The sequence below is a fragment of the Salvelinus alpinus genome, chromosome 7 (genome assembly GCF_045679555.1).
Source record: "Salvelinus alpinus chromosome 7, SLU_Salpinus.1, whole genome shotgun sequence".
Classification (NCBI taxonomy): domain Eukaryota; kingdom Metazoa; phylum Chordata; class Actinopteri; order Salmoniformes; family Salmonidae; genus Salvelinus; species Salvelinus alpinus.
In genome coordinates, this window is record NC_092092.1 from 8,986,436 (window position 1) to 9,058,524 (window position 72,089).

Below are 72,089 nucleotides of genomic sequence, written 5' to 3' on the forward strand. Positions count from 1 at the left end.
CCGGTACAGAGTCAATGTGGAGGCTATATACAGGTGGTACCGGTACAGAGTCAATGTGGAGGCTATATACAGGTGGTACCGGTACAGAGTCAATGTGGAGGCTATATACAGGTGGTACCGGTACAGAGTCAATGTGGAGGCTATATACAGGTGGTACCGGTACAGAGTCAATGTGGAGGCTATATACAGGGGTGGTACCGGTACAGAGTCAATGTGGAGACTATATACAGGGAGGTACCGGTACAGAGTCAATGTGGAGGCTATATACAGGGGTGGTACTGGTACAGAGTCAATGTGGAGGCTATATACAGGGGTGGTACCGGTACAGAGTCAATGTGGAGGCTATATACAGGGGTGGTACCGGTACAGAGTCAATGTGGAGGCTATATACAGGGGGTACCGGTACAGAGTCAATGTGGAGGCTATATACAGGAGGTACCGGTACAGAGTCAATGTGGAGACTGTATACAGGGGTGGTACCGGTACAGAGTCAATGTGGAGGCTATATACAGGGGTGGTACCGGTACAGAGTCAATGTGGAGGCTATATACAGGGGTGGTACCGGTACAGAGTCAATGTGGAGGCTATATACAGGAGGTACCGGTACAGAGTCAATGTGGAGACTATATACAGGAGGTACCGGTACAGAGTCAATGTGGAGGCTATATACAGGGGTGGTACCGGTACAGAGTCAATGTGGAGGCTATATACAGGTGGTACCGGTACAGAGTCAATGTGGAGGCTATATACAGGTGGTACCGGTACAGAGTCAATGTGGAGGCTATATACAGGTGGTACCGGTACAGAGTCAATGTGGAGGCTATATACAGGGGTGGTACCGGTACAGAGTCAATGTGGAGACTATATACAGGGAGGTACCGGTACAGAGTCAATGTGGAGGCTATATACAGGGGTGGTACCGGTACAGAGTCAATGTGGAGGCTATATACAGGGGGTACCGGTACAGAGTCAATGTGGAGGCTATATACAGGAGGTACCGGTACAGAGTCAATGTGGAGGTTATATACAGGTGGTACCGGTACAGAGTCAATGTGGAGACTGTATACAGGGTGGTACCGGTACAGAGTCAATGTGGAGGCTATATACAGGTGGTACCGGTACAGAGTCAATGTGGAGGCTATATACAGGGGGTACCGGTACAGAGTCAATGTGGAGGCTATATACAGGGGTGGTACCGGTACAGAGTCAATGTGGAGGCTATATACAGGGGGTACCGGTACAGAGTCAATGTGGAGGCTATATACAGGAGGTACCGGTACAGAGTCAATGTGGAGACTGTATACAGGGGTGGTACCGGTACAGAGTCAATGTGGAGGTTATATACAGGGGGTACCGGTACAGAGTGTGCGGGGGCACCAGTGTCGAGGTAATTGAGGTAATATGTACATGTAGGTAGAATTATTAAATGGCGGCAGGTAGCCTAGTGGTTAAGAGCTTTGGGACAATAACCAAAAGGTTCCTAGAACGAATCCCTGAGCTGACAAGGTACAAATCTGTCGTTCTGCCCCTGAACAAGGCAGTTAATGCACTGTTCTTAGGCCGTCATTGTAAATAAGAATTTGTTATTAACTGACTTGCCTGATTAAATATAAATCTAAATGAAGTGACTATTAGATAATAGCAAAGAGTCTCAACGTGTTCCACTGCAGCCCCGTCGATGAGATTTGGGGTGTGCTTGGTCCTCCTCTTCCTGTCATACAACCCTGATACACACACACACCTGTTCTCATTGCAAAAGCCTCGGCGCCATCTAGAATGTTGATATTATGTGAATAAATTGGCTCTGTTTCGTGTGGTCAGAAGTTACTGAAAATGTAGATCATTTATTTTTTGTACAATTGCCTGCATCGTCTACATTTGATGCTTGTTAAAAGTATCGACCTGTTTACAATTCTTCTAACAGACGTTCTGAACGTTCTGTAACGTTACAGCCTTCTAAACAGATGCCCAGCTTCAGTGACTCTTGGTTGGTCAACGTCACACACTTTGGTCCCGCATTTGACGGCAGAGGGGAAGTACGACATAAAACAGTGGAGCTTGCTTGGATTTGGTTTGTTTACATAAAATACATCTAAAACTGGAGCACAGGGGCCACAAAGCAACACATTCCATGTCAAACCTACCACCCTGTCAATCTATTTAGATGAAGTTTGGATTAGCGCTGTGAGCATCTAAAAAGGCGCTGTATAAATGCTAGTATTATTATTAGCAGCCAGGTTCACATCTCATACTGGAGGCTTATCTCTATGGCCCCTGAGATCAACCAACACAATGTTTAGACCAGTCTTTTCTATCTACCCAGCCAGTCACTCTGCCATTCACTGGTTATGACTGGCTGATTACATAGGATCAATGTCATTATGGTGATTATTAAAAACTATGTGGATTCATTAAGCACCAGATTAAAGAACCACAGGAAACTGAAGGGTGAAGGCTAGAGCCTGGGAGCCTAAATAGGGGTTAGACATACTTAGATGTGTGTGTGTGTGTGTGTGTGTGTGTGTGTGTGTGTGTGTGTGTGTGTGTGTGTGTGTGTGTGTGTGTGTGTGTGTGTGTGTGTGTGTGTGTGTGTGTGTGTGTGTGTGTGTGTGTGTGTGTGTGTGTGTGTGTGTGTGTGTGTGTGTGTGTGTGTGTGTGTGTGTGTGTGTGTGTGTGTGTGTGTGTGTGCGGGTGCGCACGTGTGCGTTGGAGCTATTTCCACCAGAGAGAAAGAGACTGTGCCAAGCCTCCATCTGTGGAAGATAAAGAGCATGCAGGGTCACAGCTTCCGCAGGTCAGAAGGAATGTCCCAGCATGCTCTACTTCTACTTTAAACACACCACATTACTTTCATCAACCAGGAAAGACTTTGGATTTCGTCCCAACTCTATTCCCTATATAGTGCAATACTTTTGTCCAGGGCTCATAGGGTTCACCATAAAGGGAATAGGGTGTCATTTGGGAGTCCACTACTTTCATCAGCTAGGCTTGTCTTGGAGACGTTCAAGGAACCGCTTCTGCTCTGGTGATGTATGTGAGAAGTTAAGTGCCATGCTATCAAACTGAGGACGTTTCCTAAATGGAACCCTATACTGTCTAGTGCACTATTTTTGTCTGGAGCAATACCTACAAGATATAGGGAATAGGGTACCATTATGGACGCATTTAGAGACTTGGAGACGTTCAAGAACCGCCACTGTTCTAGGGGTGTACTGGTATGTGGAAGTTGAATGCACTACTGACAACCTGAGACTCATCAAACTGGGTTCAGACATGCACTGTTCATGGGTCGAGAGAACACGTCAGTCAAGACACCACAAAAATACATTCCTAACGACGTAATATTTACATGGTCTACATGGTGTTAGATACTATGGAAGCACTGCAGTTCACTCCCTTAAGTAGGTAGTGTGAATGAAATGACACTGGACTAAAGAACTATCTTCTGCAGTACTATCAAATCAACACTCATTGACCTCTCTTGTTCTACTGTATCTACAATCTATTACATAATATCCACAGAACAGAGCCATGGAACAGGTAGGCAAACCAAACAAGGTGTGTGTGTGTGTGTGTGTGTGTGTGTGTGTGTGTGTGTGTGTGTGTGTGTGTGTGTGTGTGTGTGTGTGTGTGTGTGTGTGTGTGTGTGTGTGTGTGTGTGTGTGTGTGTGTGTGTGTGTGTGTGTGTGTGTGTGTGACCTGCAAATGTTAGTCCATGTAGGAATCAGGTGTCAATTGGGTATAGCAGCCAACATACACTAGCTCCACACCAACAATCTAAAATGGGCTACTAAAATCACTATCATGATGTATTGCCACTCAGCCTGGCCCTCGTCTCTTTCTCTTCTGTTCAAATGTGGATCAGTGGCGCTGCAGTACATCTTTCAAAACAGTGGCATACCCAGACCAGAGCAGCAGAACAGGAGCAGCTCCAGACCAGAGCAGCAGAACAGAAGCAGCTCCAGACCAGAGCAGCAGAACAGGAGCAGCTCCAGACCAGAGCAGCAGAACAGAAGCAGCTCCAGACCAGAGCAGCAGAACAGGAGCAGCTCCAGACCAGAGTAGCAGAACAGAAGCAGCTCCAGACCAGAGCAGCAGAACGGAAGCAGCTCCAGACCAGACCAGCAGAACAGGAGCAGCTCCAGACCAGAGCAGCAGAACAGAAGCAGCTCCAGACCAGAGCAGTAGAATAGAAGCAGCTCCAGACCAGAGCAGCAGAACAGAAGCAGCTCCAGACCAGAGCAGCAGAGCAGAAGCAGCTCCAGACCAGAGCAGCAGAACAGAAGCAGCTCCAGACCAGAGCAGCAGAATAGAAGCAGCTCCAGACCAGAGCAGCAGACCAGAAGCAGCTCCAGACCAGAGCAGCAGAGCAGAAGCAGCTCCAGACCAGAGCAGCAGAACAGGAGCAGCTCCAGACCAGAGCAGCAGAACAGGAGCAGCTCCAGACCAGAGCAGCAGAGCAGAAGCAGCTCCAGACCAGAGCAGCAGAACAGGAGCGGCTCCAGACCAGAGCAGCAGAACAGGAGCAGCTCCAGACCAGAGCATCAGAACGGGAGCGGCTCCAGACCAGAGCAGCAGAACAGGAGCGGCTTCAGACCAGAGCAGCAGAACAGAAGCAGCTCCAGACCAGAGCAGCAGAACGGGAGCGGCTCCAGACCAGAGCAGCAGAACAGGAGCAGCTCCAGACCAGAGCAGCAGAGCAGAAGCAGCTCCAGACCAGAGCAGCAGAACAGGAGCAGCTCCAGACCAGAGCAGCAGAACAGGAGCAGCTCCAGACCAGAGCATCAGAACGGGAGCGGCTCCAGACCAGAGCAGCAGAACAGGAGCGGCTTCAGACCAGAGCAGCAGAACAGGAGCGGCTTCAGACCAGAGCAGCAGAACGGGAGAATGCTAACTGGAGAGCAGTTAATTTGGGAGATGCCGGAACAAAAACTGAGCGCTAGGTGCTATTGGACCAGGTCTCTCTTGGAAAAGAGACTTTATCTCAATGAGAAAAAAACCTGTATAAATAAAGGTAAAATAAAACATTTAAATAAAATAAAGGTGACCTGGGGAGTTCACCTTTATAATAAATGTCATCGCATTTGCATAATGGCATAGGTCAGTAGAGGCACTTACAGAAGATGCACACATGGGGATAATGTTTTAGTAGCCTATGGTCCGGGAAAATGTTGGCATTTTATAAACGCATTTCATGCAATTCTACGTCATTTTACATGACTGGAGACCGGCCAAATGATCGAATTGGCAGGCTACTTTGACACTGACAAACTGAGAATGTGAGATCATTAAAAACGACCTGGTCTTGAATCCATCAATAGCCTGGACCAGGTGTGTGGAGAAACACATTGAACAATATGAGGGAATTATAATGCTAAAAAGCTTTCCAGTTTCACCGACTCACCCAATGACGCTCAGCTAACTCCTTGGTGATGGCCAATGACACGCAGCTCACTCCCTGGTGATGGCCAATGAGACGCAGCTCACTCCCTGGTGATGGCCAATGACACGCAGCTCACACCCTGGTGATGGCCAATGACGCGCAGCTCACTCCCTGGTGATGGCCAATGACACGCAGCTCAATCCCTGGTGATGGCCAATGACACGCAGCTCACTCCCTGGTGATGGCCAATGACACGCAGCTCACTCCCTGGTGATGGCCAATGACATGCAGCTCACTCCCTGGTGATGGCCAATGACACGCAGCTCACTCCCTGGTGATGGCCAATGACACGCAGCTCACTCCCTGGTGATGGCCAATGACGCGCAGCTCACTCCCTGGTGATGGCCAATGACAGGCAGCTCACTCCCTGGTGATGGCCAATGACGCGCAGCTCACTCCCTGGTGATGGCCAATGACACGCAGCTCACTCCCTGGTGATGGCCAATGACGCGCAGCTCACTCCTTGGTGATGGCCAATGACGCGCAGCTCACTCCCTGGTGATGGCCAATGACACACAGCTCACTCCCTGGTGATGGCCAATGACACGCAGCTCACTCCCTGGTGATGGCCAATGACACACAGCTCACTCCCTGGTGATGGCCAATGACACGCAGCTCACTCCTTGGTGATGGCCAATGACACGCAGCTCACTCCCTGGTGATGGCAAATGACACACAGCTCACTCCCTGGTGATGGCCAATGACACGCAGCTCACTCCTTGGTGATGGCCAATGACACGCAGCTCACTCCCTGGTGATGGCCAATGACACACAGCTCACTCCCTGGTGATGGCCAATGACACGCAGCTCACTCCTTGGTGATGGCCAATGACACGCAGCTCACTCCCTGGTGATGGCCAATGACACACAGCTCACTCCCTGGTGATGGCCAATGACACGCAGCTCACTCCTTGGTGATGGCCAATGACACGCAGCTCACTCCTTGGTGATGGCCAATGACACGCAGCTCACTCCTTGGTGATGGCCAATGACACGCAGCTCACTCCCTGGTGATGGCCAATGACACGCAGCTCACTCCTTGGTGATGGCCAATGACGCTCAGCTCACTCCCTGGTGATTGCCAATGACGCTCAGCTCACTCCCTGGTGATGGCCAATGACACGCAGCTCACTCCCTGGTGATGGCCAATGACACTCAGCTCACTCCCTGGTGATGGCCAATGACACGCAGCTCACTCCTTGGTGATGGCCAATGACACGCAGCTCACTCCCTGGTGATGGCCAATGACGCTCAGCTCACTCCCTGGTGATGGCCAATGACACGCAGCTCACTCCCTGGTGATGGCCAATGACACGCAGCTCACTCCCTGGTGATGGCCAATGACACGCAGCTCACTCCCTGGTGATGGCCAATGACACGCAGCTCACTCCCTGGTGATGGCCAATGTGTTCCTGTCAAAAACATCTCTCTGTCTCTCTCTCTTTGTAAAACAATATTTGGAAATTGATCAAGTATTTTGGTAGGCTACAGCATAGTCTTCACTTTTCAGCAGGAACCATTTGCCTTCCAAGCTGTGTTTTCCATCGGTTGTATTTGAAATATTGCAAAAGGCCTGTTTTGTCTGCATGCTGTTTTGACAGATTTGGCACGTTCCCGACTGTATGCTATTCCTTGTTATTGGGCTACACTCCACAACTAGGCTTTTTTTTTTTTTTAAGAAGCAATTGATCCTCTGTGGCTAAATTATAGGCCTTCTCATGGTGTATATATAGGCCTTCTCTTCTGAATGATTTATTTCTGAACAGACAGTAGTAATTCTGTAATATAGGCTGATGTATTTATCAAGGGTGCTGCAGATCCTTCAGAACCCTTCGCGCGGCTATGATTCTAAGCAATAAATGATGAAGTGCAACGCTGGAGAGATGAGAGTTGCAAGCTCATGTCTATCAGAACAGAGAGGGAGAGATATCATAGAAAGTGAATCTCATTCTAGTTATGTGAGAGATACTGACACGCTTCTCACACAGACAAGGACAGGCTTTGGTCTCAAACATAGGTTACAATGTTGCACAAACCATAAACCTGGGCCGGCTCAACCCAAATCAACTCATATAATATTAGGGCCGGGCTGAAAATGTTTTTTGTTTTTTCAAATAACGTTTTTTTGTGGGGGCAGGAGAATAAACGAAGAGGCAACTCAAATTAACTGGATGCTTTTATTATTGTTGTTGCATCGCAAAAAGTGAGAGTGAAAAATGTCATGCCATGGTAACGGATCCGGCCGAAATAGGTTCCGGAACAAAACAGTCCAAAACGGATAGATTGACAGGATCCGGCTGAAATGATGAGTTGGTGGACTGCTGTGTGAGGCGCTCAGTGTGGTGAACTGCGTCTCCTACTGGCTACCCCCGCTACTACAGGCAGGGCTGGAGCCCTCTCTACTGCTGAATCCCAAATCTACATGATCCACCAAAATACCAAAGAAGAAATTGTCTAATTTGTGTAACGTGTCATTCCAGTCTTCAATGCAGTAGTTTAACGACGGAATTAAGCATGGAATGGAAACAATCAGGAAGTAGTTGATTCCACTAGTTAACACAGCCACATTGTAAACATGTATGGTCTTCATTCAAGGTTAGGGTTAGGCATACATGTATCCGTGTGGTTAAGGTTAGAGCTAGATTAAACATTTAATATTTAGAAGCGAAATTGTAGAAATGTGCGGGATTTAGGACTTTGTGGCTGTGGTAACTAGTGACGACAGAAGTAGTGGATACTATATTACCCAGGGTCCCCTTTGCGTGTCTACATACACTTTATAGAAACAATTTTTGATTATTTGCCGTAATTCCACCAAAAACACTTACATATAAAGCGACAAGAATATGGTCGTGAAAACCTTATCTATGCGTCTCTGACCAGACCATATAATTGGGCACAACAATATTTATCCATAACCGTTATCGAGATTGATAGTGCTGTGAATCTGGTTGGTGTCAATCCCTTCAAACATCAGTACGCTCTGGTTTCTCTTCAGATCGCATAAATCTTTCGCCTTTTACTAAAGATTTCCGTGGAGAGGAACATTATGAGTATCAACTAATTTTTTGATGCCCGGTCTTACGGCTGGGCTTCCTACACTTGTTGAAAGTAAAATTAATTTAGTACATATTTGAGTGGAAGTGTCCAGTTTGAAACCTCTATTTTGCCTGCCTTTTAGACCTATGCAGCATTGATACAGTATCTTGGGAGGAAAATAGAGGGAGTGCTCAAAGAGTACCTCTAGTTTCCAAACTCACAGTGTACGAGGCAAGAGGATCGTTCTGCAGCCTATCAGTTTAAATCCATCCAGTTTTTTAAATATTGGATATACATACTGCACAGTACATCATTTTCTGTACTTTGTGTCGCTTGTAAAGGGAGTTTGGGGTTCATTCTACTCGGGAGCACTTTTTTTGCAGCCCTGATAGTGGCCCATCAGCTTAAATCCAATCTGTTTTTCCATATTGGACATACTTAGTACACACTTTTATGTACGTTGTGTCACAGTAAAAGGGTGTCCATTCTACTCAGGAGCACTTCAGCTTTCCAAATCCACAGATTTTTACAGCGTCTCTGCTCATTTGGCGGTCCTTAAAATCCTCTGAAATGAAGTATGTTTTTCATATTGTATACAGAGCCTTCAGAAAGTATTTACACCCATTGACTTTTTCCACATTTTGTTGTGTTACAGCCTGAATATTTAAAATGGATAAAATTGAGATATTGTGTCACTGACCTACACACAATACCCCATAATGTCAAAGTGGAATTGTGTTTTTAGAAATGTTTACAAATGCTCCTCTGGGTGTAAACTCTGTGTATTTCTTAACTACAAGTGCTTCTGAGTAGAATGGACCCCCTTTGACAACGTACTATCAGTATGGTGCAATATGTATATTCAATATGGAAAAACTAGTTGATTTAAATTGATGGGCCACTCTATAAGGGCCAAATGATGTAAATCCTGTATGTAAATCCATGAAATTACATTTAGTGTGATATGTTAAGTTTTCTATTTTATTTAACCTTTATTTAACTAGGCAAGTCAGTTAAGAGCAAATTCTTATTTACAATGACGGCCTACCAAAAGGCCGGGGGCCTGGGATAAAAAAATTAAAATAAATACAATATACATATAGGACAAAACACACATCACAACAAGAGAGACAACACTACATAAAGAGAGACCTAAGACAACAGCATAGCAAGGCAGGAACACATGACAACACAGCATGGTAGCAGAACTAAACATGACACAAACATTATTGGGCATGGACAACAGCACAAAGGGCAAGAAGGTAGACACACAAATACATCACACAAAGCAGCCACAACTGTCAGTGAGTGTCCATGATTGCGTCTTTGAATGAAGAGATTGAGATAAAACTGTCCAGTTTGAGTGTTTGTTGCAGCTCGTTCCAGTCGCTAGCTGCAGCGAACTGAAAAGAGGAGCGACCCAGGGAAGTGTGTGCTTTGGGGACCTTTAACAGAATGTGACTGGCAGAACGGGTGTTGTATGTGGAGGATGATGGCTGCAGTAGATATCTCAGATAGGGGGAGTGAGGCCTAAGAAGGTTTTATAAATAAGCATCAACCAGTGGGACTTGCGACGGGTATAGAGATGACCAGTTTACAGAGGAGTATAGAGTGCAGTGATGTGTGGCAAATCTGATGGCCAAATGACAAAAAACATCTAAGTTATTTATTAATTTGAATTACAACTCGTATATGTTTCGAATTTGCGAACGCGTATGATATGTTACGAATTCTAATTTGTTGTGGCTAACGTTAGCTAGGTGACTAAAGCTACCGTTAGCTACCTGGCTAACATTAGCTAGGCTATGGGTAAGGGTTAGCTAACATGTTAAGTAGTTGAAAAGTAGCTCAAAAATAGCAAGTGCAGTAGTTGAAAAGTGTCTAAAAAGCTAAACAAAAAAAGTTGTCCACGATGAGATTTGAACACACAATACAGTAGGTGGTGGGGACGATGGTGTCCTTCGCCCCCGCCTGTCGGGCACAGTTTTCTCCGGTGGTACTAACTAACTAGCAAGCCAGCACACGGTGTCGCTAACTAACGACGGTGAGGGCAGGTGTTCAGCTGGCGGTAGCGAAAGACACTGTCTACTGGTGTCGCTCCTGCTAGCGAGCAAGGAGTACTCCGGTAGGCGGAGGCAATAAACTCAGATAATATTTTTTATTTTCATTTTTGACCCACATTCAAAAGTGTCACACACGCGTGAAGATGACGTGCTCGACGCGGTTCCTGAATGAAAGAACCAATGGGAAGCTCGACGGGGGGCGTCCCTGCAACGCATGAATACCCACATGCAGGAACAGGAGTCGCACTATTGTCTTTCACTGCGACACAACCGACAGATCATCTTAGATGGGTGTATGAGCGCACACACAAAAAAACATTGTTTATCATTTAGGCTTAAACAAATAAAGATAAAGCAAATACATGGCATAATATATTTTAGAAATACTTTAAATTGTTCTTTGTATGATAACTAGTATAAAATATACCGATAAATGTTTCAATAATTTTCGCCCTAATTATTCATTTACAAAGAATACAGGACATGGCTTTAATTCTGAAGGATTCCCCCCCAAAAAACGTGACCCAGAAGTACTTAGTTATTATTTTCCGCTTCACATAGGTGGGGCTATTTTGGTTTGTTTACGTAAGTAGCGAAAACTCTTGTTAGCGGCTAACTAGCTCATTTATAACTAGCCTCCTAGCATGATTGTGCCCTTAACTACTATCGTAGCTACATACAGTAGCTAACAATTTAAAAGACGACCAGCTAGTTTTTACTATTTGTATCTACGCGCTTTACATACTATTAAGCCTTATTTCTTATATCTAACACTCATACAGTCCACTCGTCTAGTATTGCTAGTTAACTAACATCAACGGTAGCTAGCTAACCTTAGTATGTAACTATAACTAGTTAAGTTAACTAGCTAATGTATGACCGGGTTATCGATCCTTGGCCACAGCTCGGTTGTACTTTTTCTCATGTTGCATGTCAAACATACCCAGGTATACGAACGTTGTAACGTTTAATATATAATAAGCCTAGTTAGCTAGCTTATTAGCCTAGCCAGCTAAATCGTTGACCCATTATTTAGCCAGTTTTGGAGAGCGTCCCGACCTTATTCATGACCCAGACAGTTGAAACAATGTGCTGGTAGCTAGTAACGTTAGTATGCAGCCCATTATACACAGAAGAGATGCCGAAGTGTGGCATCAAACGAGAAGCCTGTTTTACAAGAATCTACTCATCAAATGGAGGACAAAAAAACAAAGCCTACAGGTTGGTAATTTGCAGCACCTTGTGCTTTGTCTGATTTTTAACAACATTAGGTCCGTATTAAGCCTAGTCTATGACAAAAAATAACTTTCAATTGAGATTCCCCATTGAGTTAGATGTTTTGTTGTTGTCCAGGACTAGCTTTAATATGCGTCCGGGACCTTTATGTTTTGCGTCTGAGAAAAGTAGCTAGCTGTATAGCTAACTAGCCAACTCATCTGTATCTAACCAGTGGTGCCCGCATATTTTCCTGCTGACAGGAGAACGCTAATACGAAAGTATTGTACACACCACCCTTTGGGCTATCCCCATTAGTACTATTAGTGATAGTTCGGTAATAGTACTACAGCCTGCTGAATGCTGCTTTGTTTGTGGCTATAGTCTACCTGCACCACTCAATCAGGTCCACCCTACTCCCCTAGGGCCATGATTACACTGTCATGGTCAGTCACATGTACTTTCTTGTGCATGGTTATTACTAGGAAATCATTTATCTTGTTTTATCTACCTCTAGAGCCGTTTGTCATTAGCATTTTATCCTACCCCACCTGCCAACAAGCTTCTGTCAACTTATTGTGACTAGTGAAAATATGACTGCCTTCTGCTTTGAAGCTCAGCAAGTCTCCACGATTCTTTCTTTCTTTGATTTAGATTTTTTTTTTATCCTGCTTTGTATGGCCATGCATTTTTCATTTTGATTAAGTTGATCTAATGCATTATTAATGTATGTGTCTCTTCATATTTTCCTCCAGGGGTAGCTAGTGTTTGAGAGGGGCCTCCTGGAAGTTAAAGTAGCTGTTTAAAGCAGCTAGTGGTGAATAACTTGGGTTGTTTTCCAAATGGCACCCTGTTTCCTTTGTAGTGCACAACTTTTTACCAAAACCCCATTAATCATGGTCAAAGGCTATTTTGGGAATAGGGTGCCATTTGGGACGAACCTAGCACTTAGAGCTCCTACTGTACTTGTATTGTCAAAATGAAGTGGTCGATAGGCTTGTATCCATATTGTCATACCTTCATACAGACCTTGTGCCATCCCAGGACATTCGCTAATACCGGGGCACTGAACACAAGGGGCTAGCTAATTAAAAAAAACTTCAAAATAGATCGTTTCAATGCTTTTGCCTGTATTGAAAAACCATCCCGTGGCTTTTTCCAAATTCCCCGGTATACAGTATAGACTAGGCTTTTTAATCCTGCCCGCCGGTCATCATCCGTCTTGGGCTGGCTGCAATACTTTTAGATGTTATTAATACGCAACCAAATAAATGAAGCATGTTATGTAGTGTTCCAGGTCTCTGTGCCAGGCCTGTCAGGGAGCAGAGCATCAATGCCAGTTTAGCTCTAATAATTATCCTTTGACGAAGATGTGTTTATCAAACGTGTCCTTTTTTGGGGGGGATATAACTGTTCATTACAGATTTATAAACTAACGATAAGCAAGTAATTCACTGCTCTTAAATTACTTAATACCCCCTTCACAGGGTGTGCTTTTTACTCCCAAGAAACCTTGTTTTAATATGGACCTGATAGAGGTTAAGGCCCTGTGAAAGACTAGCAAAGTGTCCAAGGGGTACATCAAGCTGCCTCACGCTACAGAAACAGGATATAGGCTCCTGCTCCTGTGAGCCATTCTGGCTTGCAACAGTCAAGGCTCATGCCAGGCTACTACTTACCTAATAGGCATATGACTAGGTATGTCATAGGAGCGGCTAACACATATTTTTTTAATCCTTTGCTGTTTGAAAGATACGCCAACCTCCAGCCGAGGGCTTGACATGCCAAACACTCTAATTTAGGGTTTCAATTCATCTCGCTGCTCCCCAAGGTCAGTCTGTCATAAATCAGGGTTGTTTAATAACACTGCTGGTTTGTCGCCGACCTTGATGGGAGGGAGAATTTGAGACCTTGGACAAGCTGCAGACAGTGGGCTTGTTCGACATTGCAGCCGACAGCGTAAGCGACTACCGACTGACTCATTTACAAATCACCTCTCATCATAAGTAACTACTCAGTCATTACTGAATTGTAGATCAGTCAGCCAATCACAATGCATTACAGATTTGATCCGCTCAAATATGGTCATCTAGTGGTTATGTGGTAATGGGGGAGGAGTAGTGAGTTTGGGGTGGAGATGTTATTAGGATGTTTACGGTAGTGTCACTGTGCTGTTTATTAGAATGACGTGGCAATATCTATTAGAATGACGTGGCGATATCTATTAGAATGACGTGGCGATATCTATTAGAATGACGTGGCGATATCTATTAGAATGACGTGGCGATATCTATTAGAATGACGTGGCGATATCTATTAGAATGACGTGGCGATATCTATTAGAATGACGTGGCGATATCTATTAGAATGACGTGGCGATATCTATTAGAATGACGTGGCGATATCTATTAGAATGACGTGGCGATATCTATTAGAATGACGTGGCGATATCTATTAGAATGACGTGGCGATATCTATTAGAATGACGTGGCGATATCTATTAGAATGACGTGGCGATATCTATTAGAATGACGTGGCGATATCTATTAGAATGACGTGGCGATATCTATTAGAATGACGTGGCGATATCTATTAGAATGACGTGGCGATATCTATTAGAATGACGTGGCGATATCTATTAGAATGACGTGGCGATATCTATTAGAATGACGTGGCGATATCTATTAGAATGACGTGGCGATATCTATTAGAATGACGTGGCGATATCTATTAGAATGACGTGGCGATATCTATTAGAATGACGTGGCGATATCTATTAGAATGACGTGGCGATATCTATTAGAATGACGTGGCGATATCTAGTAGAATGACGTGGCGATATCTATTAGAATGACGTGGCGATATCTATTAGAATGACGTGGCGATATCTATTAGAATGACGTGGCGATATCTATTAGAATGACGTGGCGATATCTATTAGAATGACGTGGCGATATCTATTAGAATATCCCCACGTTTTAATTTGACCTCAGTCTTGTGAATTTCCGTCTAGGCCGGGTTACTGTAAAGTGCTGATATTAAAGGGCTTTATACATTTTTTGATTTAATAGATTCCCTTTATCCCTTTGCTTGATTCATTTAGTGAGTGGTTGGTTGATTGGTTGCCCTTCCAGGAGTTGATTTGATTTATTGATTGATTGATTTGATTGGCGCCTTTTCTGCTCCAGGAGTTGATCCTGCTGCTGCTCTGCCTGCTGTTTCTGATCAGCATCCTGAACCCCCATGTCTACTATGGAGGTATCAGTACTATGGAGCTGGACACGGTACACTACTCCGTCCTCAACGTCCTGGGATACACCCCCGTCAACAATGCCACCAATCACATCATGGAGCAAATGGCCCAGGAAATGAGTAAGTAGCAGGATGGACATGAAGTGTGAAAAATGATCATATAAGAGATATTGCATTGGATTTGTGGCATAAATGTGAAAAAGTTAGCATTTGGAGACCGTGACCAGGTAAACAAAAACCTAAGGCATGGATTGCACCCTCCCTGTCTCTTTATGGATTTAAAAACATTGCATTGCTCTGGGTTAAGTATTGACTGGAGTCTGGAGTGAAATTCGCTGTGGCCGACTCTGACTGACTCCGTTTGGGTATGCAGACCCCACTGCTGCCCCTCATGAAGAGTTCAGATCTTTATTGCAGCCCCCAACAGAGTTGCCCATCCCTGGTTTACTGTCTTGGTGGCTTTACATGTGTATGCGTCCCAACGGCACCCTATTCCCTATATAGTGCACTACGTTTCAACAGTGCACTAACGGAAATAGTGTTCCATTTGGGTTGCAGACGGTGTCTTTACGTCTGCCTTGATTCTTGTGGTTTCTTCACTGTAGACATGCCGGGCCGTCGGGAGAGTTTCTCTAGTGAAGAGGATCTGGAGAATGCCAGTCTGTATGAGCCATCAGGCTACATCGGGGTGGTCTTCATAGGAAGCATACCCACCTCTTACAGACTGCGCTTCCCTCACCACCGGCTGCCCATACCCACCTCTTACAGACTGCGCTTCCCTCACCACCGGCTGCCCATACCCACCTCTTACAGACTGCGCTTCCCTCACCACCGGCTGCCCATACCCACCTCTTACAGACTGCGCTTCCCTCACCACCGGCTGCCCATACCCACCTCTTACAGACTGCGCTTCCCTCACCACCGGCTGCCCATACCCACCTCTTACAGACTGCGCTTCCCTCACCACCGGCTGCCCATACCCACCTCTTACAGACTGCGCTTCCCTCACCACCGGCTGCCCATACCCACCTCTTACAGACTGCGCTTCCCTCACCACCGGCTGCCCATACCCACCTCTTACAGACTGCGCTTCCCTCACGACCGGCTGCCCATACCCACCTCTTACAGACTGCGCTTCCCTCACCACCGGCTGCCCATACCCACCTCTTACAGACTGCGCTTCCCTCACCACCGGCTGCCCATACCCACCTCTTACAGACTGCGCTTCCCTCACCACCGGCTGCCCATACCCACCTCTTACAGACTGCGCTTCCCTCACGACCGGCTGCCCATACCCACCTCTTACAGACTGCGCTTCCCTCACCACCGGCTGCCCATACCCACCTCTTACAGACTGCGCTTCCCTCACCACCGGCTGCCCATACCCACCTCTTACGGACTGCGCTTCCCTCACCACCGGCTGCCCATACCCACCTCTTACAGACTGCGCTTCCCTCACCACCGGCTGCCCATACCCACCTCTTACAGACTGCGCTTCCCTCACGACCGGCTGCCCATACCCACCTCTTACAGACTGCGCTTCCCTCACCACCGGCTGCCCATGCCCAGCGACTACACTCAGAACATCGGTAAGAGATTATTTAAATATTGGTGTAGGCGAAATAAAGATCTTGTTTTTTGAGCAAGATTTGTGTCCCTTCCTTATGTCCATTGGTGAGGGAGTAATATTACCCTGCTCTCTGTACAATCAGGTTATCCTCAATACTATAGAATCCTTCCTCTGTGGAAGAATTGGATGTTTGATCACTGCAAGATGATTATAATCTCCAATATGTGAGTTATAAAATAACAGGCTCTCCCGCCCTCTGTCTCCTTCGCCCTCTGTCTCTCTGTCTGCACTACAAAATTTACACAAACGTTGTGTGTTGTCTAGTCTATATAAATTCTGCTGTTTATTGGAAATAAAAAAAGAACTAGACAATTCATTCATCATTTTAATTTCCAGATGCAACAGTAGATCAAGTCTTTACATTTATATAAATCATTTCCTGATCTGTCTCATAACATGAAATACTGACCTGCATAGACTTGATAATAGACTACAAAGAGAGAATACTTGTGAACTGATTACAGTGGCAGTTTCATATTTCAATCCAGTCAGAATAAATAAACAATTAGATGAGATAAACCTTCTGGTTTTAGTAGACTGTTGCAGGCAGCGTTAGACCAGGCAGTGTTCGTGGACAAATCCTGCACATAAACCAAATAATCTGTTGAGGCATAGGATAACGAGCAGCAGTAGTTACAATGTTTATGTTTTCCTCACTGATAATTTGGACCTATCAGGATTGGGCGAAGGCGGTGCTTAAATTTCACTGCTTTGGCTGAGAGTTTCCTTTTGCAAAGGATGGAGACATCGCAAACCCAGACTCTCAATTTGAAACACATGGACCCAGAAATAAATCATGCAGCTGACCAAATTACGCAAGATTTTAGTTCTGGGTTAACAAAGATTAAACTCACCAAAAAATTCTAGAGCAAACAGAGCACATTTAGACCCTATTGCCAGAGGTTTACATGAAGGTGACTCTTCAGCGTCACCTGGCTTGACCGAGAGACAGAAGGAGAGAGAGGAGAGACAAGAAGAGCAGGACCAGGGATGAGTGGGCCAGAGTTACCCCACTGGTAGTTGCACTGACAGTTGTGCTGTTGGCAGTGTTGTTGTTATTGACGGGGGTTCTGGCTGTGACGGGTGAAGGGAACGTGCCCACAGTGGTCTGAAGGAAGCTCTGGAAGCGAGCGGCTTTGGTGAAGACCTGGATGTTGGAGGAGCGAGGACTCTGGCTCCATCGTGTTTTGCTGGAGCTGGTCTTGTTGCTGCTGTTGACAGTCAACACAGCAGCTTGGTACCATGCATCACCCTGCTTACACATGAGAGGACCACCCCCTTCACCCTGTGGGGAGAGAGAAGAATGAACACACGGGGGGAGAGGTCAGCATTGTCATGTCAGATAGACAGCCAGACTGGTTGCCTACCAAGCTACTGGAAGATCATTATGAAACTTGGGACTTAGGTGGATCTAAATGTCCTACCATCAGGCAGGCTCTGCTGACGTCAATACTGGAGATACCAAAGTCAAATAGATCACATCCCAACAGTTGCAGAGCTATCCTCAATAGCTAAACAGACATAATGCAACCATCCTTGCTGTACACCAGTTGACACTTCTGAGTCGACATTTGAAACCCGTTATTGTGCGTTTGCTTTGTTTGTCGGACCCATCTGTACCTGTCGAAGGTCCAAGGCAGCAGTGCAGATGTTATCAGAGGAGCCAGAGCTCCCACAATCCACCACAGAGGTCTGGTACTGCTCCAAGTTCTGTTCAGCTAAGGAACGACACAGAATAGAGAAATAGAGGACGAAAATCACAAGTTGACCAAACAGAAAGAACACATTTATTTTATCAGGTAAGTTGACTGAGAACACATTCTCATCTACAGCAATGCCCTGGGGAATAGTTACAGGGGAGAGAGGATGAATGAGCCAATTGGAAGCTGGGGATGATTAGGTGGCCATGATGGTCAGATTGCGAATTTAGTGAGGACATCAGGGTTAACAACCCTACTATTACGATAGGTGCCATGGGATCTTTAGTGACCACAGAGAGTCAGGACACTTGTTTAAAGTCCCGCCCTACACACGGCAATGTCCCGAATCACTGCCCTGGGGCATTGGGATATTATTTTCTTATGACCAGAGGAAAGAGTGCCTCCTACTGGCCCTCCAACACCAATTCCAGCAGCATCTGGTCTCCCATCCAGGACCAACCCTGCTTAGTTTCAGAGGTGTAACAGTATAACTTTATGTCGTCCCCTCGCCCCGACACGGGCGCGAACCAGGGACCCTCTGCACACATCAACAACTGACACCCACGAAGCGTCGTTACCCATCGCTCCACAAAAGCCGCGGCCCTTGCAGAGCAAGGGGCAACACTACATCTAGGTTTCAGAGCAAGTGACGTAACTGATTGAAACGCTACTAGCGCGTACCCGCTAACTAGCTAGCCATTTCACATCCGTTACACTCACCCCCCTTTCAACCTCCTCCTTTTCCGCAGCAACCAGTGATCCGGGTCAACAGCATCAATGTAACAGTATAACTTTAAACCGTCCCCTCACCCCGACACGGGCGCGAACCAGGGACCCTCTGCACACATCAACAACAGTCACCCACGAAGCGTCGTTACCCATCGCTCCACAAAAGCCACGGCCCTTGCAGAGCAAGGGGCAACACTACATCTAGGTTTCAGAGCAAGTGACGTAACTGATTGAAACGCTACTAGCGCGTACCCGCTAACTAGCTAGCCATTTCACATCCGTTACAGAGGCATGCCAGAAGTGTTAGTCTGTTCCAGTATTACACACTGACTCACCTCCACCCTGGCCCCTGCCCCAGCCAGCCACCCAGCACTGAGTCCCTATGCTGAAGGTGCTGCTTCCCTGGTCCACACAGATGGGCTGGATGTAGTCAGACAACGTGGGTTGGCTGGCCAGTCTGAGGATTGCCACGTTGTTGGCCGTCAAGTTGCTCATGGTGATGTTGATGACTTTAAGGGTTACCTCGTTGGGGTTGGAGCCGTTCTGCTTCAGACGACCCATGATCACGGTCCACTGAGAGGCGTCGGACTGACTGGGAGGTGGGAATAGTGAAGTTGGGGAACTTTAGCTTGGCATTACCGATACCTTCTATGTAACAGGTCCTTGTTTCAACTTGAGCACCAAGACACCAAGTGATGGAGATCTGACCATATGCATCTGACCAACTCACCCGTTTACATACAAGTGGAGTGTGTTACCTGGAGAAGCACCCAGCATCGCTCATGACATAGTCCTCTGCCACCATTGTGCCCCCGCAGACGTGTGTTCCGTTTGTCTGTAGACTGGCTATCCAGGGCCAGGATCCCCCTGAGGCCAAGCCCCCACCAGTAAGGGAGTTCAAAGAGGCACTGCCGCACACCACGGCTGCAGAAACAGGGAGAGAAGCACTACAGAAATCAGGACTGACTTTTGGCTGAGTGTAGATTTAAAGAGAGGGATAAACACTAACGTTTGGATGTGGTCAAATGGAGAGTTACAGATACGTTGGCTATAGCTACAACAGGAGTAACAGATGGGTGTGGCTACAAGAGGAGGCAGCAATTTGTGTGTTTCACAGAGGGAAATAAATCCACTTACGTTCAGGAGTGGTTTTAGGGACAGTTGTGGTGGTGGCTGGGGTTGGAAGACCAGTACAGGAGACACTGAGGTCAGAATCAGTCCCACTGGAGGAGAAGGTGACGTAGCCTGGCTGGTCACTGGTGATCTGGGTGTTGATCCAGGTCTGGTACTGAGACACCCTTGCGTACACTCCTGGGAGATTTGCCTGGGCACACCCGTTGCCGAAACTCACAACGCCAGACTGGATCCAGCGAATACCCTGTTTGCTCACCATTGGACCTCCTGAGTCCCCCTATGCATTGACAGATTTACAGTCACTGAGATTAGATTTTCTTATGAAACATAATGGGTCAGTTTTTCAGACACCAATTAAAACAAGTTTTGGACTAAAAAGCACTTTTAATGGATAATCTCTATTTAAAGTGCTTTTCAATTTAGGACTAGGCTAGGTATAATCTGGGTCTGAGAAACCAGACACAGATTATGAATGTGTCATTAGCCCACATTGTAATAAACAAAGAAGATAACCAAGAGATTTTACCTGACAGGAATCCTTTCCTCCTGCTGATAGACCAGCACAGATCATGTTATCAGTGATAGAACCAACTCCATTGTTACAGTTACACTGCCTGTTCCCCACTACTGGCACATCCACTTCCTGTAGGGTCTGTGGTGAGGGCAGGGACACTGAGGAGAGACAACAGTTTAGCCTGCTCCCAGACAGGCTAAACAACTTTTTTGCCCGCTTTGAGGACAATACAGTGCCACTGACACGGCCCCCTACCAAAACCTGCGGGCTCTCCTTCACTGCAGCCGAGGTGAGTAAAACATTTAAACGTGTTAACCCTCGCAAGGCTGCAGGCCCAGACGGCATTCCCAGCCGCGTCCTCAGAGCATGCGCAGACCAGCTGGCTGGTGTGTTTACGGACATATTCAATCAATCCTTATCCCAGTCTGCTGTTCCCACATGCTTCAAGAGGGCCACCATTGTTCCTGTTCCCAAGAAAGCTAAGGTAACTGAGCTAAACGACTACCGCCCCGTAGCACTCACTTCCGTCATCATGAAGTGCTTTGAGAGACTAGTCAAGGACCATATCACCTCCACCCTACCGGACACCCTAGACCCACTCCAATTTGCTTACCGACCCAATAGGTCCACAGACGACGCAATCGCAACCACACTGCACACTGCCCTAACCCATCTGGACAAGAGGAATACCCATGTGAGAATGCTGTTCATCGATTACAGCTCAGCATTTAACACCATAGTACCCTCCAAACTCGTCATCAAGCTCGAGACCCTGGGTCTCGACCCCGCCCTGTGCAACTGGGTCCTGGACTTCCTGACGGGCCGCCCCCAGGTGGTGAGGGTAGGTAACAACATCTCCACCCCGCTGATCCTCAACACTGGGGCCCCACAAGGGTGCGTTCTGAGCCCTCTCCTGTACTCCCTGTTCACCCACGACTGCGTGGCCATGCACGCCTCCAACTCAATCATCAAGTTTGCGGATGACACTACAGTGGTAGGCTTGATCACCAACAACGACGAGACGGCCTACAGGGAGGAGGTGAGGGCCCTCGGAGTGTGGTGTCAGGAAAATAACCTCATACTCAACGTCAACAAAACAAAGGAGATGATTGTGGACTTCAGGAAACAGCAGAGGGAGCACCCCCCTATCCACATCGACGGGTCAGTAGTGGAGAAGGTGGAAAGTTTTAAGTTCCTCGGTGTTCACATCACGGACAAACTGAATTGGTCCACCCACACAGACAGCGTTGTGAAGAAGGCGCAGCAGCGCCTCTTCAACCTCAGGAGGCTGAAGAAATTCGGCTTGTCACCAAAAGCACTCACAAACTTCTACAGATGCACAATCGAGAGCATCCTGTCGGGCTGTATCACCGCCTGGTACGGCAACTGCTCCGCCCACAACCGTAAGGCTCTCCAGAGGGTAGTGAGGTCTGCAGAACGCATCACCAGGGGCAAACTACCTGCCCTCCAGGACACCTACACCACCCGATGTCACAGGAAGGCCATAAAGATCATCAAGGACAACAACCACCCAAGCCACTGCCTGTTCACCCCGCTATCATCCAGAAGGCGAGGTCAGTACAGGTGCATCAAAGCAGGGACCGAGAGACTGAAAAACAGCTTCTATCTCAAGGCCATCAGACTGTTAAACAGCCACCACTAACATTTAGCGGCCGCTGCCAACATACTGACTCAACTCCAGCCACTTTAAAAATGGGAATTGATGGAAATTATGTAAAAATGTACCACTAGCCACTTAAGCAATGCCACTTAATACAATGTTTACATACCCTACATTACCCATCTCATATGTATATATACTGTACTCTATATCATCTACTGCATCTTGCCATCTTTATGCAATACATGTACCACTAGCCACTTTAAACTATGCCACTTTATGTTTACATACCCTACAGTACTCATCTCATATGTATATACCGTACTCTATACCATCTACTGCATCTGCCATGCCGTTCTGTACCACCACTCATTCATATATCTTTATGTACATATTCTTTATCCCTTTACACTTGTGTGTGTGTGTAAGGTAGTAGTGTGGAATTGTTAGGTTAGATTACTGTTGGTTATTACTGCATTGTCGGAACTAGAAGCACAAGCATTTCGCTACACTCGCATTAACATCTGCTAACCATGTGTATGTGACTAATAAAATTTGATTTGATTTGATTTGAGGTATTCCTCAACATACATAATACCTATCAGAATTATGATCCATCATCAGCAGCACTTAAATCAAGCTACAGCACTCACCTTCACTGTGGATGCTGCCCCAGCCGGTGACCCAGCTAGTAGCCCCAGCATGGAAGGAGCTGCCTGGTGCAGCTAGGCAGACTGGCCGAATGAAGTTTGTAAAAGTCACAGTGGAGGAGAGCTTCAGCAGACACATGTCATTGTCACTGGTACTTCTGGTGTAGTTGGGGTGGCAGATAATCTGAGTGACTGTCCGGGTCACCTCGTTGGGGTTGGAGCCCTCCTGGCTCAGACGACCCACGTAGACTACCACATTTAATGTACTGGTACTGCGAGAGTAAATATATAAAAATGTAACAGTATTGTTTTTAAAAGAGTGGAACTGTTAAGTTTGGTGTTCGGATTAAATGTTTCCCACAATCCTACAAATCCTTACCTGGAAAAGCAGTGAGCAGCAGTCAATACCCACTCTTTGTTGATGAGGGATCCCCCACAAAAATGGCTGCCTAATCTGTGAAGACTGGCCTGCCATGGCCAACTCCCTGCAGGAGCATCCTGACCCCCCACGATCCTAGTGTTAAGAGGAGGGGTTCCGCACACTAACAGAGATAGAGAATGATGGGTTATTTGGAAGGTTTTTGTTGAATAGGTCACATTGGTGTAACAGTGCATTATAAAAGGTTTTAATCATGTTTAGAGAATATCTGTAAGTGGTGAAAAGGACTTACCATTCAGCTGTGAATGAGAGCCTGAAATACAAGACAGAAAGAAAAGGAAATTCCTTCATCCTTAACAAAGGTGTCATCCCTTACTCTCTGTATCCAAACCCTGGCATTTTCACTGGGTACACTTGGTTCTATCTCGAACCTAAAAGGATTTCTTAGCCTGTCCCCATGGCAACACTCTTTGAAGAACCCTTTTGGGTTCCAGGTAGAACCCTTTCCACAGACAGTTCTATATGGTACCCAAGAGGGTTCTCTGTGGAACCTAAAAGGGTTCTTCAAAGGGTCTGCCATGGGGACAGCCAAAGAACCCTTTTGGAACTCTTGTTTTCTAAGACTGTACAAACTGTCCCATACTGATCAGAGTGAACATACCGACTGACGTCAGCATAAGTACCAATTGTTATAACACACTGATTGTTAAACCTCTTAAGGATCATACCCAAATCTAACTGCCTGTAGCTCAGGACCTGAAGATGGCGGCGGAAGAAATGGCAGCCGTTTTACAGGCGACAAACCAACTGTGCTATTATGTGGTTTTTTTCTCATATTATTTGTTAATTATTTTGTACATCATGTTTCTCCCACCGTATCTTACGGCAAAAAAGAGCTTCTGGATGTCAGGACAGCGATCCCTCACCTCGGATTAGACTAAGATTTTTTCTTCAACAAGCAGGACGCACAGGATGTACTTCAGACGCTCGACAAGGCCAAAATCCCTGTCATAGCCTGACTAACCAGTAACCCCACACATTGGCAACCCGGACTATTTGCATTGTGTCCCGCCAACCCTCTTTTACGCTGCTGCTACTCTCTGTTTATCATCTATGCATAGTCACTTTAACTGTACCTACATGTACATAATACCTCAATTAGCCCAACTAACCGGTTCCCCCACACATTGACTCTGTAGCTGTACCACCTGTATATGGCCTCGCTACTGTTATTTTCACTGTCATTTTACAGCTTTTTATTTTATTTCTTTACTTATCTATTGTTTACCAAATACCCATTTTGTATTAAAAATTACACTGCTTGTTAGGACTTGTAAGTAAATATTTCACGTTGTACTCAACCTGTTGTATTCGGCGCACGTGACAAATAAACTTTGATTTGAAGCAAGGATATGCATATTCTTGATACCATTTGAAAGCTAACATTGAGGTTTGTGGGAATCTAGGAGAATATAACACATTAGATCTGGTAAAAGATAATACAAAGAAAATAACATGCATTTTTTTATCATCTTTGAAATGCAAGAGAAAGGCCACAATGTATTATTGCAGTTTTGGCACAATTTTGATTTTGGCCACTAGATGGCAGCAGTGTATGTGCACAATGTTCTACACTGATTCAATGAACCATTGCATTACTGTTTCAAAATGTTGTATCAAGACTGCCTAAATGTGCCTAATTGGTTTATTGATACGTTTTCAAGTACATAACTGTGCACTCTCCTCAAACAATAGCATGGTATTCTGTCCATATCAGATATGTCCGTGTCCTGGGAAATTTTCTTGTTACTTACAACGTCATGCTAATCACATTAGCGCACGTTAGCTCAACCGTCCCTTGGGGGGGACACCAATCCCGTAGAGGTTTTCTTACCGTATGTTCCCAGTCAAAACAGTTTGCACATATACTATGACGTTTTTGTTTTGGTCTTAGGCAGTTTTTTTCCGGCTGTTCGTGCACACCAAAAAATGATTGAGGCAAGTCGAAGTTCGGTAGTTGAAGTCTACGCCCTTTTGTCGGTGACTGGTCAAACGTACTACTCCTAGTAGGAGTGGAAACATCAACCCACTGGGCACAGACGTCAGTTCAATGTCTAGTTTGGATTTACTTTGGTTGAATTGTCAACTAACGTGAATACAACGTGAAATCAACAAAAACATCACCATGTCATTGGATTAAGGTTAAAAGTTGGGTGAAAGAAAATATGATGTTTACTTTTTTACATTGATCAACATCACTTTGACTGTCTGGGTTGAAATGACGTGAAAACAATGTTGATTCAACCAGTTTTTGCCCAGTGGGAAGTGTTTGCTGTCATTTAATGAGAAATGACTAGTTTTCATGCACATTTTTTCACATGAGAAATACTGCACCAAACATCTTAGCTAGATGTTGAACTGCTTGGCTAAGACCTCCTCGGCTCCAATTTACTCAACACTTTTGAAAACGCATAGGCCTACCTGTAAACTATAATCCAGAATCTAGATGTATCAGTGTGACTTGTTACCTTTCTTATTTCCTCAATGTCATCAATTAGTATTTCTGCTTCACACAATACTTTTGAAAACACATACCTGTCCACCTGCACACATGTGGCTTATTAACTTGAAGAACTTGAAAGTTGAGTCTGCTAGGTATGCTTTCCCATCACCAAGTACTTATAGGACAACAGACACAAGAAACATATCTTCCTACCCAGTGACTCATACATTTCTCAGAAATCGCTCAAACGTTTCCTGGTTGCAAGAATTCTTATAGTTCACCTTATTTCAGTTTATTTGACAAAACAAGCAGTCATTGTGTACAGAATCATTGCACAATCTAAACCGGTGTGAATAACTTTTCCATAAGCCAAAATATTGTATTTTCAGCGGTTTGAAGTTGGTGTATAAACCCGAAAGTAAAAGACTCAAAAACGCTTCTTAGACTTACTTTCAAAGAGAATGAGATATCTGTAACTCACATTTCTATGTGAATTTGGGTGTGTCGCCCAAAAAGTTACATATTGCAGTGTTAAATCGATTTGAGTTCAGTTTATTCATTCAGTCCAAATGTCTTTATATACAAACTGAAATAAACTTAGTAGCGAACTTCTTTAAACCAGGTGAGTATAAATGAAGAACGCTGTAGGATAAAGACAGCGATAAATTGAGAATTGTACTACTTACATTTTGGTGACAGGAATGTCACCATTATGGTCACCACACAAAGAGTCCTGAGGAAGGCCATGCTTTCTTGTTGGTACCCTGGACTCAATCTTCCTTCCTAAGCAACCCTCTCTTCTGTTGTCTTTTCTCAGCTCCTCCCTTCCACACACCACATTACCTGCTAGACACACACGTGATACGTCCCTTACATACTTTTCCTTCAAAAAATGTTCCCCTCTGTCCACTTCCTTCAAAGCATGCATAACTAATGCTGTAATCTATGGTTAGCCCAAGCCTAGCTCTTTGGTATCCATTACAGAGTTATAATGTCCGCACTATTTTTATCACACCATTGCCAATTTAGAATAATTTTACTGTTATCATTTTAAAAGACTAATTTAGTTGTAATTTTACATCTGTATCTTATAAATGTTATATGTAGATGTTAACAGTGCTATCTTTCATTGCCCGACAACAAAGCAATGCATGAAATTGTGAAGGATTGTCTGGAATTCTTTATGATCATGAGACTAAAATCAACACACCTGATACTTACTGTGAGTTTTCCATGTCTAGGAGCACTGACTAAGTTTAGCCACCGAGGCCCAAGACAAGAACCTACCCTAAACCCTAATCCTAACCCTTACCTTAGAAGCCCCTAAAGTCGATGTCTGGGCCTTCATAATCTAATTAGCATAAACACCTGTTAGTTTAAACTAGACATATCTGGATTTTTGCATTGGATGAGTCTCAATTCACAGCATCTGCCGATGCCGCACTTCCTCATCTGCTGTGGAAGGTGACAGAGCTAGAGCGGTGTTTGTCAGACCATGAGACATCCCCAAAAATGGTCTTCTCACAAAATCGCCTGCAGCGTCGGAACGGTTTGCTCTGTGACCCCCACAAGCATCTTGGGACTAGTCTGAAGTTGGTACAGCCGATTTGCCAGCTTCAGTCTGTAGCGTCCGAACAGTTTGGGCTACACACTAATATGACCCCTCTGTGGAAAGGAGCACGCACAGGGCTTAGACTGTTATGGGTTAACCGTTTTAAAGGTAAACTTCAATTGGGTGATGTCATAGTTGGGTTGTCCTAAGCATACTACTCATCAAAAACCCAATGACAACACGGTGAAAAATGCCAGTCCGTAAACAGGATTTTTTTGAGTGGTATTTTTTCACGAAGATAATATGATAAAGTGATCTCTCTTCCTCCTGGGTTGTTTTGAAGAAAAAGGTGTGGCTGTTCTAAATAAATAAAGCTTTGTATCCTCATTCCTACTTAAGGCCAGGCACCACAGGCTAACAGGGATTTTTTCACCCTTACTGTCATCTGACTGAAACTTTACCAGTTGAAAGTATACATAAATACAAGCTATTATTGTATTGCAAGTTTTATTTATTTTAAAATTAAAATATGCAAATGAGGCAAACCATTCTTAAATGTGTGATAATTTGCATATTACGAGAATCTGTTTTTCAACACATTGCTTCAAGGAAGAATATTTTTCTTTTATTGTGATAAGACACTCAATGGTCAGACTTTTACAGAACAGTTTATCTAAATATTGTAATTTCATGGAATTATTTAAAAAACACTATTCACATGTATGACGGATGCAGATTTAGCATATATTTACACAGCATAGTCTAGTGGTTAGAGTGTTCTGCCCCTGAACAAGGCAGTTAACCCACTGTTCATAGGTTGTCATTGAAAATAAGAATTTGTTCTTAACTGACTTGCCTAGTTAAATAAAGGTAAAATTAAAAAATTAAAACGACATAAGATATCAAATTTAAAAAAGCCTCGGTAAAAGTCTGACAACAAAACCTGAGAACCTGTGTGTGGAATAATGGGAATGTATGTCCTTTGAAGACTGAAGGAAATGAATTGGCGCACCAGGAACATGTCATTTTGAGAAAATGGCCGATAAAGATAGGCTAATGCAATTAAAATGTACTTTCCATAAATATGACCATTTATGTCACATTAATTAAACTCGTATTCAATTATCACTTCTAAACCGACAAATACACATAAAATATACCTTTTATAAAAACATTAGCACGTTTAATACATTTGTTTCAAGCAATAGAGCATATGCTTTGAATACTGGTCTGTTGGGCAAATATGTAGTTTTGGACAAATTCTCATATCACTTTGCTCAATTTGTCACATACAAGGATTTTGTATGGTTGTTGAAATGTGCAGAACATGAATCAGCTATGCCTGCCCCATATGTAAGGCCCTCTTTGAGTTGTTGCTGGTGACACTTTACTTTCTTGACTGTGTCATGGGACCTGCACCTACGCTTGACACACTCCATTGAAGCAGCATCAGCTCTCACAACTCCTCTCTGACTGCTCCAGTCTCACCAAAGTGCTGTCAATCCACAATTTGTTCATCACATTTGTTATAGCAGTGGCTCCATCATTGAACGTGGCTACTGCCATACTGGCTGCTCCGTCAATGCGGCTTTTGCCCATGAAGACAGTTTTGGGGCATCGCGACCATATTACAGAGTTCAGACACTCATTTGCATTCTGTGTTCCTCCGTGATACATTCTTTTGAGGACGTTATCATTTGACATCCTCAAATATACAGATACCATTTTCTCTAATAGATACCTCTATTAAAAAAATGTATGGCCTCCAAGGTTCTGGTGACAGGGTGGATTTTCACAATTCTGGCTCGCTGGTACCAGCACCAATGCACACACCTATCCCGTAGTTGGAATTGAATCCTCTCTTGTGCCATCGAAGGATACATTAGTGTCTATGATGACATCATCATCCTCCTTCAGCGTCTCTGCTATGTCTGGGTCTATATCTGTATCATCATCCTCCTTCAGTAACTCTGCTATGTCTGGGTCTATATCTGTATCCTCATCCTCCTTCAGTAACTCTGCTATGTCTGGGTCTATATCTGTATCCTCCTTCAGTAACTCTGCTATGTCTGGGTCCATATCTGTACCCTCATCCTCCTTCAGCGTCTCTGCTATGTCTGGGTCTATATCTGTATCCTCATCCTCCTTCAGTAACTCTGCTATGTCTGGGTCTATATCTGTATCATCATCCTCCTTCAGTAACTCTGCTATGTCTGGGTCTATATCTGTATCATCATCCTCCTTCAGCGTCTCTGCTATGTCTGGGTCTATATCTGTATCCTCATCCTCCTTCAGTAACTCTGCTATGTCTGGGTCTATATCTGTATCCTCAACCTCCTTCAGTAACTCTGCTATGTCTGGGTCTATATCTGTACCCTCATCCTCCTTCAGCGTCTCTGCTATGTCTGGGTCTATATCTGTATCCTCATCCTCCTTCAGTAACTCTGCTATGTCTGGGTCTATATCTGTATCCTCATCCTCCTTCAGTAACTCTGCTATGTCTGGGTCTATATCTGTACCCTCATCCTCCTTCAGTAACTCTGCTATGTCTGGGTCTATATCTGTATCCTCATCCTCCTTCAGTAACTCTGCTATGTCTGGGTCTATATCTGTATCCTCATCCTCCTTCAGTAACTCTGCTATGTCTGGGTCTATATCTGTACCCTCATCCTCCTTCAGTAACTCTGCTATGTCTGGGTCTATATCTGTATCCTCATCCTCCTTCAGTAACTCTGTGTTGAGGTGGGGGAGGGGCGTAGGCTGCTTTGACCCTGTCCTGGCCCATTGTGTGCAGGTAAGAGGTAAGAGTCATAGTCCCAACGGAACCCATCGCTATTGTTGGTTAAGGGCTTGTAAGTATTGTATTCAGCGCATGTGTCAAAAATCATTGGATTTGAGTTGGTCTTGTGTTTTCAGATTTGTGAAAGACGGGAGGAATGAAGGAGAGGACACAAATGAAGGAGAGGAGATGAAAGTGACAGGGTAGAGCATGGCGCTTGCAACGCCAGGGTTGTGGGTTCATTCCCCACGGGGGGACCAGGATGAATATGTATGAACTTTCCAATTTGTAAGTCGCTCTGGATAAGAGCGTCTGCTAAATGACTTAAATGTAAATGTAAATGTAAAGAGGCCTAATCCCTTTTTAAATACACATGCAGGCACACCCACACCTGACTCAACAGAGTGAGAGTGTAATCAATACATTAGCTGGATCTACAGTATCTCACTAGACTGGCCAGGACAGGAACTGTAGTTGAGCTGTAAAACTGAGTGGGACAAGAGTCCTGTAGCGCCCTCTGCTGTTTATGTGCTGTAACATCAACATCTAACTATACATGTGAACAGTGGCTTGCGAAAGTGTTCACCTCCCTTGGCATTTTTCCTATTTTGTTTCCATACAACCTGGAATAAAAATTTTGGGGGGGTTTGTATCATTTGATTTACACAACATGCCTACCACTTTGAAGATGCAAAATATTTTTTATTGTGAAACAAACCAGAAATAAGACAGAAAAACGTACTTGAGTACATAACTATTCACCACCCCCCCAAAGTCAATACTTTGTAGAGCCACCTTTTGCAGCAATTACAACTGCAAGTCTCTTGGGGTATGTTTCTATAAGCTTGGCACATCTAGCCACTGGAATTTTTGCCCATTCTTCAAGGCAAAACTGCTCCAGCTCCTAGGTTGGGTTCCGCTGGTGTACAGCAATCTTTAAGTCATAGCATAGATTCTCAATTGGATTGAGGTCTGGGCTTTGACTAGGCCATTCCAAGACATTTAAATGTTTCCCCTTAAACCACTCAAGTGTTGCTTTAGCAGTATTCTTGGGGTCATTGTCCTGCTGGAAGGTGAACCTCCGTCCCAGTCTCAAATCTCTGGAAGACAAACAGGTTTCCCTCAAGACTTTCCCTGTATTTCGCGTCATGCGTCATTCCTTCAATTCTGACCAGTTTCCCAGTTCCTGCCGATGAAAACATCCCCACAGCATGATGCTGCCACCACCATGCTTCACTGTGGGGATGGTGTTCTCGGGGTGATGAGAGGTTTTGGGTTTGCGCCAGACACAGCGTTTTCCTTGATGGCCAAAAAGCTACATTTTAGTCTCATCGTTTGGGGAGTCTCCCACATGCCCTTTGGCGAACAACAAACGTGTTTGCTTATTTTCTCTTTTAGGCTTTTTTTCTGGCCACTCTTCCGTAAAGCCCAGCTCTGTGGAGTGTACGGCTTAAAGTGGTCCTATGGACAGATACTCCAATCTCCGCTGTGGAGCTTTGCAGCTCCTTCAGGGTTATCTTTGGTCTCTTTGTTGCCTCTCTGATTAAGGGATTATAAACTGGGTGGTTTGAGCCCTGAATTTTGATAGGCTGAAAGCCATGGTATATCAGTCCGTATACCACGGGTATGACAAAACATTTATATTTACTGCTGTAATTACATTGGTAACCAGTTTATAATATAAAATATGGCTTCTCAGGGGTTTGTGATATATGGCCAATATACCACGGCTAAGGGCTGTGTCCAGGCACGTGCATAAGAACAGCCCTTAGCCGTGGTATCTTTTGGCCATATAACACACCCCTTCGGGGTTTATTGCTTACATATATACTTAGCTGATAGTTTATTAGGTACACCACCCCATTCACAGAAATGGATCACTCCTACAGACAGTGGCCGTGGCTTGTTATATCGAGCAGACAGACAGGCGTCAAGAATGAATTTGCAAACCGAGTGACCTAAGTGACTTTGACCGTGGTATGATCGTCGGTGCCAGGCGCCAGTTCCAGTATCTCAGAAATCGCCGGCCTCCTGGGCTTTTCATGCACAACAGTGTCTTCGGTTTACTGAGATTGATGCCACAAACTTTATAATAAATCCCTTTTGTGGGGAAAAACCTGTTCTGATTGGCTGGGCCTGGCTCCCCAGTGGGTGGGCCTATGCCTTCCAAGGCATTTTAGCCAAGAGAGACGGCATGCATAGCATTGATATTAGTCCTCTGATTACAGTAAAGAGCAAGACATTAATATAAGTATTTTTTTTTTAATACTTATCGATGTTACGGATGAGCACGTTGTTTGTTTGTTCTGTTCCTCTCTCTCTCCATCTCTGTAGCTTCCAGGTATGCTGGATAAGGACCCGAGCTAAGGGAATTGGGCTGATTTTCCCAGTCGGAGCCAGTTCTTTTCCCAGAACTCTCAGTTGTCTTGAACACACTGAAGTCTGAAATTTCCCAAGTTCCCAGTTGTTTTGAACGCAGCATTTCTACCACTGTTCTTGTTGGGCGCTAGCTCCCCATCTTATCACTACAAGCGCTATTTGATTCACCAGATAATCTACACACCCACGTTCTGAATATGTCAAGGACAAAGAGGGACGGATCAAACAGCCAATGGATAGGTAAAACGAAATGCTCGGCCAGCTGGGCTCAGCAAGGATACTGAGCTAGAGAGAGCAGGGTTGTACACCAAAGTTACACATTTTATTTATTTAATTTCACCTTTATTTACAATGACGGCCTATCAAAAGGCTTCCTACAGGGACGGGGCCTGGGATTTAAAAAAAATTATGAATACAATATAAATATAGGACAAAACACACATCACAACAAGAGACAACACAACACTACATAAAGAGAGACCTAAGACAACAATATAGCAAGGCAGCAACACATAACACAGCATGGTAGCAACACAACATAACAACAACATGGTAGCAACACAACATGGTAGCAGCACAAAACATGGTACAAACATTATTGGGCACAGACAACAGCACAAAGGTCAAGAAGGTAGACACAACAATACATCACACAAAGCAGCCACAACTGTCAGTAAGAGTGTCTATGATTGAGTCTTTGAATGAAGAGATTGAGATAAAATTGTCCAGTTCGAGTGTTTGTTGCAGCTCGTTCCAGTCGCTAGCTGCAGCGAACTCGAAAAGAGGAGCAACCCAGAGATGTGTGTGCTTTGGGGACATTTAACAGAATGTGACTGGCTGAACGGGTGTTGTATGTGGAGGATGAGGGCTGCAGTAAGATATCTCAGATAGGGGGGAGTGAGGCCTAAGAGGGTTTTATAAATAAGCATCAACCAGTGGGTCTTGCGACGGGTATACAGAGATATGATATTTGTGCGTCTAACTTTCTCACTCATTATTCACGATTCATTATGGATTATCCACATTAATGTAGAAGTGTTTAGAAACATAAAAATTTACAATAAAAGTTACTCCAAAATGACACAATACATTATTTATCATTAATTTCTATTGGGCACAAAATATTTGGAAACGCAACCAAAACAAACAGCAAATGCATCCAACATTTTTTTTGAGTCAAAAGCTTGATGTAGTCATTGCTTTTTATGAAAATTGGGACCAAATACTTCACTTTTCCCTACTTTAATACACATATAACTGAATTTGTCCCAATACTTTTGGGCCCCTAAAATGGGGGACTATGTACAAAACGTGCTGAAAATAGCCTTAAATGAAAGCTGACAGTCTGTACTTTATATCATTTAAAATCCAAAGTGCTGGAGTACAGAGCCAAAACAATTTATTTGTCACTGTCCCAATACTGTTGGAGCTCACTGTATGTTGCCAACCGTTTTATAAAGCAATAACGCCCTCAAACCCGAGGATTATCGTGTGATAACTCCCGACTAAGGGCTGTTCTTAGGCCCAAGGCGAAATCGAGTTGTCACACGATAATCCCCAGGTGCCTTAATGCTTAAATAATCAATGAGAGGGATAAATATATTGGAAAGAAAGGGACTTACATCTGTATATTAGAAGATGATACTGACTAATAGTGATTTGAATAATTATATACATTTTGAAATCGCTAGAAGTACATATTTTTTTGTTTTAATTGATCACTTTCAGAGCAATAGGATCAAAGCAATAGGCTGCAACTGTCACGACTTCCGCCGAAGTCGGTCCCTCTCCTTGTTCGTTCGGCGGTCGACGTCACCGGCCTTTTAGCCATCGCGGATCCACTTTTAATTTTCAATTTGTTTTGTCTTTGTCTTACATACCCGATTTCAATCCCCTAATTACTTGTTCATTATTTAAACCTCTGTTCCCCCATGTTTGTTTGTGAGTGATTGTTTGTATGTTATACGGTCCGTTATGTGGACTTGCCTTATTGTATTGTATTTGCCTATTTTGAGTAAATGACGTTTATTTACTCATATCTGCTGTCCTGCGCCTGACTCCTCTACTCAAGCTACACACAGACCTCTTAACAGCAACACTGAACATGTGAGTCAAAGTTTGTGTGTGTGTGCGCGTGCGCCTGCATGCTTTTATCATATATTGTGTGTGTGTCTTATGTTTTTCTTATTTGTGTCCTGTGTGTTTCTCATATAATTGTGAGTGTGTGTGGTGTATTGGAGGAGGTGGACATTTCCCACAGTTAGCTCCTACAGTGTGGAGACTTCTCTTCCTTTGACTGGGACGACCATTGATCCGACACAGGCTGGAGCTCATCAAGGACATTACCGAGACAGCTGTCAAAGGACATGACCGAGACAGCTATCAAAGGACATGACCGAGACAGCTGTGAAAGGACATAACCGAGACAGCTATCAAAGGACATGACCGAGACAGCTATCAAAGGACATGACCGAGACACATATCAAAGGACATGACCGAGACAGCTGTGAAAGGACATAACCGAGACAGCTATCAAAGGACATGACCGAGACAGCTATCAAAGGACATGACCGAGACACATATCAAAGGACATGACCGAGACAGCTGTGAAAGGACATTACCGAGACAGCTATCAAAGGACATGACCGAGACAGCTATCAAAGGACATGACCGAGACAGCTGTCAAAGGACATGACCGAGACAGCTATCAAAGGACATGACCGAGACAGCTATCAAAGGACATGACCGAGACAGCTATCAAAGGACATGACCGAGACAGCTATCAAAGGACATGACCGAGACAGCTATCAAAGGACATTACCGAAACAGATATCAAAGGACATTACCGAGACAGATAAAGGACATTACCGAGACAGATATTGCTCTTCTATTGTTAAAATGATTCTGGATTTTTGTTTATATAAAGGATATACTGTAATGTAACTCTCAATACGGAATTAAAGATAATATTTTCAAGTTGAATATAATCTATGACCTATAGTAATCACTCAGGTTGTACAACTGATATAAAACACGTTTGACACAATCGTTTGGCTGCACTACAACATTTACACAAATGTTGTGTGGTGTCTAGTCTATATAAATTCTGCTGTTTATTGGAAATAAAAAGATAACTAGACAATTCATCATTTTAATTTCCAGATGAAACAGTAGATCAAGTCATTACATTTAAATAAATAATTTCCTGATCTGTCTCATAACATGAAATACTGACCTGCATAGACTTGATAATAGACTACAAAGAGAGAATACTTGTGAACTGATTACAGTGGCAGTTTCATATTTCAATCCAGTCAGAATAAATAAACAATTAGATGAGATAAACCTTCTGCATAGGATAACGAGCAGCAGTAGTTACAATGTTTATGTTTTCCTCACTGATAATTTGGACGTATCAGGATTGGGCGAAGGTGGTGCTTAAATTTCACTGCTTTGGCTGAGAGTTTCCTGTTGCAAAGGATGGAGACATCGCAAACCCAGACTCTCAATTTGAAACACATGGACCCAGAAATAAATCACGCAGCTGACCAAATTACGCAAGATTTTAGTTCTGGGATAACCAAGATTAAACTCACCAAAAAATTCTAAGCTGCAATATATAAAGCGCAAGGGTACATACTTCAAACAGAGCACATTTAGACCCTATTGCCAGAGGTTTACATGAAGGTGACTCCTCAGCGTCACCTGGCTTGACCGAGAGACAGTAGGAGAGAGAGGAGAGACAAGAAGAGCAGGACCAGGGATGAGTGGGCCAGAGTTACCCCACTGGTAGTTGCACTGACAGTTGTGCTGTTGGCAGTGTTGTTGTTATTGACGGGGGTTCTGGCTGTGACGGGTGAAGGGAACGTGCCCACAGTGGTCTGAAGGAAGCTCTGGAAGCGAGCGGTTTTGGTGAAGACCTGGATGTTGGAGGAGCGAGGACTCCGGCTCCATCGTGTTTTGCTGGAGCTGGTCTTATTGCTGCTGTTGACAGTCAACACAGCAGCTTGGTACCATGCATCACCCTGCTTACACATCAGAGGACCACCCCCTTCACCCTGTGGGGAGAGAGAAGAACGAACACACGGGGGGAGAGGTCAGCATTGTCATGTCAGATAGACAGCCAGACTGGTTGCCTACCAAGCTACTGGAAGATCATTATGAAACTTGGGACTGTCCTCAATAGGTGGATCTAAATGTCCTACCATCAGCAGGCTCTGCTGACGTCAATACTGGAGATGCCAAAGTCAAATAGATCACATCCCAACAGTTGCAGAGCTATCCTCAATAGCTAAACAGACATAATGCAACCATCCTTGCTGTACACCAGTTGACACTTCTGAGTCGACATTTGAAACCCGTTATTGTGCATTTGCTTTGTTTGTCGGACCCATCTGTACCTGTCGAAGGTCCAAGGCAGCAGTGCAGATGTTATCAGAGGAGCCAGAGCTCTCACAATCCACCACAGAGGTCTGGGACTGCTCCAAGTTCTGTTCAGCTAAGGAACGACACAGAATAGAGAAATAGAGGACGAAAATCACAAGTTGACCAAACAGAAAGAACACATTTATTTGATCAGGTAAGTTGACTGAGAACACATTTTCATCTACAGCAATGCCCTGGGGAAAAGTTACAGGGGAGAGAGGATGAATGAGCCAATTGGAAGCTGGGGATGATTAGGTGGCCATGATGGTCAGATTGCGAATTTAGTCAGGACATCAGGGTTAACAACCCTACTATTACGATAGGTGCCATGGGATCTTTAGTGACCACAGAGAGTCAGGAAACTTGTTTAAAGTCCCGCCCAAAAGACACCACCCTACACAGGGCAATGTCCCGAATCACTGCCCTGGGGCATTGGGATATTCTTTTCTTGTGACCAGAGGAAAGATTGCCTCCTACTGGCCCTCCAACACCACTTCCAGCAGCATCTGGTCTCCCATCCAGGGACCAACCAGGACCAACCCTGCTTAGTTTGAGGCATGCCAGAAGTGTTAGTCTGTTCCAGTATTACACACTGACTCACCTCCACCCTGGCCCCTGCCCCAGCCAGCCACCCAGCACCGAGTCCCTATGCTGAAGGTGCTGCTTCCCTGGTCCACACAGATGGGCTGGATGTAGTCAGACAACGTGGGTTGGCTGGCCAGTCTGAGGATTGCCACGTTGTTGGCCGTCAAGTTGCTCATGGTGATGTTGATGACTTTAAGGGTTACCTCGTTGGGGTTGGAGCCGTTCTGCTTCAGACGACCCATGATCACGGTCCACTGAGAGGCGTCGGACTGACTGGGAGGTGGGAATAGTGAAGTTGGGGAACTTTAGCTTGGCATTACCGATACCTTCTATGTAACAGGTCCTTGTTTCAACTTGAGCACCAAGACACCAAGTGATGGAGATCTGACCATATGCATCTGACCAACTCACCCGTTTACATACAAGTGGAGTGTGTTACCTGGAGAAGCACCCAGCATCGCTCATGACATAGTCCTCTGCCACCATTGTGCCCCCGCAGACGTGTGTTCCGTTTGTCTGTAGACTGGCTATCCAGGGCCAGGATCCCCCTGAGGCCAAGCCCCCACCAGTAAGGGAGTTCAAAGAGGCACTGCCGCACACCACGGCTGCAGAGACAGGGAGAGAAGCACTACAGAAATCAGGACTGACTTTTGGCTGAGTGTAGATTTAAAGAGAGGGATAAACACTAACGTTTGGATGTGGTCAAATGGAGAGTTACAGATACGTTGGCTATAGCTACAACAGGAGTAACAGACGGGTGTGGCTAGAAGAGGAGGCAGCAATTTGTGTGTTTCACAGAGGGAAGTAAATCCACTTACGTTCAGGAGTGGTTTTAGGTACAGTTGTGGTGGTTTTAGGGGTAGTTGTCGTCATAGGTGTGGTGGTAATGGATGGAGCAGTTGTGTTGGTCGTCGAGGCAGCTTTGGTCACAAGGGCAGTTGTGGTGGTAGTGGTGTTTGTGGTTTTAGGGGCAGTTCTGGTGGTAGTGGTGGTGGTGGTTGTGGTTATAGGGGCAGTTCTGGTGGTAGTTGTGGTTCTAGGGGCAGTTCTGGTGGTAGTGGTGGTGGTGGTGGTTGTGGTTTTCGGGGCAGTTCTGGTGGTAGTTGTGGTCGTAGGTGCAGTTGTTGTGTTGGTGGCTGGGGCTGGAAGACCAGTACAGGAGACACTGAGGTCAGAATCAGTCCCACTGGAGGAGAAGGTGACGTAGCCTGGCTGGTCACTGGTGATCTGGGTGTTGATCCAGGTCTGGTACTGAGACACCCTTGCGTACACTCCTGGGAGATTTGCCTGGGCACACCCGTTGCCGAAACTCACAACGCCAGACTGGATCCAGCGAATACCCTGTTTGCTCACCATTGGACCTCCTGAGTCCCCCTATGCATTGACAGATTTACAGTCACTGAGATTAGATTAGATTTTGTTATGAAACATAATGGGTCAGTTTTTCAGACACCAATTAAAACAAGTGTTGGACTAAAAAGCACTTTTAATGGATAATCTCTATTTAAAGTGCTTTTCAATTTAGGACTAGGCTAGGTATAATCTGGGTCTGAGAAACCAGACACAGATTACGAATGTGTCATTAGCCCACATTGTAATAAACAAAGAAGATAACCAAGAGATTTTACCTGACAGGAATCCTTTCCTCCTGCTGATAGACCAGCACAGATCATGTTATCAGTGATAGAACCAACTCCATTGTTACAGTTACACTGCCTGTTCCCCACTACTGGCACATCCACTTCCTGTAGGGTCTGTGGTGAGGGCAGGGACACTGAGGAGCGACAACAGGTATTCCTCAACATACATAATACCTATCAGAATTCTGATCCATCATCAGCAGTACTTAAAGCAAGCTACAGCACTCACCTCCACTGTGGATGCTGCCCCAGCCGGTGACCCAGCTAGTAGCCCCAGCATGGAAGGAGCTGCCTGGTGCAGCTAGGCAGACTGGCCGAATGAAGTTTGTAAAAGTCACAGTGGAGGAGAGCTTCAGCAGACACATGTCATTGTCACTGGTACTTCTGGTGTAGTTGGGGTGGCGGATGATCTGAGTGACTGTCCGGTTCACCTCGTTGGGGTTGGAGCCCTCCTGGCTCAGACGACCCACGTAGACCACCACATTTGATGTACTGGTACTGAGAGAGTAAATATATAAAAATGTAACAGTATTGTTTTTAAAAGAGTGGAACTGTTGAGTTTGGTGTTTGGGTTAAATGTATCCCACAATCCTACAAATCCTTACCTGGGAAAGCAGTGAGCAGCAGTCAATACCCACTCTTTGTTGATGAGGGATCCCCCACAAAAATGGCTGCCTAATCTGTGAAGACTGGCCTGCCATGGCCAACTCCCTGCAGGAGCGTCCTGACCCCCCACGATCCTAGTGTTAAGAGGAGGGGTTCCGCACACTAACAGCGATAGAGAATGTTGGGTTATTTGGAAGGTTTTTGTTGAATAGGTCACATTGGTGTAACAGTACATTATTAAAAGGTTTTAATCGTGTTTAGAGAATATCTGTAAGTGGTGAAAAGGACTTACCATTCAGCTGTGAATGAGAGCCTGAAATACAAGACAGAAAGAAAAGGAAATTCTTTAATCCTTAACAAAGGTGTCATCCCTTACTCTCTGTATCCAAACCCTGGCATTTTCACTGGGTACACTTGGTTCTATCTAGAACCTAAAATGATTTCTTAGCCTGTCCCCATGGCAGAACTCTTTGAAGAACCCTTTTGGGTTCCAGGTAGAACCCTTTCCACAGACAGTTCTATATGGTACCCAAGAGGGTTCTCTGTGGAACCTAAAAGGGTTCTTCAAAGGGTCTGCCATGGGGACAGCCAAAGAACCCTTTTGGAACTATTTTGTACAAACTGTCCCATACTGATCAGAGTGAACATACCGACTGACGTCAGCATAAGTACCAATTGTTATAACACACTGATTGTTAAACCTCTTAAGGATCATACCCAAATCTAACTGCCTGTAGCTCAGGACCTGAAGATGGCGGCGGAAGAAATGGCAGCCGTTTTACAGGCGACAAACCAATTGTGCTATTATGTGGTTTTTTTCTCATATTATTTGTTAATTATTTTGTACATCATGTTTCTCCCACCGTATCTTACGGCAAAAAAGAGCTTCTGGATATCAGGACAGCGATCCCTCACCTCGGATTAGACAAAGATTTTTTCTTCAACAAGCAGGACGCACAGGATGTACTTCAGACGCCCGACAAGGCCAAAATCCCTGTCATAGCCTGACTAACCAGTAACCCCACACATTGGCAACCTGGACTATTTGCATTGTGTCCCGCCAACCCTCTTTTACGCTGCTGCTACTCTCTGTTTATCATCTATGCATAGTCACTTTAACTGTACCTACATGTACATAATACCTCAATTAGCCCAACTAACCGGTGCCCCCACACATTGACTCTGTAGCTGTACCACCTGTATATGGCCTCGCTACTGTTATTTTCACTGTCATTTTACAGCTTTTTATTTTATTTCTTTACTTATCTATTGTTTACCAAATACAAATTTTTTATTAAAAATTACACTGCTTGTTAGGACTTGTAAGTAAATATTTCACGTTGTACTCAACCTGTTGTATTCGGCGCACGTGACAAATAAACTTTGATTTGATTTGAAGCAAGGATATGCATATTCTTGATACCATTTGAAAGCTAACATTGAGGTTTGTGGGAATCTAGGAGAATATAACACATTAGATCTGGTAAAAGATAATACAAAGAAAATAACATGCATTTTTTTTAATCATCTTTGAAATGCAAGAGAAAGGCCACAATGTATTATTGCAGTTTTGGCACAATTTCGATTTTGGCCACTAGATGGCAGCAGTGCGTTGCAAAGTTTTAGACTGATCCAATGAACCACTGTATTACTGTTTCAAAATGTTGTATCAAGTCTGCCTAAATGTGCCTAATTGGTTTATTGATACATTTTCAAGTACATAACTGTGCACTCTCCTCAAACAATAGCATGGTATTCTGTCCATATCAGATATGTCCGTGTCCGGGGAAATTTTCTTGTTACTTACAACGTCATGCTAATCACATTAGCGCACGTTAGCTCAACCGTCCCTTGGGGGGGGACACCAATCCCGTAGAGGTTTTCTTACCGTATGCTTCCCAGTCAAAACAGTTTGCACATATACTATGACGTTTTTGTTTGGGTCTTAGGCAGTTTTTTTCCGGCTGTTCGTGCACACCAAAAAATGATTGAGGCAAGTCGAAGTTCGGTAGTTGAAGTCTACGCCCTTTTGTCGGTGACTGGTCAAACGTACTACTCCTAGTAGGAGTGGAAACATCAACCCACTGGGCACAGACGTCAGTTCAATGTCTAGTTTGGATTTACTTTGGTTGAATTGTCAACTAACGTGAATACAATGTGAAATCAACAAAAACATCACCATGTCATTGGATTCAGGTTAAAAGTTTGGTGAAAGAAAATATGTTTACTTTTTTACATTGATCAACATCACTTTGACTGTCTGGGTTGAAATGACGTGAAAACAATGTTGATTCAACCAGTTTTTGCCCAGTGGGAAGTGGTTGCTGTCATTTAATGAGAAATGACTAGTTTTCATGCACATTTTTTCACATGAGAAATACTGCACCAAACATCTTAGCTAGATGTTGAACTGCTTGGCTAAGACCTCCTCGGCTCCAATTTACTCAACACTTTTGAAAACGCATAGGCCTACCTGTAAACTATAATCCAGAATCTAGATGTATCAGTGTGACTTGTTACCTTTCTTCTTTCCTCAATGTCATCAATTAGTATTTCTGCTTCACTCAATACTTTTGAAAACACATACCTGTCCACCTGCACACATGTGGCTTATTAACTTGAAGAACTTGAAAGTTGAGTCTGCTAGGTATGCTTTCCCGTCACCAACTACTTATAGGACAACAGACACAAGAAACATATCTTCCTACCCAGTAACTCTTATATTTCTCAGAAATCGTTCACCTTATTTCAGTTTATTTTACAAAACAAGCAGTCAATGTGTAGAGAATCATTGCACAATCTAAACCGGTGTGAATAACTTTTCCATAACCCAAAATATTGTATTTTCAGCGGTTTGAAGTTGGTGTATAAACCCGAAAGTAAAAGACTCAAAAACGCTTCTTAGACTTACATTCAAAGAGAATGAGATATCTGTAACTCACATTTCTATGTGAATTTGGGTGTGTCGCCCAAAAAGTTACATATTGCAATGTTAAATCGATTGAGTTCAGTTAATTCATTCAGTCCAAATGTCTTTATATACAAACTGAAATAAACTTAGTAGCGAACTTCTTTAAACCAGGTGAGTATAAATGAAGAACGCTGTAGGATAAAGACAGCGATAACTTGAGAATTGTACTACTTACATTTTGACAGGAATGTCACCATTATGGTCACCACACAAAGAGTCCTGAGGAAGGCCATGCTTTCTTGTTGGTACCCTGGACTCAATCTTCCTTCCTAAGCATCCTTCTCTTATGTTGCCTTTTCTCAGCTCCTCCCTTCCACACACCACATTACCTGCCAGATACACACGTGATACGTCCCTTACATACTTTTCCTTCAAAAAATGTTCCCCTCTGTCCACTTCCTTCAAAGCATGCATAACTAATGCTGTAATCTATGGTTAGCCCAAGCCTAGCTATTTGGATTCCATTAGAGTTATAATGTCGGCACTATTTTTATCACACCATTGCCAATTTAGAATAATTTTACTACTGTAATTTAGTTGTAATTTTAAAAGACTAATTTAGTTGTAATTTTACATCTGTATCTTATAAATGTTATATGTAGATGTTAACAGTGCTATCTTTCATTGCCCGACAACAAAGCAGTGCATGAAATTGTGAAGGGGAGAACCAGTTCCTGTGTCTGGAAATCTTTATGATCATGAGACTAAAATTAACACACCTGATACTTACTGTGAGTTTTCCATGTCTAGGAGCACTGACTAAGTTTAGCCACCGAAACCCAAGACAAGAACCTACACTAAACCCTAATCCTATCCCTTACCTTAGAAGCCCCTAAAGTCGAAGTCTGGGCCTTCATAATCTAATTAGCATAAACACCTGTTAGTTTAAACTAGACATATCTGGATTTTTGCATTGGATGAGTCTCAATTCACCGCATCTGCCGATGCCGCACTTCCTCATCTGCTGTGGAAGGTGACAGAGCTAGAGCGGTGTTTGTCAGACCATGAGACATCCCGAAAAATGGTCTTCTCACAAAATCGCCTGCAGCGTCGGAACGGTTTGCTCTGTGACCCCCACAAGCATCTTGGGACTAGTCTGAAGTTGGTACAGCCGATTTGCCAACATCGGTCTGTAGCGTCCGAACAGTTTGGGCTACACACTAATATGACCCCTCTGTGGAAAGGAACACGCACAGGGCTTAGACTGTTATGGGTTAACCGTTTTAAAGGTCAACTTCAATTGGGTGATGTCATAGTTGGGTTGTCCTAAGCATACTACTCATCAAAAACCCAAAGACAACACGGTGAAAAACGGCATTCCGTAAACAGGATTTTTTTGAGTGGTATTTTTTCACGAAGATAATATGATAAAGTGATCTCTCTTCCTCCTGGGTTGTTTTGAAGAAAAAGGTGTGGCTGTTCTAAAAAAATAAAGGTCTGTATCCTCATTCCTACTTAAGGCCAGGCACCAAATGCTAACAGGGATTTTTTTCCCCCTTACTGTCTGTCATCTGACTGAAACTTTACCAATTGAAAGTATACATAAATACAAGATATTATTGTATTGCAAGTTTTATTTATTTTAAATTAAAATATGCAAATGAGGCAAACCATTCTTAAATGTGTGATAATTTGCATATTACGAGAATCTGTTTTTCAACACATTGCTTCAAGGAAGAATGTTTTTGTTTTATTGTGATAAAACACTCAATGGTCAGACTTTTACAGAACAGTTTATCTAAATATTGTAATTTCATGGAATTATTTTAAAAACACTATTCACATGTATGACGGATGCAGATTTAGCATATATTTACACAGCATAGTCTAGTGGTTAGAGCTTTCTGCCCCTGAACAAGGCAGTTAACCCACTGTTCATAGGCTGTCATTGAAAATAAGAATTTGTTCTTAACTGACTTGCCTAGTTAAATAAAGGTAAAATAAAAAAATTAAAACGACATAAGATATCAAATTTTAAAAAGCCTCGGTAAAAGTCTGACAACAAAACCTGAGAACCTGTGTGTGGAATAATGGGAATGTATGTCCTTTGAAGACTGAAGGAAATGAATTGGCGCACAGGGAACATGTCATTTTGAGAAAATGGCCGATAAAGATAGGCTAATGCAATTAAAATGTACTTTCCATAAATATGACCATTTATGTCACATTAATTAAACTCTTATTCAATTATCACTTCTAAACCGACAAATACACATAAAATATACCTTTTATAAAAACATTAGCACGTTTAATACATTTGTTTCAAGCAATAGAGCATATGCTTTGAATACTGGTCTGTTGGGCAAATATGTATTTTTGGACAAATTCTCATATCACTTTGCTCAATTTGTCACATACAAGGATTTTGTATGGTTGTTGAAATGTGCAGAACATGAATCAGCTATGCCTGCCCCATATGTAAGGCCCTCTTTGAGTTGTTGCTGGTGACACTTTACTTTCTTGACTGTGTCATGGGACCTGCACCTACGCTTGACACACTCCATTGAAGCAGCATCAGCTCTCACAACTCCTCACTGACTGCTCCAGTCTCACCAAAGTGCTGTCAATCCACAATTTGTTCATCACATTTGTTATAGCAGTGGCTCCCTCATTGAACGTGGCTACTGCCATACTGGCTGCTCCGTCAGTGCGGCTTTTGCCCATGAAGACAGTTTTGGGGCATCGCGACCATATTACAGAGTTCAGACATTCATTTGCATTCTGTGTTCCTCCGTGATACATTCTTTTGAGGACGTTATCATTTGACATCCTCAAATATACAGATACCATTTTCTGTGCAACTTCTATTAAAAAAATGTATGGCCTCCAAGGTTCTGGTGACAGGGTGGATTTTCACAATTCTCTATGGCTCGCTGGTACCAGCACCAATGCACACACCTATCCCATAGTTGGAATTGAATCCTCTCTCGTGCCATCGAAGGATACATTAGTGTCTATGATGACATCATCATCCTCCTTCAGCGTCTCTGCTATGTCTGGGTCTATATCTGTATCCTCATCCTCCTTCAGTAACTCTGCTATGTCTGGGTCTATATCTGTATCCTCATCCTCCTTCAGTAACTCTGCTATGTCTGGGTCTATATCTGTATCCTCATCCTCCTTCAGTAACTCTGCTATGTCTGGGTCTATATCTGTATCCTCATCCTCCTTCAGTAACTCTGCTATGTCTGGGTCTATATCTGTATCCTCATCCTCCTTCAGTAACTCTGCTATGTCTGGGTCTATATCTGTATCCTCATCCTCCTTCAGTAACTCTGTTATGTCTGGGTCTATATCTGTATCCTCATCCTCCTTCAGTAACTCTGTGTTGAGGTGGGGGAGGGGGCGTAGGCTGCTTTGACCCTGTCCTGGCCCATTGTGTGCAGGTAAGAGGTAAGAGTCATAGTCCCAACGGAACCCATCGCTATTGTTGGTTAAGGGCTTGTAAGTATTGTATTCAGCGCATGTGTCAAAAATAATTTGATTTGAGTTGATCTTGTGTTTTCAGATTTGTGAAAGACGGGAGGAATGAAGGAGAGGAGACAAATGAAGGAGAGGAGATGAAAGTGACAGGGTAGAGCATGGCGCTTGCAACGCCAGGGTTGTGGGTTCATTCCCCACGGAGGGACCAGGATGAATATGTATGAAATTTCCAATTTGTAAGTCGCTCTGGATAAGAGCGTCTGCTAAATGACTTAAATGTAAATGTAAATGTAAAGAGGCCTAAGCCCTTTTTAAATACACATGCAGGCACACCCACACCTGACTCAACAGAGTGAGAGTGTAATCAATACATTAGCTGGATCTACAGTATCTCACTAGACTGGCCAGGACAGGAACTGTAGTTGAGCTGTAAAACTGAGTGGGACAAGAGTCCTGTAGCGCCCTCTGCTGTTTATGTGCTGTAACATCAACATCTAACTATACATGTGAACAGTGGCTTGCGAAAGTGTTCACCTCCCTTGGCATTTTTCCTAATTTGTTTCCATACAACCTGGAATAAAAATTTTGGGGGGGTTTGTATCATTTGATTTACACAACATGCCTACCACTTTGAAGATGCAAAATATTTTTTATTATGAAACAAACCAGAAATAAGACAGAAAAACTTACTTGAGTACATAACTATTCACCACCCCCCCAAAGTCAATACTTTGTAGAGCCACCTTTTGCAGCAATTACAACTGCAAGTCTCTTGGGGTATGTTTCTATAAGCTTGGCACATCTAGCCACTGGGATTTTTGCCCATTCTTCAAGGCAAAACTGCTCCAGCTCCTAGGTTGGGTTCCGCTGGTGTACAGCAATCTTTAAGTCATAGCATAGATTCTCAATTGGATTGAGGTCTGGGCTTTGACTAGGCCATTCCAAGACATTTAAATGTTTCCCCTTAAACCACTCAAGTGTTGCTTTAGCAGTATTCTTAGGGTCATTGTCCTGCTGGAAGGTGAACCTCCGTCCCAGTCTCAAATCTCTGGAAGACAAACAGGTTTCCCTCAAGAATTTCCCTGTATTTCGCGTCATGCGTCATTCCTTCAATTCTGACCAGTTTCCCAGTTCCTGCCGATGAAAACATCCCCACAGCATGATGCTGCCACCACCATGCTTCACTGTGGGGATGGTGTTCTCGGGGTGATGAGAGGTTTTGGGTTTGCGCCAGACACAGCGTTTTCCTTGATGGCCAAAAAGCTACATTTTAGTCTCATCGTTTGGGGAGTCTCCCACATGCCCTTTGGCGAACAACAAACGTGTTTGCTTATTTTCTCTTTTAGGCTTTTTTTCTGGCCACTCTTCCGTAAAGCCCAGCTCTGTGGAGTGTACGGCTTAAAGTGGTCCTATGGACAGATACTCCAATCTCCGCTGTGGAGCTTTGCAGCTCCTTCAGGGTTATCTTTGGTCTCTTTGTTGCCTCTCTGATTAAGGGATTATAAACTGGGTGGTTTGAGCCCTGAATTTTGATAGGCTGAAAGCCATGGTATATCAGTCCGTATACCACGGGTATGACAAAACATTTATATTTACTGCTGTAATTACATTGGTAACCAGTTTATAATATAAAATATGGCTTCTCAGGGGTTTGTGATATATGGCCAATATACCACGGCTAAGGGCTGTGTCCAGGCACGTGCATAAGAACAGCCCTTAGCCGTGGTATCTTTTGGCCATATAACACACCCCTTCGGGGTTTATTGCTTACATATATACTTAGCTGATAGTTTATTAGGTACACCACCCCATTCACAGAAATGGATCACTCCTACAGACAGTGGCCGTGGCTTGCTATATCGAGCAGACAGACAGGCGTCAAGAATGAATTTGCAAACCGAGTGACCTAAGTGACTTTGACCGTGGTATGATCATCGGTGCCACGCGCCAGTTCCAGTATCTCAGAAATCGCCGGCCTCCTGGGCTTTTCATGCACAACAGTGTCTTCGGTTTACTGAGATTGGTGCCACAAACTTTATAATAAATCCCTTTTGTGGGGAAAAACTTGATCTGATTGGCTGGGCCTGGCTCCCCAGTGGGTGGGCCTATGCCTTCCAAGGCATTTTAGCCAAGAGAGACGGCATGCATAGCATTGATATTAGTCCACTGATTACAGTAAAGAGCAAGACATTAATATAAGTATTTTTTTTATATAGTTATCGATGTTACGGATGAGCACGTTGTTTGTTTGTTCTGTTCCTCTCTCTCTCCATCTCTGTAGCTTCCAGGTATGCTGGATAAGGACCCGAGCTAAGGGAATTGGGCTGATTTTCCCAGTCGGAGGCAGTTCTTTTCCCAGAACTCTCAGTTGTCTTGAACACACTGAAGTCTGAAATTTCCCAAGTTCCCAGTTGTTTTGAACGCAGCATTTCTACCACTGTTCTTGTTGGGCGCTAGCTCCCCATCTTATCACTACAAGCGCTATTTGATTCACCAGATAATCTACACACCCACGTTCTGAATATGTCAAGGACAAAGAGGGACGGATCAAACAGCCAATGGATAGGTAAAACGAAATGCTCGGCCAGCTGGGCTCAGCAAGGATACTGAGCTAGAGAGAGCAGTGTTGTACACCAAAGTTACACATTTTATTTATTTAATTTCACCTTTATTTACAATGACGGCCTATCAAAAGGCTTCCTACAGGGACGGGGCCTGGGATTTAAAAAAAATTATGATTACAATATAAATATAGGACAAAACCCACATCACAACAAGAGACAACACAACACTACATAAAGAGAGACCTAAGACAACAATATAGCAAGGCAGCAACACATAACACAGCATGGTAGCAACACAACATAACAACAACATGGTAGCAACACAACATGGTAGCAGCACAAAACATGGTACAAACATTATTGGGCACAGACAACAGCACAAAGGTCAAGAAGGTAGACACAACAATACATCACACAAAGCAGCCACAACTGTCAGTAAGAGTGTCTATGATTGAGTCTTTGAATGAAGAGATTGAGATAAAATTGTCCAGTTCGAGTGTTTGTTGCAGCTCGTTCCAGTCGCTAGCTGCAGCGAACTCGAAAAGAGGAGCAACCCAGAGATGTGTGTGCTTTGGGGACATTTAACAGAATGTGACTGGCAGAACGGGTGCTGTATGTGGAGGATGAGGGCTGCAGTAGATATCTCAGATAGGGGGGAGTGAGGCCTAAGAGGGTTTTATAAATAAGCATCAACCAGTGGGTCTTGCGACGGGTATACAGAGATATGATATTTGTGCGTCTAACTTTCTCACTCATTATTCACGATTCATTATGGATTATCCACATTAATGTAGAAGTGTTTAGAAACATATTCTATAAAAATTTACAATAAAAGTTACTCCAAAATGACACAATACATTATTTACCATTAATTTCTATTGGGCACAAAATATTTGGAAACGCAACCAAAACAAACAGCAAATGCATCCAACATTTTTTTTGAGTCAAAAGCTTGATGTAGTCATTGCTTTTTATGAAAATTGGGACCAAATACTTCACTTTTCCCTACTTTAATACACATATAACTGAATTTGTCCCAATACTTTTGGGCCCCTAAAATGGGGGACTATGTACAAAAAGTGCTGAAAATAGCCTTAAATGAAAGCTGACAGTCTGTACTTTATATCATTTAAAATCCAAAGTGCTGGAGTACAGAGCCAAAACAACATATTTGTCACTGTCCCAATACTGGTAGTATGTTGCCAACCGTTTTATAAAGCAATAACGCCCTCAAACCCGGGGATTATCGTGTGATAACTCCCGACTAAGTTCTTAGGCCCAAGGCGAAATCGAGTTGTCACACGATAATCCCCAGGTGCCTTAATGCTTAAATAATCAATGAGAGGGATAAATATATTGGAAAGAAAGGGACTTACATCTGTATATTAGAAGATGATACTGACTAATAGTGATTTGAATAATTATATACATTTTGAAATCGCTAGAAGTACATATTTTTTTGTTTTAATTGATCACTTTCAGAGCAATAGGATCAAAGCAATAGGCTGCAACTGTCACGACTTCCGCCGAAGTCGGTCCCTCTCCTTGTTCGTTCGGCGGTCGACGTCACCGGCCTTTTAGCCATCGCGGATCCACTTTTAATTTTCAATTTGTTTTGTCTTTGTCTTACATACCCGATTTCAATCCCCTAATTACTTGTTCATTATTTAAACCTCTGTTCCCCCATGTTTGTTTGTGAGTGATTGTTTGTATGTTATACGGTCCGTTATGTGGGCTTGCCTTATTGTATTGTATTTGCCTATTTTGAGTAAATGACGTTTATTTACTCATATCTGCTGTCCTGCGCCTGACTCCTCTACTCAAGCTACACACAGACCTCTTAACAGCAACACTGAACATGTGAGTCAAAGTTTGTGTGTGTGTGCGCGTGCGCCTGCATGCTTTTATCATATATTGTGTGTGTGTCTTATGTTTTTCTTATTTGTTTCCTGTATGTTTCTCATATATTGTGAGTGTGTGTGGTGTATTGGAGGAGGTGGACATTTCCCACAGTTAGCTCCTACAGTGTGGAGACTTCTCTTCCTTTGACTGGGACGACCATTGATCCGACACAGGCTGGAGCTCATCAAGGACATTACCGAGACAGCTGTCAAAGGACATGACAGAGACAGCTGTCAAAGGACATGACCGAGACAGCTATCAAAGGACATGACCGAGACAGCTATCAAAGGACATGACCGAGACAGCTGTCAAAGGACATGACCGAGACAGCTATCAAAGGACATGACCGAGACAGCTGTCAAAGGACATGACCGAGACAGCTATCAAAGGACATGACCGAGACAGCTGTCAAAGGACATGACCGAGACAGCTGTCAAAGGACATGACCGAGACAGCTGTCAAAGGACATGACCGAGACAGCTATCAAAGGACATTACCGAAACAGATATCAAAGGACATTACCGAGACAGATATCAAAGGACATTACCGAGACAGATATTGCTCTTCTATTGTTAAAATGATTCTGGATTTTTGTTTATATAAAGGATATACTGTAATGTAACTCTCAATACGGAATTAAAGATAACATTTTCAAGTTGAATATAATCTATGACCTATAGTAATCACTCAGGTTGTACAACTGATATAAAACACTTTTGACACAATCGTTTGGCTGCACTACAACATTTACACAAATGTTGTGTGGTGTCTAGTCTATATAAATTCTGCTGTTTATTGGAAATAAAAAAATAACTAGACAATTCATCATTTTAATTTCCAGATGCAACAGTAGATCAAGTCATTACATTTAAATAAATAATTTCCTGATCTGTCTCATAACATGAAATACTGACCTGCATAGACTTGATAATAGACTACAAAGAGAGACTACTTGTGAACTGATTACAGTGGCAGTTTCATATTTCAATCCAGTCAGAATAAATAAACAATTAGATGAGATAAACCTTCTGCATAGGATAACGAGCAGCAGTAGTTACAATGTTTATGTTTTCCTCACTGATAATTTGGACGTATCAGGATTGGGCGAAGGCGGTGCTTAAATTTCACTGCTTTGGCTGAGAGTTTCCTGTTGCAAAGGATGGAGACATCGCAAACCCAGACTCTCAATTTGAAACACATGGACCCAGAAATAAATCACGCAGCTGACCAAATTACGCAAGATTTTAGTTCTGGGATAACCAAGATTAAACTCACCAAAAAATTCTAAGCTGCAATATATAAAGCGTAAGGGTACATACTTCAAACAGAGCACATTTAGACCCTATTGCCAGAGGTTTACATGAAGGTGACTCCTCAGCGTCACCTGGATTGACCGAGAGACAGTAGGAGAGAGAGGAGAGACAAGAAGAGCAGGACCAGGGATGAGTGGGCCAGAGTTACCCCACTGGTAGTTGCACTGACAGTTGTGCTGTTGGCAGTGTTGTTGTTATTGACGGGGGTTCTGGCTGTGACGGGTGAAGGGAACGTGCCCACAGTGGTCTGAAGGAAGCTCTGGAAGCGAGCGGTTTTGGTGAAGACCTGGATGTTGGAGGAGCGAGGACTCTGGCTCCATCGTGTTTTGCTGGAGCTGGTCTTATTGCTGCTGTTGACAGTCAACACAGCAGCTTGGTACCATGCATCACCCTGCTTACACATCAGAGGACCACCCCCTTCACCCTGAGGGGAGAGAGAAGAACGAACACACGGGGGGAGAGGTCGGCATTGTCATGTCAGATAGACAGCCAGACTGGTTGCCTACCAAGCTACTGGAAGATCATTATGAAACTTGGGACTGTCCTCACTAGGTGGATCTAAATGTCCTACCATCAGGCAGGCTCTGCTGACGTCAATACTGGAGATGCCATAGTCAAATAGATCACATCCCAACAGTTGCAGAGCTATCCTCAATAGCTAAACAGACATAATGCAACCATCCTTGCTGTACACCAGTTGACACTTCTGAGTCGACATTTGAAACCCGTTATTGTGCGTTTGCTTTGTTTGTCGGACCCATCTGTACCTGTCGAAGGTCCAAGGCAGCAGTGCAGATGTTATCAGAGGAACCAGAGCTCTCACAATCCACCACAGAGGTCTGGGACTGCTCCAAGTTCTGTTCAGCTAAGGAACGACACAGAATAGAGAAATAGAGGACGAAAATCACAAGTTGACCAAACAGAAAGAACACATTTATTTGATCAGGTAAGTTGACTGAGAACACATTCTCATCTACAGCAATGCCCTGGGGAATAGTTACAGGGGAGAGAGGATGAATGAGCCAATTGGAAGCTGGGGATGATTAGGTGGCCATGATGGTCAGATTGCGAATTTAGTCAGGACATCAGGGTTAACAACCCTACTATTACGATAGGTGCCATGGGATCTTTAGTGACCACAGAGAGTCAGGACACTTGTTTAAAGTCCCGCCCTACACACGGCAATGTCCCGAATCACTGCCCTGGGACATTGGGATATTATTTTCTTGAGTCCAGAGGAAAGAGTGCCTCCTACTGGCCCTCCAACACCACTTCCAGCAGCATCTGGTCTCCCATCCAGGACCAACCCTGCTTAGTTTCAGAGGCATGCCAGAAGTGTTAGTCTGTTCCAGTATTACACACTGACTCACCTCCACCCTGGCCCCTGCCCCAGCCAGCCACCCAGCACTGAGTCCCTATGCTGAAGGTGCTGCTTCCCTGGTCCACACAGATGGGCTGGATGTAGTCAGACAACATGGGTTGGCTGGCCAGTCTGAGGATTGCCACGTTGTTGGCCGTCAAGTTGCTCATGGTGATGTTGATGACTTTAAGGGTTACCTCGTTGGGGTTGGAGCCGTTCTGCTTCAGACGACCCATGATCACGGTCCACTGAGAGGCGTCGGACTGACTGGGAGGTGGGAATAGTGAAGTTGGGGAACTTTAGCTTGGCATTACCGATACCTTCTATGTAACAGGTCCTTGTTTCAACTTGAGCACCAAGACACCAAGTGATGGAGATCTGACCATATGCATCTGACCAACTCACCCGTTTACATACAAGTGGAGTGTGTTACCTGGAGAAGCACCCAGCATCGCTCATGACATAGTCCTCTGCCACCATTGTGCCCCCGCAGACGTGTGTTCCGTTTGTCTGTAGACTGGCTATCCAGGGCCAGGATCCCCCTGAGGCCAAGCCCCCACCAGTAAGGGAGTTCAAAGAGGCACTGCCGCACACCACGGCTGCAGAAACAGGGAGAGAAGCGCTACAGAAGTCAGGACTGACTTTTGGCTGAGTGTAGATTTAAAGAGAGGGATAAACACTAACGTTTGGATGTGGTCAAATAGAGAGTTACAGATACGTTGGCTATAGCTACAACAGGAGTAACAGACGGGTGTGGCTACAAGAGGAGGCAGCAATTTGTGTGTTTCACAGAGGGAAATAAATCCACTTACTTTCAGGAGTGGTTTTAGGGACAGTTGTGGTGGTTTTAGGGGTAGTTGTGGTCATAGGTGTGGTGGTAACTGATGGAGCAGTTGTGTTGGTGGCTGGGGCTGGAAGACCAGTACAGGAGACACTGAAGTCAGAATCAGTCCCACTGGAGGAGAAGGTGACGTAGCCTGGCTGGTCACTGGTGATCTGGGTGTTGATCCAGTTCTGGTACTGAGACACCCTTGCGTACACTCCTGGGAGATTTGCCTGGGCACACCCGTTGCCGAAACTCACAACGCCAGACTGGATCCAGCGAATACCCTGTTTGCTCACCATTGGACCTCCTGAGTCCCCCTATGCATTGACAGATTTACAGTCACTGAGATTAGATTTTCTTATGAAACATAATGGGTCAGTTTTTCAGACACCAATTAAAACAAGTTTTGGACTAAAAAGCACTTTTAATGGATAATCTCTATTTAAAGTCCTTTTCAATTTAGGACTAGGCCAGGTATAATCTGGGTCTGAGAAACCAGACACAGATTATGAATGTGTCATTAGCCCACATTGTAATAAACAAAGAAGATAACCAAGAGATTTTACCTGACAGGAATCCTTTCCTCCTGCTGATAGACCAGCACAGATCATGTTATCAGTGATAGAACCAACTCCATAGTTACAGTTACACTGCCTGTTCCCCACTACTGGCACATCCACTTCCTGTAGGGTCTGTGGTGAGGGCAGGGACACTGAGGAGCGACAACAGGTATTCCTCAACATACATAATACCTGTCAGAATTCTGATCCATCATCAGCAGTACTTAAAGCAAGCTACAGCACTCACCTCCACTGTGGATGCTGCCCCAGCCGGTGACCCAGCTAGTAGCCCCAGCATGGAAGGAGCTGCCTGGTGCAGCTAGGCAGACTGGCCGAATGAAGTTTGTAAAAGTCACAGTGGAGGAGAGCTTCAGCAGACACATGTCATTGTCACTGGTACTTCTGGTGTAGTTGGGGTGGCGGATGATCTGAGTGACTGTCCGGTTCACCTCGTTGGGGTTGGAGCCCTCCTGGCTCAGACGACCCACGTAGACCACCACATTTGATGTACTGGTACTGCGAGAGTAAATATATAAAGATGTAACAGTATTGTTTTTAAAAGAGTGGAACTGTTGAGTTTGGTGTTCGGGTTAAATGTTTCCCACAATCCTACAAATCCTTACCTGGAAAAGCAGTGAGCAGCAGTCAATACCCACTCTTTGTTGATGAGGGATCCCCCACAAAAATGGCTGCCTAATTTGTGAAGACTGGCCTGCCATGGCCAACTCCCTGCAGGAGCGTCCTGACCCCCCACGATCCTAGTGTTAAGAGGAGGGGTTCCGCACACTAACAGAGATAGAGAATGATGGGTTATTTGGAAGGTTTTTGTTGAATAGGTCACATTGGTGTAACAGTGCATTATAAAAGGTTTTAATCGTGTTTAGAGAATATCTGTAAGTGGTGAAAAGGACTTACCATTCAGCTGTGAATGAGAGCCTGAAATACAAGACAGAAAGAAAAGGAAATTCCTTCATCCTTAACAAAGGTGTCATCCCTTACTCTCTGTATCCAAACCCTGGCATTTTCACTGGGTACACTTGGTTCTATCTAGAACCTAAAAGGATTTCTTAGCCTGTCCCCATGGCAACACTCTTTGAAGAACCCTTTTGGGTTCCAGGTAGACCCCTTTCTACAGACAGTTCTATATGGTACCCAAGGGGGTTCTCTGTGGAACCTAAAAGGGTTCTTCAAAGGGTCTGCCATGGGGACAGCCAAAGAACCCTTTTGGAACTATTGTTTTCTAAGAGTGTGCATACTGTCCCATACTGATCAGAGTGAACATACCGACTGACGTCAGCATAAGTACCAATTGTTATAACACACTGATTGTTAAACCTGTTAAGGATCATACCCAAATCTAACTGCCTGTAGCTCAGGACCTGAAGATGGCGGCGGAAGAAATGGCAGCCGTTTTACAGGCGACAAACCAATTGTGCTATTATGTGGGTTTTTTCTCATATTATTTGTAAATTATTTTGTACATAATGTTTCTCCCACCGTATCTTACGGCAAAAAGAGCTTCAGGATATCACGACAGCGATCCCTCACCTCGGATTAGACAAAGATTTTTTCTTCAACAAGCAGGACGCACAGGATGTACTTCAGACGCTCGACAAACCCAAAATCCCTGTCATAGCCTGACTAACCAGTAACCCCACACATTGACAACCCGGACTATTTGCATTGTGTCCCGCCAACCCTCTTTTACGCTGCTGCTACTCTCTGTTTATCATCTATGCATAGTCACTTTAACTGTACCTACATGTACATATTACCTCAATTAGCCCAACTAACCGGTTCCCCCGCACATTGACTCTGTAGCTGTACCACCTGTATATGGCCTCGCTACTGTTATTTTCACTGTCATTTTACAGCTTTTTATTTTATTTCTTTACTTATCTATTGTTTACCAAATAAATAAAAAATATTAAAAATTACACTGCTTGTTAGGACTTGTAAGTAAATATTTCACGTTGTACTCAACCTGTTGTATTCGGCGCACGTGACAAATAAACTTTGATTTGAAGCAAGGATATGCATATTCTTGATACCATTTGAAAGCTAACATTGAGGTTTGTGGGAATCTAGGAGAATATAACACATTAGATCTGGTAAAAGATAATACAAAGAAAATAACATGCATTTTTTTATCATCTTTGAAATGCAAGAGAAAGGCCACAATGTATTATTGCAGTTTTGGCACAATTTCGATTTTGGCCACTAGATGGCAGCAGTGTATGTGCACAATGTTCTACACTGATCCAATGAACTATTGCATTACTGTTTCAAAATGTTGTATCAAGACTGCCTAAATGTGCCTAATTGGTTTATTGATACATTTTCAAGTACATAACTGTGCACTCTCCTCAAACAATAGCATGGTATTCTGTCCATATCAGATATGTCCGTGTCCTGGGAAATTTTCTTGTTACTTACAACGTCATGCTAATCACATTAGCGCACGTTAGCTCAACCGTCCCTTGGGGGGACACCAATCCTGTAGAGGTTTTCTTACCGTATGTTCCCAGTCAAAACAGTTTGCACATATACTATGACGTTTTTGTTTTGGTCTTAGGCAGTTTTTTTCCGGCTGTTCGTGCACACCAAAAAATGATTGAGGCAAGTCGAAGTTCGGTAGTTGAAGTCTACGCCCTTTTGTCGGTGACTGGTCAAACGTACTACTCCTAGTAGGAGTGGAAACATGAACCCACTGGGCACAGACGTCAGTTCAATGTCTAGTTTGGATTTACTTTGGTTGAATTGTCAACTAACGTGAATACAATGTGAAATCAACAAAAACATCACCATGTCATTGGATTCAGGTTAAAAGTTTGGTGAAAGAAAATATGTTTACTTTTTTACATTGATCAACATCACTTTGACTGTCTGGGTTGAAATGACGTGAAAACAATGTTGATTCAACCAGTTTTTGCCCAGTGGGAAGTGGTTGCTGTCATTTAATGAGAAATGACTAGTTTTCATGCACATTTTTTCACATGAGAAATACTACACCAAACATCTTAGCTAGATGTTGAACTGCTTGGCTAAGACCTCCTCGGCTCCAATTTACTCAACACTTTTGAAAACGCATAGGCCTACCTGTAAACTATAATCCAGAATCTAGATGTATCAGTGTGACTTGTTACCTTTCTTCTTTCCTCAATGTCATCAATTAGTATTTCTGCTTCACTCAATACTTTTGAAAACACATATCTGTCCACCTGCACACATGTGGCTTATTAACTTGAAGAACTTGAAAGTTGAGTCTGCTAGGTATGCTTTCCCGTCACCAACTACTTATAGGACAACAAACACAAGAAACATATCTTCCTACCCAGTAACTCTTACATTTCTCAGAAATCGCTCCAACGTTTCCTGGTTGCAAGAATTCTTATAGTTCACCTTATTTCAGTTTATTTGACAAAATAAGCAGTCATTGTGTACAGAATCATTGCACAATCTAAACCGGTGTGAATAACTTTTCCATAACCCAAAATATTGTATTTTTAGCGGTTTGAAGTTGGTGTATAAACCCGAAAGTAAAAGACTCAAAAACGCTTCTTAGACTTACTTTCAAAGAGAATGAGATATCTGTAACTCACATTTCTATGTGAATTTGGTTGGGTCGCACAAAAGGTTACATATTGCAGTGTTAAATCGATTTGAGTTCAGTTAATTCATTCAGTCCAAATGTCTTTATATACAAACTGAAATAAACTTAGTAGCGAACTTCTTTAAACCAGGTGAGTATAAATGAAGAACGCTGTAGGATAAAGACAGCGATAACTTGAGAATTGTACTACTTACATTTTGACAGGAATGTCACCATTATGGTCACCACACAAAGAGTCCTGAGGAAGGCCATGCTTTCTTGTTGGTACCCTGGACTCAATCTTCCTTCCTAAGCAACCCTCTCTTCTGTTGTCTTTTCTCAGCTCCTCCCTTCCACCCACCACATTACCTGCTAGACACACACGTGATACGTCCCTTACATACTTTTCCTTCAAAAAATGTTCCCCTCTGTCCACTTCCTTCAAAGCATGCATAACTAATGCTGTAATCTATGGTTAGCCCAAGCCTAGCTCTTTGGTTTCCATTACAGAGTTATAATGTCGGCACTATTTTTATCACACCATTGCCAATTTAGAATAATTTTACTACTGTAATTTAGTTGTAATTTTACAACTGTATCTTATAAATGTTATATGTAGATGTTAACAGTGCTATCTTTCATTGCCCGACAACAAAGCAGTGCATGAAATTGTGAAGGAGAGAACCAGTTCCTGTGTCTGGAATTCTTTATGATCATGAGCCTAAAATCAACACACCAAATACTTACTGTGAGTTTTCCATGTCTAGGAGCACTGACTAAGTTTAGCCACCGAGGCCCAAGACAAGAACCTACCCTAAACCCTAATCCTATCCCTTACCTCAGAAGCCCCTAAAGTCGATGTCTGGGCCTTCATGAAAATCGATTTAGCATAAACACCTGTTAGTTTAAACTAGACATATCTGCATTTTTGCATTGGATGAGTCTCAATTCACCGCATCTGCCGATGCCGCACTTCCTCATCTGCTGTGGAAGGTGACAGAGCTAGAGCGGTGTTTGTCAGACCATGAGACATCCCCAAAATTGGTCTTCTCACAAAATCGCCTGCAGCGTCGGAACGGTTTGCTCTGTGACCCCCACAAGCATCTTGGGACTCGTCTGAAGTTGGTACAGCCGATTTGCCAGCTTCAGTCTGTAGCGTCCGAACAGTTTGGGCTACACACTAATATGACCCCTCTGTGGAAAGGAACACGCACAGGGCTTAGACTGTTATGGGTTAACCGTTTTAAAGGTCAACTTCAATTGGGTGATGTCATAGTTGGGTTGTCCTAAGCATACTACTCATCAAAAACCCAAAGACAACAGGGTGTGAAACACCAGTCCTTAAGCAGGATTTTTTTGAGTGGTATTTTTTCACGAAGATAATATGTGTCACGTTCTGACCATAGTTCTTGTGTGTTTTGCTTGTTTTAGTGTTGGTCAGGACGTGAGCTGGGTGGGCATTCTATGTTGTCTGTCTAGTTTGTCTGTTTCTATGTTTGGCCTAATATGGTTCTCAATCAGAGGCAGATGTTTTGTGTTGTCTCTGATTGGGAATCATATATAGGTGGCTTGTGTTGGGGTTTGTGGGTGGTTGTTTCCTGTCTCTGTGTTTTCTCTGTACCAGATAGGGCTGTATCGGTTTGCCACATTTGTTATTTTGTATTGTGTTAAGTGTTCACGTTTATTCTTTCGTAATTAAACATGTTGAGCACAAGCTACGCTGCGTCTTGGTCCGATCCCTGTTACACCTCCTCTTCAGACGAAGAGGAGGAAGGCTGCCGTTACAGTACCACCCACCAAACTCGGACCAAGCAGCGTGGCTACGGGCAGCAGCGGCAGCAACAGCAGCAGCGGTACCAGGAGGAATGGACTTGGGAGGACGTGTTGGACGGAAAGGGTTGCTACACATGGGAGGAGATCCTGGCTGGTAAGGATCGCCTTCCATGGGAACAGGTGGAGGCAGCTAGGAGAGTGGAAGCAGCTGCGAAGGGGAACCTGTGTTATGAGGGAACACGGCTGGCCAGGAAGCCCGAGAAGAAACCCCAAACATTTCTTGGGCGGGGGGCTAAAGGGGAGTGTGGCGAAGTCAGGTAGGATACCTGCGCCAACTTCCCGGGCTTGCCGTGGAGAGCGAGAGTACGGGCAGACACCGTGTTGTGCGGAAAGGCGCACGGTGTCTCCTGTACGTGTGTATAGCCCGGTGCGGTACATCCCAGCTCCACGTATCGGCCGGGCTAGAGTGGGCATCGAGCCAGGTGCCATGAAGCCGGCTCAACATATCTGGTCTCCAGTACGTCTCCTCGGGCCAGTGTACATGGCACCAGCCTTACGCATGGTGTCCCCGGTTCGCCAGCACAGCCCAATGCAGGCTATTCCACCTCGCCGCACTGGCCTGGCTACGGGGAGCATTAAACCAGGTAAGGTTGGGCAGGCTCGGTGCTTAAGAGCTCCTGTACGCCTTCACAGTCCGGTATATCCGGCGCCACCTCCTCGCCCCAGCCCAGTAACACCAGTGCCTACACCACGCACCAGGCTTACTGTGCGTCTCCAGAACTCTGTTCCTCCTCCACGCACTCTCCATGTGGTGCGTGTCTCCAGCCCGGTACCACCAGTTCCGGCACCACGCACCAAGCTTACTGTGCGTATCCAGAGCCCTGTACGCACTGTTCCTTCTCCCCGCACTCGCCCTGAGGTGCGTGCCCTCTCACCTCAAATCTTTCTCTCGACCTGTGTGGATCTACGTTGTAAATGTTCATTCATTCATAGGCTAGGTTGTAGCAACGTGATGATGGGGATAGGCAACATTTTAGTATCATGTAGTAAACTAAACCTATCGCTGTTACACTGAGCTGGGTGAATGGAATATGAATGAGTCATCCAACATGATGTAATAGAAATAAGGCCATGCTCATTAAAAAAACAATCGTCCTCCTTCATCTTAAATGGCACTGACCGCCACTGACACACACCATTAACCAACCATTCAATACATATAGTTTATTTTGACTACAATCACAAGGATAAGCTTCTATCTAGACATCCAAGCATTGCTTGCTGTTTGGGGTTTAAGGCTGGGTTTCTGTACAGCACTCTGAGATATCAGCTGATGTAAGAAGGGCTTTATAAATACATTTGATTTGAAAAATTTGATTTGATGTGTTTGTTTAGGTTTTCCTCTCCTGTTAACAGTATAGACGTTTTACCGTGCGACCCAATTAGATGGCCACCGTTTGAAGGGTGGTGTCAGAGGTCAGGGGGTGATGTCATCGTGGAAGCCCTCTATATGTTTTACTGAGAGGTCTGGTCCTGCGACATTACAAGGTTATAGTAACACAGCCACCCTGAGTGGCTTTCAGTAGACCACGCAAGTACACAAATGGGATGTTACATTAATGTTTTTACGGTACAGTACACTGTTATGGTAAGGCAGAGAGGAGGAGGGAGGAGGACAAGGAGGGGATGGATACTGGTGAGAGAGAAGGGAGATGAGGAGAAGCGGCAGGAAAGAAACAGTGAATGAAAGGTATAGAGAGATGGAAAGGAAGCGAAAGAGGGAAAAGCTGAAGGAATTATTTTGAAAGAGAGAAAGAGACATATGGAGCAGAAGAAAAGAGAGACATTGTAGCTGTGAAGTTGGGAGACAGGAAGACAGAGTAGAGGGCCATGTCTCAGGGCTCCCTCTCTCCCTGGTTATCTCTACCAGGAGGCTGAAGGTAGAAGACAGGAAGACAGATTAGAGGGTCATGTCTCAGGGCAACCTCCCTCCCTGGTTAACTCTACCAGGAGGCTGAAGGTAGGAGACAGGAAGACAGATTAGAGGGTCATGTCTCAGGGCTCCCTCTCTCCCTGGTTACCTCTACCAGGAGGCTGAAGGTAGGAGACAGGAAGACAGATTAGAGGGTCATGTCTCAGGGCAACCTCCCTCCCTGGTTACCTCTACCAGGAGGCTGAAGGTAGGAGACAGGAAGACAGATTAGAGGGCCATGTCTCAGGGCAACCTCCCTCCCTGGTTACCTCTACCAGGAGGCTGAAACTTGGCTATAAGTGGATATTCCAGCAAGACAATAACCACAAGCACACATCAAAATCCACATTTTGTAATGGCCATCTCAGTCTCCCGACTTGAACCCCATTGTGGTTCGAATTGAAGAGGCCATAAGTGCAGACGAAGGATATCAAGGAATGATCTGGAATGATTCTGAGAAATGGTCCTCCCAATGTGTTTTCCAGTCTCAAAATATTTTACAAAAAGGTTTTAGTGCAGTTATCCTCACAAGGGGAGGGTGCCGGAGTACTGAAAACAGGGGTGCCAATCATTTTGACCCCTATCTTTTGGAAATAATAATAATTACTTGCTAAACAAAACCTCTTTCTCTGAGCAATTGTATTAGTATAAAAGTATATACACTTGTATTATTTATTTATTTTGTACACAGCCATCTTTATCAAGGGTGCCAATAATTTTGTTTGTGATTGTAAATGTAAAAAATCCAAGCACACTGCTCAGGGAATGGACACTAGAAAAGAGCAGGAGAGCAATGTTATGGTATTAGTTGGCTACATTTTACTGCAAGTGACAAGTCCACAGAATAAATAATAAATCCACATTGTAGTTAGCCATGATAGCCTTTATAATAGAATGCTTGTGACCACACACACACACACATATCTATATATTGCACTTGGGAAAAACCTCTTAAAAAAGTGGCTAAGAATTCAATGAATGTAGTTAATCTCACTCCACACAAAAAGCTCAGAGTGAAACATAACAGTGGCGACGATAGTCCCCACTAGGGCTGAACAATTCTGTGAACTTCCAATAAATTCCCAGATTTTCCATAAATCCTGGTTGGAGGATTCTGGATTTCCTGATTATTCCCTCCTGACTCCACGATTCTTCTAACCAGGATTTCGATAAAACCAGGGAATTTGAAAGTTTCTGGAATTTTGCAACCCTAGTCACCACTATACTAGGCATTGATTGAGTGCACAAGGCTACATGTGAAAATAATGTTCACTGAGTTACAAAAAAGAATCCCCCCTCACTCACACCAAAGTGTCACAGTATGTCAACACAACAATGTACCATCTTTAAGCATACAGTCAGAGGGGTATTCCAGAAAGCAGGATAATTAAATTAGGCAGCTTACTTTGATAAACAGCCACATATAACTCCTAGTTTTTTTGGTTGATTGAAAGCTTAATGTGTATCTTGGTTGCTCTTGTAGAGTCAATTATACCACGCCAACTTCAAGTCAATATTTCTAGTTATTTCTAGAGATTCTGGAAGTTAGCTGGTTAACCTTGTTCCTCAAGGTTCCATTTTAGGACGACTATTGTTTTCAGTATATATTTTACCTCTTGGGGATGTCATTCGAAAACATAATGTTAACTTTCACTGCTATGCGGATGACACACAGCTGTACATTTCAATGAAACATGGTGAAGCAACAAAATCGCCCTCGCTGGAAGCCTGTGTTTCAGACATAAGGAAGTGGATGGCAGCAAACTTTCTACTTTTAAACTTGGACAAAACAGAGATGCTTGTTCTAGGTCCCAAGAAACAAAGAGATCTTCTGTTGAATCTGACAATCTTGATGGTTGTACAGTCGTCTCTAATAAAACTGTGAAGGACCTCGGCGTTACTCTGGACCCTGATCTCTCTTTTGACGAACATATCAAGACTGTTTCAAAGACAGCTTTTTTCCATCTACGTAACATTGCAAAAATCTGAAATTTTCTGTCCAAAAATGATGCAGAAAAATGTATCCATGCTTTTGTCACTTCTAGGTTAGACTACTGCAATGCTCTACTTTCCGGCTACCCGGATAAAGCACTAAATTGATTTGATTTAAATTAACTTCAGTTAGTGCTAAATACGGCTGCTAGAATCCTGATTAGAACCAAAAAAAATTATCATATTACTCCAGTGCTAGCCTCCCTACACTGGCTTCCTGTTAAGGCAAGGGCTGATTTCAAGGTTTTACTGCTAACCTACAAAGCATGACATGGGCTTGCTACTACCTATCTTTCCGATTTGGTCCTGCCGTACCTACACGTACGCTACGGTCACAAGACGCAGGCCTCCTAATTGTCCCTAGAATTTCTAAGCAAACAGCTGGAGGCTTTCTCCTATAGAGCTCCATTTTTATGGAATGGTCTGCCTACCCATGTGAGAGACGCAGACTCGGTCTCAACCTTTAAATCTTTATTGAAGACTCATCTCTCCAGTAGGTCCTATGATTGAGTGTAGTCTGGCCCAGGAGTGTGAAGGTGAACGGAAAGGCACTGGAGCAACGAACCGCCATTGCTGTCTCTGCCTGGCCAGTTCCCCTCTCTCCACTGGGATTCTCTGCCTCTATCCCTATTACAGGGGATGAGTCACTGGCTTACTGGTGCTCTTCCATGCCGTCCCTAGGAGGGGTGCGTCACTTGAGTGGGTTGAGTCACTGACGTGGTCTTCCTGTCTGGGTTGGCGCCCCCCCCTTGGGTTGTGCCATGGCGGAGATCTTTGTGGGCTATACTCGGCCTTGTCTCAGGATGGTAGGTTGGTGGTTGAATATATCCCTCTAGTTGTGTGGGGGCTGTGCTTTGGCAAAGTGGGTGGGGTTATATCCTTCCTTTTTGGCCCTGTCCGGGGGTATCATCGGATGGGGCCACAGTGTCTCCTGACCCCTCCTGTCTCAGCCTCCAGTATTTATGCTGCAGTAGTTTGTGTCAGGGGGCTAGGGTCAGTCTGTTATATCTGGAGTATTTCTCCTGTCTTATCCGGTGTCCTGCGTGAATTTAACTCATTATGGATAGGGGGCAGCATTTTCACGTTTGGATGAAAAGCGTGCCCAGAGTAAACTCAGTCCCAGTAGCTAATATATGCATATTATTAGTAGATTTGGATAGAAAACACTCTGAAGTTTCTAAAACTGTTTGAATGATGTCTGTGAGTATAATAGAACTCATATGGCAGGCGAAAATCTGAGAAAAATCCAACCAGGAAGTGGGAAATCTGAGGTTTGTGGGTTTTCAACTCTTGGCCTATCGAATACACAGTGTCTATGGGGTCATTTTGCACTTCCTAAGGCTTCCACTTAATGGGTTTAATATCTAGTTGAGAGAGAGGGAGGTGGGTTTAATATCTAGTTGAGAGAGAGGGAGGTGGGTTTAATATCTAGTTGAGATGGAGAGAGAGGGGAGGTGGGTTTAATATCTAGTTGAGAGAGGGAGGGGAGATGGGTTTAATATCTAGTTGAGAAGGAGGGGAGGTGGGTTTAATATCTAGTTGAGAGAGAGGGAGGTGGGTTTAATATCTAGTTGAGAAGGAGAGAGGGAGGTGGGTTTAATATCTAGTTGAGAGAGAGGGAGGTGGGTTTAATATCTAGTTGAGAAGGAGAGAGGGAGGTGGGTTTAATATCTAGTTGAGAGAGGGGGAGGTGGGTTTAATATCTAGTTGAGAGAGGGAGGGGAGATGGGTTTAATATCTAGTTGAGAAGGAGGGGAGGTGGGTTTAATATCTAGTTGAGAGAGAGGGAGGTGGGTTTAATATCTAGTTGAGAAGGAGAGAGGGAGGTGGGTTTAATATCTAGTTGAGAGAGAGGGAGGTGGGTTTAATATCTAGTTGAGAAGGAGAGAGGGAGGTGGGTTTAATATCTAGTTGAGAAGGAGAGAGGGAGGTGGGTTTAATATCTAGTTGAGAGAGAGGGAGGTGGGTTTAATATCTAGTTGAGACAGGGGGAGGTGGGTTTAATATCTAGTTGAGAGAGAGGGAGGTGGGTTTAATATCTAGTTGAGAGAGAGGGAGGTGGGTTTAATATCTAGTTGAGAGAGAGGGAGGTGGGTTTAATATCTAGTTGAGAGAGAGGGAGGTGGGTTTAATATCTAGTTGAGAGAGAGGGAGGTGGGTTTAATATCTAGTTGAGAGAGAGGGAGGTGGGTTTAATATCTAGTTGAGAGAGAGGGAGGTGGGTTTAATATCTAGTTGAGACAGGGGGAGGTGGGTTTAATATCTAGTTGAGAGAGAGGGAGGTGGGTTTAATATCTAGTTGAGAGAGAGGGAGGTGGGTTTAATATCTAGTTGAGAAGGAGAGGGAGGTGGGTTTAATATCTAGTTGAGAGAGAGGGAGGTGGGTTTAATATCTAGTTGAGACAGGGGGAGGTGGGTTTAATATCTAGTTGAGACAGGGGGAGGTGGGTTTAATATCTAGTTGAGAGAGGGGGAGGTGGGTTTAATATCTAGTTGAGAGAGGGGGAGGTGGGTTTAATATCTAGTTGAGGGAGGGGAGGTGGGTTTAATATCTAGTTGAGGGAGGGGAGGTGGGTTTAATATCTAGTTGAGGGAGGGGAGCTGGGTTTAATATCTAGTTGAGGGAGAGGGAGGTGGGTTTAATATCTAGTAGAGGGAGGGGAGGTGGGTTTAATATCTAGTAGAGAGAGAGGGAGGGAGGTGGGTTTAATATCTAGTTGAGGGAGGGGAGGTGGGTTTAATATCTAGTTGAGAGAGAGGGGAGGTGGGTTTAATATCTAGTAGAGGGAGGGGAGGTGGGTTTAATATCTAGTTGAGAGAGAGGGAGGGGAGGTGGGTTTAATATCTAGTTGAGGGAGGGGAGGTGGGTTTAATATCTAGTTGAGAGAGAGGGGGGGAGGTGGGTTTAATATCTAGTTGAGAGACAGGGAGGGGAGGTGGGTTTAATATCTAGTTGAGAGAGAGGGAGGGGGGGTGGGTTTAATATCTAGTTGAGAGAGAGGGAGGTGAGTTTAATATCTAGTTGAGAGAGAGGGAGGTGGGTTTAACATCTAGTTGAGAGAGAGGGAGGTGGGTTTAATATCTAGTTGAGAGGGAGGTGGGTTTAATATCTAGTTGAGAGAGGGAGGGGAGGTGGGTTTAATATCTAGTTGAGAGAGGGGGAGGTGGGTTTAATATCTAGTTGAGAGAGAGGGAGGTGGGTTTAATATCTAGTTGAGAAGGAGAGAGGGAGGTGGGTTTAATATCTAGTTGAGACAGGGGGAGGTGGGTTTAATATCTAGTTGAGAGAGGGGGGGGTGGGTTTAATATCTAGTTGAGAGAGGGGGAGGTGGGTTTAATATCTAGTTGAGAGTGGGAGGTGGGTTTAATATCTAGTTGAGAGAGGGGGAGGTGGGTTTAATATCTAGTTGAGAGTGGGAGGTGGGTTTAATATCTAGTTGAGAAGGAGGGGAGGTGGGTTTAATATCTAGTTGAGAGAGGGGGAGGTGGGTTTAATATCTAGTTGAGAGAGAGGGAGGTGGGTTTAATATCTAGTTGAGAGTGGGAGGTGGGTTTAATATCTAGTTGAGAGTGGGAGGTGGGTTTAATATCTAGTTGAGAGTGGGAGGTGGGTTTAATATCTAGTTGAGAGAGGGGGAGGTGGGTTTAATATCTAGTTGAGAGTGGGAGGTGGGTTTAATATCTAGTTGAGAGAGGGGGAGGTGGGTTTAATATCTAGTTGAGAGTGGGAGGTGGGTTTAATATCTAGTTGAGAGAGGGGGAGGTGGGTTTAATATCTAGTTGAGAGGGAGGTGGGTTTAATATCTAGTTGAGGGAGGGGAGGTGGGTTTAATATCTAGTTGAGAGGGAGGTGGGTTTAATATCTAGTTGAGAGAGTGGGAGGTGGGTTTAATATCTAGTTGAGAGGGAGGTGGGTTTAATATCTAGTTGAGAGGGAGGGAGGTGGGTTTAATATCTAGTTGAGAGTGGGAGGTGGGTTTAATATCTAGTTGAGAGTGGGAGGTGGGTTTAATATCTAGTTGAGAGTGGGAGGTGGGTTTAATATCTAGTTGAGAGAGGGGGAGGTGGGTTTAATATCTAGTTGAGAGTGGGAGGTGGGTTTAATATCTAGTTGAGAGTGGGAGGTGGGTTTAATATCTAGTTGAGAGAGGGGGAGCTGGGTTTAATATCTAGTTGAGAGAGAGGGAGGTGGGTTTAATATCTAGTTGAGAGTGGGAGGTGGGTTTAATATCTAGTTGAGAGTGGGAGGTGGGTTTAATATCTAGTTGAGAGTGGGAGGTGGGTTTAATATCTAGTTGAGAGAGGGGGAGGTGGGTTTAATATCTAGTTGAGAGTGGGAGGTGGGTTTAATATCTAGTTGAGAGAGAGGGAGGTGGGTTTAATATCTAGTTGAGAGAGAGGGAGGGGTGTTTAATTGGGTTTAATTGAGAGAGTGGGAGTTGGGTTTAATATCTAGTTGAGAGGGAGGTGGGTTTAATATCTAGTTGAGAGAGTGGGAGGTGGGTTTAATATCTAGTTGAGAGGGAGGTGGGTTTAATATCTAGTTGAGAGGGAGGGGGTGGGTTTAATATCTAGTTGAGGGAGAGGGAGGTGGGTTTAATATCTAGTTGAGAGGGAGGTGGGTTTAATATCTAGTTGAGGGAGAGGGAGGGAGGTGGGTTTAATATCTAGTTGAGAGGGAGGTGGGTTTAATATCTAGTTGAGGGAGAGGGAGGGAGGTGGGTTTAATATCTAGCTGAGAGAGGGAGGGGAGGTGGGTTTAATATCTAGTTGAGAGAGGGAGGGGAGGTGGGTTTAATATCTAGTTGAGGGAGAGGGAGGTGGGTTTAATATCTAGTTGAGAGAGAGGGAGGGAGGTGGGTTTAATATCTAGCTGAGAGAGAGGGAGGGTGAAACCCCTCAGACCATGGTCATTTGACATCTGGAACAGTATATTTCCACGGTAACACCACCTGCAAACAATAAGTGAAGGCCTCCTGTTGTCTTTGACCGTTTTTGAAATTCAGGCCGATATGAGAGACCAACAGAGACTGATATGAAGTCTCAGTATCACAGAGAGGCTTGCGAGACTTCAACACTTCTGACTCACTGTCATATTCTGTACAATCACATTTCTTCCACGGCAGGATGGTATTATCTACCATGACATTTATTCTGTGGCAGGATGTCAAACACACACTTCAACAGAAAATACAAAAACACTTGATTTATGCTACAGGAAAATTAGACATAGTATTATGGCTAGATTTACACTGTACATTATATTGACCTTTAGTGAGACACAGACAGTTAAGAACTGTATATGTTTTCTCAGGGTAAGAGTGTAATGTAACTTCATCAAACAAGAGAGGAGAGAGCAATCGTGAATCTCCAAATGCAGAGCATATGCCTGCATCACAAATGGGCTCCTACATACCATTTGAAAACACCGGTAACACCTTGTTATTCCATGGACTTTAAAAGGGAAACCAAGGAAATCAAAACAGTCTCTCCATCCTCAAATAGGCTGCTAAGAATTCTATTTTTTTAAACTCACGTCTCTTCATCTTCTCATTCTCTCTTTCAAAGTTCACCTGCATGTCATGAGAAAAAGTTTTAAAGTATTACACTAATGTTTTAAGTATTGTGCATCCTTGGAGAGGTTAGTAATAGTTCTCTAGCAGTCTCATAACAGTACTGAAACATGAGTCAAGTATACACTCAAACACAAGATAAATCTAACATAAAATAGATATGTGGTTAAAAGTGGCACAAGAGTGTAACTGCGTGAAAACTGAGCTCCTTTCAGTTCAACAAAACAAAACCTCAAAAGTCATCTAGATAAAACAAGAAGATTGATTTCATGCCTTCAAAATGTTGTCACAAAACACTCATTTGAGCACACCTGGCCAAGATAAAATACAAAATATATCATAATAATAAAATTAAAATAAGACATACTGTACAAAAACAACATTCTTCTAATTGATTGATTCTCTAGGGTTGGTGACCTGGTGATCATACCAAATGTTTGATGAAGCGACTGCTACATGTACTGATGTGCATTTAATCTATACTACATTCCCAAGTTCTACTTTCTGTTCTATTATACATGTAATGTCAGAGTGGAAGACACCTGCCCTAAACCCTTCACCCGCCACACTAAACCCTTCACCCGCCATACTAAACCTTCACACTAAACCCTTCACCAGCCACACTAAACCCTTCACCCGCCATACTAAACCTTCACACTAAACCCTTCACCAGCCACACTAAACCCTTCACCCGCCATACTAAACCCTTCACCAGCCACACTAAACCCTTCACCCGCCATACTAAACCTTCACACTAAACCGTTCAGCCACACTAAACCCTTCACCCGCCATACTAAACCTTCACACTAAACCCTTCACCAGCCACACTAAACCCTTCACCCGCCATACTAAACCCTTCACCCGCCATACTAAACCCTTCACCCGCCATACTAAACCCTTCACACGCCATACTAAACCTTCACACTAAACCCTTCACCCGCCACACTAAACCCTCCACCCGCCATACTAAACCTTCACACTAAACCCTTCACCAGCCACACTAAACCCTTCACCCTAAACCCTTCACCTGCCACACTAAACTCTCCACCCGCCACACTAAACTCTCCACCCGCCACACTAAACTCTCCACCCGCCACACTAAACCCTTCACCCGCCACACTAAACCCTTCACCCGCCACACTAAACCCGCCACACTAAACCCTCCACACGCCATACTAAACCCTTCACACGCCACACTAAACCCTTCACCCGCCACACTAAACCCTTCACACGCCACACTAAACCCGCCACCCTAAACCCTCCACACGCCATACTAAACCCTTCACCCGCCACACTAAACCCTTCACCCGCCACACTAAACCCTTCACCCGCCACACTAAACCCTTCACACGCCACACTAAACCCGCCACACTAAACCCTTCACCCGCCACACTAAACCCTTCACCCGCCACACTAAACCCTTCACACGCCATACTAAACGCTTCACACGCCACACTAAACCCTTCACACGCCATACTAAACCCTTCACACCCCACACTAAACCCTTCACCCGCCACACTAAACCCTCCATCCTGAACCCACCACTTGTGCCTTTTACGCATCATTATAAGGCTAACCATCTTGCCCTTATTTAGCCACACTTAAATCAGTTCTACCAAATCTCTATCAACATGTTAAATGTGCAACCAGGGGGAAAATAATTCTAGATCACCTGTACTCCACACACAGAGACACGTACAAAGCTCTCCCTCGCCCTCCATTTGGTAAATCCGACCACAACTCTATCCTCCTGATTCCTGCTTACAAGCAAAAATTAAAGCAGGAAGCACCAGTGACTCGGTCTATAAAAAAATGGTCAGATGAAGCAGATGCTAAACTACAGGACTGTTTCGCTATCACAGACTGGAACATGTTTCGGGATTCTTCCGATGACATTGAGGAATACACCACATCAGTCACTGGCTTTATCAATAAGTGCATTGAGGACGTCGTCCCCACAGTGACTGTACGTACATACCCCAAACAGAAGCCATGGATTACAGGCAACATTCGCACTGAGCTAAAGGGTAGAGCTGCCGCTTTCAAGGTGCGGGACTCTAACCCGGAAGCTTACAAGAAATCCCGCTATTCCCTGCGACGAACCATCAAACAGGCAAGCGTCAATACAGGGCTAAGATTGAATCATACTACACCGGCTCCGACGCTCGTCGGATGTGGCAGGGCTTGCAAACTATTACAGACTACAAAGGGAGGCACAGCCGCGAGCTGCCCAGTGACACGAGCCTACCAGACGAGCTAAATCACTTCTATGCTCGCTCCAAGGCAAGCAACACTGAGGCATGCATGAGAGCATCAGCTGTTCCGGACGACTGTGTGATCACGCTCTACGTAGCCGACGTGAGTAAGACCTTTAAACAGGTCAACATACACAAGGCTGCGGGGCCAGACGGATTACCAGGACGTGTGCTC

The 72,089-nt window shown here is 44.2% G+C and overlaps 2 protein-coding genes and 1 non-coding gene across 3 annotated transcripts; 2 read left to right on the forward strand and 1 right to left on the reverse strand.

Moving 5' to 3' along the window:
* Nucleotides 1–8,421: 8,421 nt before the first annotated feature.
* On the forward strand, nt 8,422–8,537 carry LOC139581967 (U5 spliceosomal RNA). Its single transcript, XR_011676296.1, has one exon. It is a non-coding gene; the product is annotated as a U5 spliceosomal RNA (small nuclear RNA).
* Nucleotides 8,538–9,851: 1,314 nt separating this feature from the next.
* LOC139580386 (uncharacterized) lies at nt 9,852–16,660 on the forward strand. The gene is made up of 3 exons (XM_071409014.1): nt 9,852–11,766; nt 14,949–15,132; nt 15,618–16,660. The coding sequence occupies exons 1-3, from the start codon at nt 11,659–11,661 to the stop codon at nt 16,652–16,654; spliced, it is 1,329 nt and encodes a 442-aa protein (XP_071265115.1). The 5' UTR covers nt 9,852–11,658; the 3' UTR covers nt 16,655–16,660.
* Nucleotides 16,661–16,958: 298 nt separating this feature from the next.
* Nucleotides 16,959–58,893, reverse strand: LOC139580280 (uncharacterized). Its single transcript, XM_071408827.1, has 32 exons — nt 58,565–58,893; nt 55,673–55,693; nt 55,381–55,543; nt 55,005–55,273; nt 54,764–54,909; nt 54,184–54,514; nt 53,805–53,970; nt 53,382–53,638; nt 52,779–52,876; nt 52,083–52,435; nt 42,985–43,070; nt 40,131–40,151; nt 39,838–40,000; nt 39,462–39,730; nt 39,221–39,366; nt 38,411–38,966; nt 38,032–38,197; nt 37,609–37,865; nt 36,983–37,080; nt 36,285–36,640; nt 30,088–30,200; nt 29,306–29,745; nt 26,559–26,655; nt 23,662–23,682; nt 23,370–23,532; nt 22,994–23,262; nt 20,732–20,877; nt 20,209–20,482; nt 19,830–19,995; nt 19,407–19,663; nt 18,263–18,360; nt 16,959–17,927 (listed from the first exon to the last, which is right to left on the reverse strand). The coding sequence occupies exons 1-32, from the start codon at nt 58,620–58,622 to the stop codon at nt 17,571–17,573; spliced, it is 6,381 nt and encodes a 2,126-aa protein (XP_071264928.1). The 5' UTR covers nt 58,623–58,893; the 3' UTR covers nt 16,959–17,570.
* Nucleotides 58,894–72,089: the final 13,196 nt, after the last annotated feature.

Bases quoted from the DNA above. Each gene is read 5' to 3' on its own strand.
- LOC139580386 (XM_071409014.1), top strand. From the start codon at position 11,659: ATGCAGCCCATTATACACAGAAGAGATGCCGAAGTGTGGCATCAAACG. The intron at 11,767-14,948 runs GTTGGTAATTTG...TTTCTGCTCCAG, and splicing joins CAAAAAAACAAAGCCTACAG to GAGTTGATCCTGCTGCTGCT. The intron at 15,133-15,617 runs GTAAGTAGCAGG...TCTTCACTGTAG, and splicing joins GCAAATGGCCCAGGAAATGA to ACATGCCGGGCCGTCGGGAG.
- LOC139580280 (XM_071408827.1), bottom strand. From the start codon at position 58,622: ATGGCCTTCCTCAGGACTCTTTGTGTGGTGACCATAATGGTGACATTC. The intron at 39,367-39,461 runs GTGAGTGCTGTA...GTCGCTCCTCAG, and splicing joins GGGCAGCATCCACAGTGGAG to TGTCCCTGCCCTCACCACAG. The intron at 23,533-23,661 runs GTAAGTCCTTTT...TATCTCTGTTAG, and splicing joins CTCTCATTCACAGCTGAATG to TGTGCGGAACCCCTCCTCTT.